Raw genomic sequence first — 72,089 nt, forward strand, 5'->3', positions numbered from 1 at the left:
CACACACACACACATATATACATATCACACACACACATACAATGGAATAGTACTCAGAAAAGAAGAAGGCTATCCTGCCATTTGCAGTATAGTGGATGAAACTGGAGGATATTATGCTAAATGAAATAAGCCAAGTATTAAAGGTGAATACTGCCTGCTTTCACTTACATGTGGTGGTGTGCAAATTTTAACTCTTAGAAACAGCAAGTAGAAGAGTAGTTACGGGGGTCTGGTGGTTAGAGGAAATGGAGAGATGTTGTCAAAGGTTCATTAATAAAGTGAATAAGTTCTGGAGACATAATATACAGTATGGTGACCATAGTTAATAATACTGTTTGGATACTTGGTATTTGCTAAGAGGGTAGATCTTAAGTGTTCTCATCACACACACAAAGGTAACTATGAGGTGATTAATATTAATTAGTTTGATTTTGGTAACCACTTCACTATATGTGTATGTTAAAACATCACATTGTACAATTTAAATATGTGCAATTTTTTATTTTCAATCATACCTCAAGAAACCTAGGGGAAAAAACCTGTTTTACAGAATATCAGCACTAAGCTCAGGCATAGACAGAGATATGAGTGCCTGAATCAGAGATTAAAATATTGCATCTCTCTCATTAATTGTAAAAGTCTATGCAAATGTAAATATTTGCTCTTTCTCCCAGTTTCATTTTATTCTCAGTATTTTTTATAGAATGTGGTATGTTTATTGTAGAATTTATTCATATGTTTTTGGCAGTATTAACAGAAAATAAAATTATGTATATTTCCTGATTCCATTATCCCCTCTCTTTCTCTCCTTGGCACCCTTCACACCCTTCAAATACCCTAAATAATACTGAAATAACCTTCAAATACCCTAAATAATGCCCATGGTTCTACAGAATATGACCCTTGTGGAAAGAGTTTCTGGTGAAGACATTTGTTCATTGTTAATTTTTCTAAATCATCTGAGGAGATACTTTTCCCCAGCCTGTGCTTTATATGCAAAACCAAGAATTTGCCAATTATAAATAGCCAACAAATTGTATGTTTACATAAAAGGAGGCTGGGAGAACTTGGTAATTTAGAACATTTGTCATAGTATAGAAATTAAAAATACTTTTCTAGAGCAAGATTTATATAAACTGTTTCATTTGAAATCTCCAATTTGGGGATCAGCTTTAGTTCAAGTGGTTGTTCCATCCCTTTGGACTTCTGCAATCTCCAGTTTTGCCCAAATATACACGGGAGATTTTGGAATTATTAGACAATTCACTGCACTGGTCTAGTCTGAATTGGGGGATAAACACTTGCACATGCCCTGTCTCTTCATCAGTGTGTGTTCCTGTTAGCCTATAATGTAATAATGATCATAGGATTATGCTTTAATAATGACCAGAGTGAGGACAAAGAGGAGAAGGGCTGCACAGAAACTTTTAAGCCAAAATGGCACAGAGTTCAGAGGCTGGACAAGGGTGAGGGTGCGTGTCTTCAGGGGCTTGATGATCCGCTCTCTCTGGGTCAGGATGGTTCTCCGGGCCCAAGCCCACTTCCCTGGCCCCTGCAAGCGGTACTGGTAAGGTGTGCACGGCCCAAAGAAAATTTCCAGGGCCAGCTTTGGATCCCACAAGAAAAATGAGAACACGTTGGGTTTCACTCCTATTTCCGAGGAAATTTCATCCATGTAATCCACATACTGCACTCTGCGAGTGTCACGGGAATTATTCAGGTATCTGAAAACAGAAGGGGAAAAATAAAACAGAAACCTCAAGTCCAGTGACAACCTTTATCCCTCCAAGCACATCTCCTTTACATGTTGATGATTTCTCCAAAAAGTAAGAGAGAAAATGAGTTTTCTTGTTTTCATTGACCATGGTCTCAGTGGTTTCTAACAAAATACTCATGTGGTGTGTTTTTCCCCATCAGATCCTTCCAAGAGTCTTGGATGCTAATAGGTGGGTTTCAGATTTTTGTCTTATTCATAATATTCTTTTCCTAATTCCTGTACTTTGTCCATTAATTTAATTCTCAATTAGGATATAGTCTCATTTTGGTACACTGGTGGTAGAGAATATGCTATATGAATCATAAAGATCAGTTATTTAGATGTGACATTAATTTGATTTTAAGTATTATTGAAATGCAATTCCTGGCCCCTTCTTAAGTGAAAATTACTAGATAACTGACTGTTTTTAGGATAAAATCTTTTGCTCATAGAGAACATGCTGTAACATTCACGTTGTAGACTCTCAACAGATATTTGCTGAATAGAAATAAATTACATTCCCAACCCCGATAGTTGAAAATTTTCCATTAAGAGGATGTGGCACAACCTGTAAGCTTCTGAATTCACACTGGAATCCTAAGACTCTGTAATGATTTGCTGTCTCATTTCCGATCTTGGCTTCTTTTCAACAATTTAAAGAGTGAAACAGCCCTTCATTTCATCATACATTTTAATATTCTTTACATCCCTACAGGTATGATATGACATAAATTTATAATTGTATGTCATATCTAGTGTTCCTCGAACTTTAAACAAAATTCTGAAGTTTCCATGTTGGACCATTTTGTATCCATTCTGTTCTGTAAATATTCTACATGTGATATTCATGCTTGGTTAAGAGGAAATGAAAACATTGACAATTTGAGATCTCACTTAGGCATATAGGCAAACAGCTCCCCTTTAAACATTGCAGGTTTTTTTGTTTTTTTGTTTTTTGTTTTTTGCTTTTTTAGGGCCACACATGAAGCGTATAGAAATTCAGGCTAGGGGTCAAACTGGAACTACAGCTGCCAGCCTGCAACACAGCCGCAGCAACGAGGGGGATCCAAACCATGTCTGTGACCTACACCACAGCTCACAGCAATGCCGGATTCCCGACCCACTGAGCGAGACCAAGGATTGAACATGCATCCTCATGGATATTAGTTGGATTCATCTCTGGTGTGCCACGATGGGAAACTCCCCCCTTTAAACGCTTTCAATTGATTTTCATCAAGAAGAAAGTTTCTTACTCTTTTGCAAATTTTTTTCTCTTCTTTTCTATGTCAGCCATCATGCCACTCACTGAAGGTAATTTGTTCAATCCTAGGAAAGAAATTTCAAATATGAACATAATTTTCTTATTGAAAAGATATGATCTCAGGAAGAAATGGATAGATATTACGAGAGTTAATGTGGAAGAGAACATCATGAGTGAGGTGGATGGGAGTGGGGAGATGGATCCAGAGATTGCTCAGAAATGCCCTCCATTCATTGTTTTTATCGGAATCACTTGCCTTACAAGATGCAAAGCCATGTCCTCTAACGAGTTCAGATCTTGACCAGAAGGCCTCAAAGCCCACAGAGAAGGACGGACTGAAGGGATCTTCATCCAACTAACAAGGCACAAGGTAGGGTGTGTATAGTTCCTATTACCAGAATATTCACTCTGGCTCTCCTTTAAATAGTGAGTTTAAATGAATAAGCTCACTATTCATTCATTCATTCATTTATGTTTTCACGTAGTTTTCTAATACATATTGTAGCTGCTAATGGTGACTCAATGTTTCCTGATTGTTTTCATTGGGTAGAGATTTCTTAATTTTCCATCTCAACTCAGGAAAGGCACTTTCCTATAATTCTTCATTTCTTTGAAGGATGACATATGTTGAGACACACAGAATGTTCTAGGAAAATAATGGGAAACATTTTAAAGGAGAAGTGAATGAATGAGCAGGCTTATTATAATCTGATTGACATCATTCCATAAAGCTAGGTTTGAATCTGTCCTGATCGATTTCTTCTCAACCTTGGAATTAATGATGTAATAAAGAATAATAATAAAGAATTACAACCACAGTAATAAAGAATTACTAATCTTCATTCATTCGATCATTATTTATTGAATGCCTACAAAAGTCAGTTGCTTAACTGTTAATGCTCACCACCCTGCAATGTACATGTCAATATTTCCATTTTTCTAAGTGAGGAAATTGTGGAGGTCAAGTAATAGTTCAAGACCATGCAGTCAGTACGTGGTGGAGGAACTGGGTTTAAATCTTGAGTTCATTTGGTTCCAAGCGCTTGCTCTCATAATGGTGCTATGGTGCTATTTCAGTTACTCTATATCTTTGCCATAATTTTCATAATTCACATAACTCACAGTTCATAATGCTGTGACTCTGCTGGTCCTTTTTATATTGAATTTGAAAGACAGGCCAAAAATGTCTCTTTAATTTAGGCTCATTCCAGAATGATCCTAGCAACATTAGGAAGTTAGGTAACTGTTATTTCTACGTATGTTTTAGGTTGAGGTCTTCTACTGCCCTGCCCTCGATTCCTATACTATGCACCTCCCTGATGTGCTCTAAAGAATTACTTACCAGAGTTCCTGTGTGGCTCAGCCAAAACGAACCAGACTAGTATCCCTGAGGATGTGGGTTTGATCCCTGGCCGAGCTCAGTGGGTTAAGGATCTTGTGTTGCAGTGAGCTGTGGTGTAGGTTGTAGATGCAGCTCGCATCTGGTGTGGCTGTGGCTGTGGCTGGCAGCTGTAGCTTCAGTTCGACTCCTAGCCTGGGAACTTCCATATGCCACACCCATGCCCCCAACCCAAAATAATTATTTGCCAATAAGTTGCCACTTAATGATATAAGGAAGTAGGTTTTTTTTTTTTTTTGGTCTTTTTGCCTTTTCTGGGGCCGCTCCTGCGGCATATGGAGGTTCCCAGGCTAGGGGTCCAATCGGAGCTGTAGCCACCGGCCTACGCCATAGCCACAACAATGCGGGATCCGAGCCACATCTGCTACCTACACCACAGCTCACAGCAATGCCGGATCCTTAACCCACTGAGCAAGGGCAGGGATCAAACCCGCAACCTCATGTTCTTAGTCGGATTTGTTAACCACTGACCCACAACAGGAACTCCGGAAGTAATTTTTTTAATCTTAATTTTCATACAGGAATTCTAAAGTTTAAATAGATGTCAAACACTGAAGACAAAATTTCCAGTGGTAGAATTTCAGGGACAGTTAACTTCAGATATGTTTTGTAGCAGAAGACTTTTTGCAGTGCCTTTGAAATCACGTTTGAAAAGGTAGATGGTTATCTTTTCTAAACATGCATAAGGTCAGCACATACCCTTGAATACACGTGCAGCCCAGCGGCTCTGGAGTTCTGATATGGGCATAATGGCTCCAACTGGCTGGAGGATGCCTATGAAAGCTAGTGTTGGCTTCTCTAGCTGAGGAGGGAAGACAAATTTAAACATGGAGCACTGGCTGTCCAGAACTGTTGAATTATTTTCTAAAAAGGGGAAAGAAAAAGTGTATCCTGTGGCAAAGATAACAACGTCAACATCCTCTTCTGTGCCATCCTCAAAGATGGCTGATGTCTTTGTGAACTTTCTAACATTTGGTTTTATCATCACTCTTCCAGTAATTATGTGGTTGGGTAGGTCACCACTGAAAGTAGCTTGATGGCTCAGAAATCTGAAGAATAAAAATATGAATCCAGGAAAATTAATATGTTTTTTTGGAAAGGAGTTCAGCTAAGAAAATATTTAATTTTTGGTAAAGCTAAAAAAAATCAAAAAACCTACATTTTTGTTTTACAAAAGATTTTTTTTCCCTCAATACTTCTTATGAATTATTTACTGAATAAGCATTCTGTATTTATAAGAATACCAACAATTATTTAATGCCTACCATAGGCAGAGAAAAAATTTGGAAATGTTCATAAGGTTTTTTTTTTCCCAATTTGGATGTATTTTATTTATTTTTCCTTTTTTAAATTTAATTTTATTGAAGTATAGTTAATTTACAATGTTATGTTAGTTTCAGGTTTAAAGCAAAGTGAATCAGTCATACATATAAATATAATCCATTATTTTTTCCCATGTAGGTTATTACGAGCTATTGAGTAAATTTTCCTGTGCTATACAGTATAAGTTTATATGTTGATATCTAACTTCCTTAAAATAAATTTTTTGGGGGAAGGATTTTTTTAAAGCATTGGAAAAATGCTTATAATGGAACAGAAAAATCAGATTATATTTTGATTTTCCTTTTATTTTTAGAAACTACATGCCATTTAAAAAATTTTACCAGTTATTAACTTTTAGTTATTTAATTTTTAGTAGTTCTGCGTCCACCCTTGACTTCATACGAGTGTTCCTCCACTGAGCAACCTGAGTAATCTTTTTAAATGTAAAATTATTCCCTGATGTGTTGCTATGTCACTGAAAATATAATCCAAAGTTATTGCCACTCCCTGGTCCTAAAATTCCCTATGTAACCTGGTGCCTGCCTACCTCTCTGAACTTTTTCCCACCACTTTCGGCCTCCACCAGTACTCTGGTTACACTGGGTTCTTTTCTCTTCCTGGAGTACATTATGCTCATTCCTGCCTTTGGTCTTGGTATTTCTTCTGCCTGGAATGTTATTCTCTCAGGACCTGCCCTCTTACTTCCTTCAGACCCCAGTTGAAATGCTCTCTCATGATGTAAACATTCCACAAGCACCTCATCTAAAAAGAGATCTCTCTCCTGAACCCTGCTTAATGTTTCTTCATGGCACACATTACTCCACATAGTTGCATTATATTTTGATTTGTTGGTATCTCTCTTACTTTCCAGGATGCCTAGTGAGAACTTGGACTCTATCCAGGAGTATCATCATTCTACCTCAATATCCAGAATCTTGCTTGACTATGGTAGAAACTCAAATATATTCATCGAATTTATCTAGGCTCTACAGATTGTCAATTTCATGGGTTTCCCCATTTATAATTTACAAAAGATAGGCAAATAGGGATTGCAATTCACCAACATAAAAAAAAGTCTGAGAAAATATATAATCATCCCCAAGGCCATATGGAAGATAAGTACTAGAGATTTGTAAGATTATATATCCATAACATATATATATCATATACTAATACATGTATTAATATGCTAATATACTAATATAATACGCATATTAAACTAAAACTAAAATATCTTTTTCACTAGTGAAGACAAAATTGATTTGTCATCTATAATTTTAATAACATATTTTAACTGAAATATATTTATATTCCTAACAGTTGGGTGAATATATATTCACTATACATTTTCTTTTATCTTTCCTAAAATTTTCAAGCAAAATTTTATTGTATTAATATCATATTGTATTAATCATATAGTGTATATGTTTATATTTGTCCCAGATTTTATTCTTTCCAACTTCATGGATATCTCTTATCAGTTTGTGTTCAGTGAAATCCATACTCACCCTTTCTCCATACCCATTACATAAGCAGATTTCTAATATGTCTTTAAGGGGCAGACCTTCAGTCCACCTTCATCATTTTCATTGTGCTTCTCAGAAGACTTTTCTGGTTGTATTATGTATCTCAAGGTAAATGTCCAGAATATACCACTCTACATTTCAGATGCATACAAGTCATGTTTTCATACAAAAGTTGGGTAATCTTTCCTGTTTATTTCCAGCAAACTTCTTGAATGAGTCTTAGCTTTTGTGAGTTTGGGGGTATGGGAGTTGATTAGTCCATTCTTCTAACTCACATACCTGTTACCTATATAGTAATGAACACACAATGGGGCTCAGAAAATATTTGTTAACTTACTACTCTTGATGCTGTTGACCATTCCCTTCTTGATATTTTCTCCTTCTCATCGCTGTGTCCTGACTACTGATTCTCCTACTTCTCCACTTGTACTTTCCCTCTCAGTGTTTTTGATTGCTACTCTTTTTCTTCTTCCTTTTTTTTAGGGCCACACCTGTGGCATATTGAAGCTTCCAGGCTAGGGGTTGAATCTGAGCTACAGCTGCCATTCTATGCCACAGTCACAGCAATGCAGGATCTGAGCCACCTCTGTGACCTACACCACAGCTGGATCCTTAACCCACTGAGCCAAGTCCAGGGATCAAACCCATATCCTCATGGATACTAGTTGGGATCGTTTCACTGAACCTACAATGGGAACTCCTGCTACTCTTCTTTAGATTTTTCTTTAACATTTGGGATCTGTTAGCTTCTTATCAAGACCCTTTTCCTCCCCACTCTTCACCCCAGATCATTGCTTCTTAAGGCAGCATGAGAAGAGGAGCGTGTGTGCACATGCACGCTGCCCAAGGAAGAACACCAGAAGTGCCTGTTCGAATTTTACTAGTCTCCCTCTTCCTAATCCTGACAATCACATAATCCCCCCTGGGACCCTGCCATACATCTTCAGGGCTGATGACTCCAAGCCTAATCTCTACTTTGATTTTCATAATCATCTATCCTAATGCCTGCCATGTAGCTCTGTTGGGATACCTCACAAGTATCCCAAATACAGTTTTCTAAAGCTTAAATCATCAACCAGCCTCCTTATATCTCTCAGTGTTGCTTTCCTCCTGAACTCCTTACCTTTGTAGGATGGTGCACTTCCTACTCTATCATTCAAGCTAGAAACTTGTATTTGTGGATAATCATGCTTTTATTCTTTGTATTTTATGATGTTTTGATATTATAAAAAGCTTGTTGGCCAGGGAGACGGCTAGCCTGTCTTAAAGATAGCAAAGGACCCTGCCAGGAGCACATCTTTCATATGTGAACCAGCCACTCCCAAGTCTGAACTTCAACCAATTCCCTCTAGTCTGCAGCCCCAACCAACTGCTTGTCTAACTCTCATACCCCGAGCCAATATTCCCCCTGCTCTAAATCATCCCAGGGCCAGGAACCAGGCAAACTAGAGGCCATCTCTATATTCAAAAGTTCACCACAATTATTTAAACTAACCAATCCTAAATGGTTTATTCTGCTCTGCCTTGCAAGTTCCATGGGAACCCTAATAAGTCTCTGGCCTCAGCTTTTCCTTTATTCCTATTTCTCTCTGACCAAACATAGTGTTTTCATGTGGCCTTGCCATGATCTGGCATGTTTTCTTCTCTTAGGAAATATAAGTAATAAATTCTTTAAGTGGTATTGACCTCTTCATGTTGTCACTCAGTTACCTCCATAAATTAAGATCCCATGAGTATAATTTTAATATAGTCAGAAAATTAATAACATGATAAAACAACACAAAATTGTTGGGCATTCATTATGTGCTGGGAACTAGTAAAAACTACACATGGATTTTTTTTCTCTAATACACAAAAAACCCTCTGAGTTGAGTTCATTTTATCCCAATTTTATATATAAGAAAGGTGAGGCACAAATAGTTAAGTAAATCTGATCAATATCACATAGCTAGAAAGTGGAGAAGCCAGGATTCAAACATAGCTGTATGGATTCAGAGTTCTATTCAAGACAAAGAATTTATTGCGTTTCAGCACAGGGAACTATATCCAATCTCTTGGGATAGAACATGATGGAAGATAGTATGAGAGGAAGAATGTATATATGTATGACTGGGTCACTATGCTATACAGCAGAAATTGGCACAACACTGTAAATCAACTATAATTTAATAAAAAAAAGGATGTTTTGGATTTCAAAGAACTCTACCCCGAGTCTCCCAGCTTATTGCTAGAATCTTAAAAGATTCCTGATTTTTTTTTTTTTTGGCCTGGAAAAATGGAGTTTATTTTTCTGACACAATATATCATCTGCTTATCCACCATCTGAAGGTCTCAAAGCCCTAAGTGCATAGTAGCCCAAGAACATGAAGGGTAGAGGCAGAAGAAACTACCAGAGTGTCCTGAAAATTCAGTTTCTTTCCTCTAAGTTCAGTGAATAGAATGGAGACATGAAAAAAGAAAGGATGACTACATTCTCCTAAGATAGCTGAAGTCTGTTTTTAAGGCGAAGTCTATTTTCAAAACATGAAATCTAAATCATCCTTATGTTCCAAGTTTGACCTTGCTGACTCCAAAAGATAGGAACAAAATTGTTAAACATCCTAGAGCATACATACCTGTGTTGAGGTAGCAAACCATAAGTTTCATGGTTAAAGCGAGCATTTAATTTCTTCTCTACCAAACTGTTGATTAAGATTGTAGGGTAAACTTTGTTGAGGATGGTGTTAAAACGAGTGAAGAGAACAGTAGTCTATAGGCATCCCATAATCCCAGACACGGTTCCAAATCCATGCACCCCGCCTTGTGCTGAGAAACACCTAGGAGAGAATGCAAAGAAATGTAAAATAGATGCTTCATGATATGACAGTTTCCTTTCACTGGATCATTTTCTCGGTTCTTCAGATATCTCTCATTTGGTTCATGAGAAGAAATGGATAAGAACTCTCCTGGCTTTTTAGCTTGAAAAGTTCTTCTGTTTTCAAAGACAGGTAGCCCAACAGATACAGTCTCATACATACAGACACATCTGACTTGTTGCTCATAGCCTCAGAAATCTCCTTAAGCCTTCCTCTGGATTTTACCCACAACCCTTTTTAACCTTCTCCAAAACAGTGTTTGGTGCTTGCAAGCTCTTAAATTCCAAATTCTGGAAAAACAAGATGATGCAAAAAGACTAGAGATCAACGGGTTGACACAAGGGATCCCATCCATCTTCTAATTACTGTGTTATAGTATCTAGAACACTTAGTTAATCCGTATTCCTAGAAATATAAATTTTGAAAGAATTACAGTAGGAAGATGTTGTCAAGTGTCATGTCAATGAAAAATAAAGGGATTTAAAAAATGGTTTCTTGCTAAATTCATTTTTTTTTTTTTTTGGTAACTCTTGGATAAGCCAGTAAAGCCTCCACACTCTGGTAGATATAAACAATATGGCATTCACTAAAGCCTGAAATGTTTATTTTTATTCCATTCTCTTCTTTTTTTTTTTCTGGAATGGATTATCAAGACAGCTATTAAGGAAAGAGGTGTGAGGAGTAATTAACAATCAGCACTGAAGCAGGGTATGGGTAAATACTACACACATTTCATGCAATGCTCACATCTCAGAAGGTAGTGGGCAAGTTGCGTCTCAGGAAAGAGAATATAGAAAACAAACCTGTGCAGCCATGTGACTGAGCTCACTCACCACATCAACTCCAGAATTTCCAATGCCGATCACAACAATTTTCTTGCCCTGAAATTTCTCTGGACTCTTATATTCCCAACTGGATATACTGACCTTTGAAACTTGTGATTCCTGTTGGCAAGAACAGAATTGCTCAAGCATTGACCATTATTTTATTTTATTTTTAGAATACTGCTGGTGTATTCTAAAGCTTATTGATAAACTTAAAGGCTATCCTATTTAAACTTCTTATTTTCTGGTCTACTGTTCCTGGTCTGTGAACTGTGCTTGCCTAACATTAGACAGAGCAAATTCTCCTACAGTGTTGTCCTAGATCAAACATTCTATGTTCAAACAAACTCTCAGGTTTATAATAAAGTCAGATATTGCAATTTTTTATTTCCTTTTTTCTTATTCATACCCTGCCACACCTTCAGAAAGGGCCTGGCTCCTATTTATGTACCCTTATTGTTATTTAAAACCACTGCCTGGACCCAAGCCTGCCTTGCTTTCCCAACCCAAGCTGGGTTGTTCCCACCTCTTCTTAGGCTCAATACACTCTTCCTGCCACAGTATTCATTCTGCTCTCCTACTAGGACAAACCCTCACAGACTCTGAATCTGTGAGCATGTAAGATCTTCTTATTTTTGCTTTAAAATGTGCTCTGGATTTTAAATATTTTAGCCTTGGGAGAGGACAAGATGGCGGAGGAGTAGGGGGACACGCTCGCCCTCTCCCACAAACACAACAAAAAAAGCACATCTACAGAATAAATGACTCGCACAGAACAGCAACCAATCGCTGGCAGAGGAACCTAAACTCCAATAACGGCAAGAAGTTCGTGACATTACTGAGCAGAACGGGAGAAAAGAGGAGAGTGAGAGAAGGTGAATCCGAGCGGGACGGGCGCTCCCGAAAGGGAACTGTGGAGGAGAAAGGGATCCCACACCCTGGAAAGTCACCTACACTGGGGAAAGATCAAACGAACCGGAGGAATCTCCAGATGCAGAGAAGAGTGTAGCAGTAAGTTGGAGTATGGAAAAGCCGATCAAGAACCGAACGGACCATCTGAACTACGGGCACAGTCACCAAAAAATGAGACGCCTGGGTGGGGGCTGGGCACCGAGACCTCGGCTCCAGAGGTTAGTCCCCGGGCTGGGGGGGCGGGGCAGAGCGGAAACTGCTTGGGAGGTCTAGAAACCATTTGACGGGGCAGAGACTGCCTGCGAGAATAGAAAACAAAGCTGTTGCAGAGGAAGGGAGCAATATTCTAGGGGCGGGGCAGTGGAAAGCCTCATCAGAGGGAACCTGGGAGAAGAGCCTGGTCTGCGCCCGTGCTGGGGAGGGGAGAGAAGAAGGGGTGGGTCCCCATAGAATACCCCCCACGCCACAGCAAGCTTACAAGCCCGCTAGCTAGCAGAAAGCTGTGCTTCCCAGTGCATCCCCTCCCCCCACCCCCACCACCCACTACGCTCTCACCGGACCTGGGGCTGCCTGCCATCCAGGAGGGCTGGCCTCAACAGTTGCCTGAAGCCTACCACCGCAGGGGCTGTCCCTGCACAGGCCTGCTTGCTCTTTGGAGGGGCTACACTTCCACAGAGCAGCACCAAACACCACCAGCCCCCGAGAAAAGTCCTGCAGCCCAGAAAAGCTAGAACAAGCCTAGCCAGGCTGTGAATAGATCGGCCTAATTCTCGGACAGTTTTTCTGAGTCAGGGCTGCCCCGGGGAGGAGCCTCTTGGGTCTCCAATGGCCCTGCTACCGCCCAAGCTCCCAGGGGATGCCCTAGTGGATCAGCTGCATAGGACTGCCAGCTCCAGGCAGGACCCCCTGCAGCCCAGAAAAGCTGCAACAAGCCTGGCCAAGCCAGGAAAAGATCTCAGACGGTCTTTCTGAGTCGGGCTGCCCTGGGGAGGAGCCTCTTGGGTTTCCAGTGGCCCTGCTACCCGCCCAAGCCCCCAGGGGGCACCCCACTCCCACCACCAGCCCCTGGGAAGAGCCCCTGCAGCCCAGAAAAGCTGCAACAAGCTCGGCCAGACTGTGAAAAGATCCGCCTACATTCTCAGGCCATCCTTCTGAGTTGGGCTGCCCTAGGGAAGAGCCTCTTAGGTTCTCAGTGATCCAGATAGCTGCTCCAGCCCCCAGGGGGTGCTGCACTCCTGAGGAACAGCAGCCCAACACCACCAACCCCCTGCAAGAACCCCACAGCCTAAAAACACCAGAGCAAGCTCTGCATGACCAAGTGAAATCTGCTACCATCGTGGTGTGGACCTCCCAGTCCTGCCTGCCCTCAGGAAGTCCTCCTTTGCTTCAAAGAAACCCTGTTAGCCCCATCAACACTCCAGAAAAGCCACACTGCCTCAAAAAAGATTGACCAACAACGCCAGCCCTCAGGAAATATTCCACGGCAGTGACAAGGCAAACACTGCCCGATAACTGGAGAGTACAACTCCCTCAGGAGAAAGAAAACAACAAGCAAGATGAAGAAGCTGAGAAACCACCCCCAGTCAAACCAACAGGAGAACTCACCTAAAACAGTCAACAATGAAACAGATCTCTGCAGTCAGACAGACCTGGAGTTCAAAAGAGAAATAGTGAAAATACTGAAGGAATTAAGAGAAGATATGAACAGTAATGCAGATACCCTCAGAAAGGAACTAGAAAATATAAGGAGGAGCCAAGAAAAACTAGAACATTCATTTGCAGAGATGCAAACTGAACTAGGGGCAGTAAAAACCAGAATGAATAATGCAGAAGAACAAATCAGTGATATGGAAGATAGAATAATGGAAATCACTCAATCTGGTCAACAGACAGAAAACCGAATCAAAAAACTGGAAAGCAATATAAGAGACCTATGGGATAATATAAAGCGGGCCAATCTACGCATAATAGGAATTCCAGAAGGAGTAGAAAAAGATAAGGGGATGGAAAATATATTTGAAGAAATTATCAATGGAAACTTCCCAAATCTAAAGGATGCTGGGTTCAAGATACAAGAAGCACAGAGGGCCCCAAACAAACTGAACCCAAACAGACCCACACCAAGACACATCATAATAAAAATGGCAAAAGTTAGTGATAAAGAGAGGATCCTAAAGGCAGCAAGAGAAAAACAGAATGTTACCTACAAGGGAACCCCCATAAGAATATCAGCTGATTTCTCTACAGGAACACTACAGGCCAGGAGGGAATGGCAAGAGATATTTAAAGTGCTAAAAGGAAAAAATATGCAACCTAGAATACTCTATCCAGCAAGAATATCATTTAAAATAGAAGGGGAAATAAAAATTTTTTCCAACAAACAAAAACTTAAAGAATACAGCAACACAAAACCCAGGTTAAAGGAAATATTGAAAGGGCTTCTCTAAACCAAAAAGAAAGGAAGGAAAGGGAAGAAAAAAGAAAAGAAAAAAAAAAAGAAGAAGAGGAAGAACTAGGACTGAAGAAACCGCAATCAGAGAGCAGTCACTCAAATAAGCCAGCATACAGATTTAATCATGAACAGGCCTCAAACAAAATAAAATCAAAAAGAAAAAAGAGTCATCAAAACCATAAAATGTGGGCAAGGGATGTTAGGAAGTAAATAACCCTTTTTGTTTGTTTGTATGTTTCTCTTCTTAATTTTAATACAGTAATGAAGTGTTTGAACTTAGAGGACCATCAGGCTAAAACACACAATTATGGGAAGGGGTTAGCATACTTAAAAAACAGGGCTGGAGTTCCCGTCGTGGCGCAGTGGTTAACGAATCCGACTGGGAACCATGAGGTTGCGGGTTCGGTCCCTGCCCTTGCTCAGTGGGTTGCCGATCTGGCGTTGCCGTGAGCTGTGGTGTAGGTTGCAGATGCGGCTCGGATCCCGCGTTGCTGTGGCTCTGGTGTAGGCCGGTGGCTACAGCTCCGATTCAACCCCTAGCCTGGGAACCTCCATATGCCGTGGGAGCGGCCCAAGAAATAGCAACAACAACAACAATAACAACAACAAAAGACAACAATAACAAAACAAAACAAAAAACAGGGCAACCACAAGCCAAAACCAAATCTTGCATTTGCAAAAAAACAAACAAACAAACAAAAAAACAAAAATACACTCAAGCAGATAATAACAGGAGACCATCCAATCAAAAAAAAAATAAAAAAGAAAGGTAGAATGGAGAACCATAGAATCAACTGGAACACGAGGTTCAAATGGCAATAAATAATCATCTATCAATTATCACCTTAAATGTCAATGGACTGAATGCCCCAATCAAAAGACACAGAGTGGCTGAGTGGATAAAAACGCAAAAATCTTCAATATGCTGCCTACAAGAAACTCACCTTAGGACAAAAGATACATATAGATTGAAAGTGAAAGGGTGGGGAAAAATATTTCACGCCAATAGACATGACAGAAAACCAGGAGTCGCAACACTCATATCAGACAAAATAGACTTTAAAACAAAAGACATAAAGAAAGACAAAGAAGGACACTATTTAATGATTAAGGGATCCATCCAAGGAGAGGATGTTACTATCGTCAACATATATGCCCCAAATACAGGAGCACCCAGATACATACAGCAAATACTAAGAGACATAAAGGGAGAAATTGATGGGAATACAATCGTAGTAGGAGACTTTAATACCCCACTCACACCAATGGACAGATCCTCTAGACAGAAAACCAATAAAGCAACAGAGATCCTAAAGGAAACAATAGAAAAGTTAGACTTCATTGATATCTTCAGGACACTACATCCAAAAAAAGCAGAATACACATTCTTCTCAAAGGCTCATGGAACATTCTCAAGAATCGACCACATATTGGGACACAAAGCGAATCTCAATAAATTTAGGAGCATAGAAATTATCTCAAGTATCTTCTCTGACCACAATGCCATGAAATTAGAAATCAACCATGGGAAAAGAAATGAGAAAAAACCTACTACATGGAGACTAAACAACATGCTACTAAAAAACCAATGGGTCAATGAGGAAATCAAGAAGGAAATTAAAAAATACCTGGAGACAAATGATAATGAAGACACAACCTCTCAAAATCTATGGGATGCTGCGAAAGCAGTGCTCAGAGGGAAATTATAGCAATACAGGCCTTTCTCAAAAAAGAAGAAAGATCCCAAATTGACAACTTAACCCTCCACCTAAATGAATTAGAAAAAGAAGAACAAAAAAGTCCTAAAGTCAGCAGAAGGAAGGAAATTATAAAGATCAAAGAAGAAATCAATAAAATAGAGACTCAAAAAACAATAGAGAAAATTAATAAAACCAAGAGCTGGTTCTTTGAAAAGGTAAACAAAATTGACAAACCCCTGGCCAGACTCACTAAAAAGAGGAGAGAAAGAACCCAAATAACCAAAATTAGAAATGAAAAAGGAGAAATCACAACGGATACAGCAGAAATACAAAAAACCATAAGAGAATACCTTGAACAACTATACGGCAACAAGTTTGACAATCTGGAAGAAATGGACAATTTTCTAGAATCTTACAGCCTGCCAAAACTGAATCAAGTAGAAACAGACCAACTGAACAGACCCATCACTAGAAATGAAATTGAAGAGGTCATAAAATCACTCCCTACAAATAAAAGTCCAGGACCAGATGGCTTCACAGGCGAATTCTATCAAACATATAAAGAGGAACTGGTGCCCATCCTCCTTAAACTCTTTCAAAAGGTTGAAGAAGAAGGAATACTCCCAAAGACATTCTATGCTGCCACCATCACCCTCATTCCAAAACCAGACAGAGATACCACCAAAAAAGAAAACTATCGCCCAATATCATTGATGAATATAGATGCAAAAATTCTCAACAAAATCTTAGCCAACTGAATCCAACAACATACCAAAAAAATTATACACCATGACCAGGTAGGGTTCATCCCAGGTTCACAAGAATGGTTCAACATACGCAAATCAATCAGCATCATACACCACATTAACAAAAAAAAAAGTCAAAAATCATATGATCATCTCAATAGATGCAGAAAAAGCATTTGACAAAGTCCACCATCCATTCATGATCAAGACCCTCGCCAACGTGGGTATAGAGGGAACATTCCTGAATATAATCAAAGCCATTTACGATAAACCCACAGCAAATATACTCCTCAATGGGGAAAAACTGAAAGCCTTCTCACTCCAATCTGGAACAAGACAGGGATGCCCACTCTCACCACTGCTCTTCAACATAGTTTTGGAAGTCCTAGCCACAGCAATTAGACAAACGAAAGAAATAAAAGGCATCCATATAGGAAGAGAAGAGATCAAACTGTCACTATATGCAGATGACATGATACTATACATAGAAAACCCTAAGGACTCAACCCCAAAACTCCTTGAACTGATTCATAAATTCAGCAAAGTAGCAGGCTATAAGATTAACATTCAGAAGTCAGTTGCATTTCTGTATACCAGCAATGAAATATTAGAAAAGGAATACAAAAATACGATACCTTTTAAAATTGCACCTCACAAAATCAAATACCTCGGAATACACCTGACCAAGGAGGTAAAGGATCTATATGCCGAGAACTATAAACTTTAATCAAAGAAATCAAAGAAGATGTAAAGAAATGGAAAGATATTCCATATTCCTGGATTGGAAAAATCAACATTGTAAAAATGGCCATATTACCCAAAGCAATCTACAGATTCAATGCAATCCCTATCAAATTACCCATGACATTTTTCACAGAACTAGAACAAACAATCCAAACATTTATATGGAACCACAAAAGACCCAGAATCGCCAAAGCAATCCTGAGAAACAAAAACCAAGCAGGAGGCATAACTCTCCCAGACTTCAAGAAATACTACAAAGCCACAGTCATCAAAACAGCATGGTACTGGTATCAAAACAGACAGACAGACCAATGGAACAGAATAGAGAATCCAGAAATAAACCCTGACACCTATGGTCAATTAATCTTTGACAAGGGAGGCAAGAACATAAAATGGGAAAAAGAAAGTCTATTCAGCAAGCATTGCTGGGAAACCTGGACAGCTGCATGCAAAGCAATGAAACTAGAACACACCCTCACACCATGCACAAAAATAAACTCAAAATGGCTGAAAGACTTAAATATAGGACAGGACACCATCAAACTCCTAGAAGAAAACATAGGCAAAACACTCTCTGACATCAACATCATGAATATTTTCTCAGGTCAGTCTCCCAAAGCAATAGAAATTAGAGCAAAAATAAACCCATGGGACCTCATCAAACTGAAAAGCTTTGCACAGCAAAGGAAACCAAAAAGAAAACAAAAAGACAACTTACAGAATGGGAGAAAATAGTTTCAAATGATGCAACCGACAAGGGCTTAATCTCTAGAATATATAAACAACTTATACAACCCAGCAGCAAAAAAGCCAATCAATCAATGGAAAAATGGCCAAAAGACCTGAATAAACATTTCTCCAAGGAAGATATACAGATGGCCAACAAACACATGAAAAAATGCTCAACATCGCTGGTTATAAGAGAAATGCAAATCAAAACTACCATGAGATACCACCTCACACCAGTCAGAATGGCCATCATTAATAAATCCACAAATAACAAGTGCTGGAGGGGGTGTGGAGAAAAGGGAGCCCTCCTACACTGTTGGTGGGAATGTAAACTGGGACAGCCACTATGGAGAACAGTTTGGAGATACCTTAGAAATCTATACATAGAACTTCCATATGACCCCACAATCCCACTCTTGGGCATCTATCCGGACAAAACTCTACTTAAAAGAGACACGTGCACCCGCATGTTCATTGCAGCACTATTCACAATAGCCAGGACATGGAAACAACCCAAATGTCCATCGACAGATGATTGGATTCGGAAGAGGTGGTATATATCCACAATGGAATACTACTCAGCCATAAAAAAGAATGACATAATGCCATTTGCAGCAACATGGATGGAACTAGAGAATCTCATACTGAGTGAAATGAGCCAGAAAGACAAAGACAAATACCATATGATATCACTTATAACTGGAATCTAATATCCAGCACAAATGAACATCTCCTCAGAAAAGAAAATCATGGACTTGGAGAAGAGACTTGTGGCTGCCTGATGGGAGGGGGAGGGAGTGGGAGGGATCAGGAGCTTGGGCTTATCAGACACAACTTAGAATAGATTTATAAGGAGATCCTGCTGAATAGCATTGAGAACTATGTATAGATACTCATGTTGCAACAGAAGAAAGGTTGGGGGAAAAAATGTAATTGTAATGTATACATGTAAGGATAACCTGACCCCCTTGCTGTACAGTGGGAAAATAAAAAAAAATATTAAAAAAAATGTGCTCTGACTTAAGCAGAAATCTCACATGGCAAAGCCATCATATCTGGTTGATTTTGTAGCAGCACTGGGCGTGACCATATGGGCTGCACTGCTCCTCCTATAACCCTAGACAGTCCCACTTCATCCTAATTGTGATCCATTCTGCATCCTGTTCTTTTTCTCTAGAGAATCTGCTCCCAAATTCCAACTTTCCCCTGGAAGCAGTTCAATGATGCTCACCCAGTGAACTCCTGGCACAGATCTAAATGTTACTGAACTCAATCTTTGCCCAATTCAATATTCCATCAAATGTCTGACTGCAGGCATTTTTATTATTTCCCCTACTCTTGGCCCTGCGACAATTCCTCTCATTCCCTGAAGAGAATTTTTGTGCTTCATTTTTATGGAACACTGAAGATCTTAGGTGAGTTCCTCAACACCTAAAAGGTACTATGTTTTCATCTCTCCTTCCTCTGTCTCCTTTCCCCATGAGAAAAGTTTCTCTTCTGTTGAAAATGAACCCTTTGCCCTGTAGCTTATTGTGGGAGGAGACCTTGAGGTCAAAAAAACTTAGGCTAAATCTCAGCTCTTTCACCACTAATGGCATTTGTAATGTGTAAATTGGAAATTGTTTCACCTAGCTCATAGGAATGGTGTAAGGATCCCTTTAAATGCTCTTATAATGTAGTAAGTACCTGAAAAATTAGTTGAATGCTCTTCATTGAATGTCTTCAATCCTATCCCATCCTCTCCCACTTTCAATAAACATCTCTGAGACTTTGTAAACTTGCGGCCTGTACAATTTGTTCCCCCACCATACAGGCAGAATCAGCTCTTCCCACAACTTCCTCTATCTCAGGAAAGGGCAACACCATGGCTCAGGACAACTTTAGAGTTATCATTGATGCCCCTTTTTATTTAATCACATCTCACATCTGATCTATCAGCAAATTCTGTGATCTCTGTATTCAAACTATATTCACAATTGAAGCATGACTTTCTATTTCCACTGCCACCATCCTGGTCCAAACCAATATCGTTTCTCAACTGAGTTAGCAAGAGTCTCCTTCCTGGTCTCCCTGATTCCATCTTTACCAGTTCCTTCCCCCAGATCCTCAATATGGCAGCCAAAGTGACTGGAGCATGCCACTCCTCTGTTCAAAACCTCCCAACATCTCCCACCTCAAAGTCAAGGCCACCATCCAAATGATGGCTTTTAAGGCCCTTCTTGATCTGGTGCAATGGTCGGGTACACTCCCACCTCAAGGCCTTTGTAGTTTGCTCTTCCTTCTGTACCACATGCTTTCCTCAGATATCTGCCTCACTCCCTCAGCTCCTTGGGGATAGTGTTCAAATGTCCCCTTCTCACTGAAGCCTTACCTGGCCACTTTAGCTAATCTTGTATCACAAGCCCCTGTCCCTAACTACACATGCCCTTGCACTTTCTGGTTAATGTTTCTCTTCACATTTATTGCCTCAAACATGTTTATCCTTTTTGTGTCTCTCTCCATCTACTCCCTGCACACTTCTTGGGGACAGAAATTTTGTCCGTTTTACTCTCTGCTGAGCCTCTGGCGCACAGCCTGTGCTCAGAAGATAATTCTTGAATGAAAGCTGAATAAATCAATACAGGAATATTTAAACCTCTAATGAACTACCTAATAGACTTCTTTTGACCAATTTTAACTTTTTCTATCTTCTCATGCACTGGGAAACAAATATTCCTAACAATGGAAGTGAGGGCACTCTAGCATCTCCTGAGGAGTCTCCAGGTTCAGCCCTCTTTGAGAAGACTGAGTGTATGCCCTACTCCTAGAGATAAACAAGGAGATCTTGTGCAGATAAATCTTCTTGCATTGTTCCTTCTATGCAGGGTGCTTAAGCTTCCAAATAGAAAAAAATAGCGCTGCAGTCTCTTTAAGATGTACAGTGACACTAGCACAGAGCTGTTTATATTCACAGTGCTATGCATATACATACACATTCAAGAATAAAGCTAAGTATTAATACATTTTCTGTAGTTTTGATCTTACAACTTACTCCAAACTATTACTAAAAAAAAATCCCACAAAAACCGAGTTCCCACATTTTACTTTCCAACTGTGGTAAAATATAGCACCTCCTTTTAAAATAGACCAGAACTAGTGGTGATAAGATAGAAGTAATTTACATTTTCAATTTTATAACATGTAATACTTGAATGAAACCTGAAAGAACATGCATTACTTTATAATCAGAAAATAAATATCATATTCATTTGGAAAATAAAGTCACTTTCAGAATCATAAACTTTCTTCAAAAATAACAAGAGCAATAATGATAAAATCCCACAAACCCAGTGCCTTAGCATTTAGTAAGACATACCTGAAAAGTTCTGGAGTGGCAACAAGGGATCAGTATAAAGGCAGCTACACACCATAATCCCATCAAAGACATAGGATTCCTGCTTCCCTTCAGTCTGGACCACAACATCCCACTGTCCTGTGCAAGAGAAGTCAGAGCGCTTCCTCACGCTGCACACCTTTGACTAGGGATGAGATAACATCACATTTGTGACCACTCTTCCCAGCTGCCCTCCTTTCCAAAAACTCTTGGCCTCAATGGATAAGGTTTGGTTACAGCTACTCTCTTCTGAGTGCTCATGCAAAAGTTCCTTTCTAACTGGTCTCCCTACCAAGGCCTTTTAGGTGGAGATGTAGCCCAGTTTGTTCCTGAATGCAGCTAGTGGTGAGTCAATACCAGCTGCATAGTCTGGTTTTCAGCCAATCCACCACAATTTTTCCTGAAGGAAGTGAGGAGTGAAGCTCTTGCCGACTTCCCTAAAAATGCATAAATCTCACCTCCGAGACTGAGTGGATGCCTTACTGCCTTTTGCTCTGGTCTGGCTCTTGGCTCTACCATGAGGGTTCCACATATGCTGAGTGTTCTCTGCCCTACTTACCAGAAACCCGATGTGCTTCAAAAGATGAAAGTGTTTGGCATACATCTGGAGATACTCTATGATTTTTGAATTGTGTAAGTAGTTGGGAAAATGATCAGGGAAAGGGTAATCACTATAAGCTGTCATCTCCTTTGAAGTGTTGCAGGTGGTAGATTTATAGACCGTTGGCCTGCCACTTTCAGTCTTCTCCTACCAAGAAAATAAGGGACACCTGCTAAAGTATATCAACTTTAAGAACAGATCAAAGTATGGTTTTCTTCTTCAAAATGAATAGCCATTGTTATATTAACAAAGCCCATGATAGTGATGTATTCATATACAAAAATACCCCTAATGATAAGTACAATCTCTGCAAATATGACCAGCCTTTCCTATAAATGAAAGCTTTATGGGTGTCACCTAGTGAAACCAGATGACATAATACAGTATTTGGGGGCATTTTACTTTGGTTGTTGAGATGTATCATTGCATGGCTTGGTCCAGGAAACTGCCATCAAATAGTTTCTCTGAATCTATTTCTTCACCTATAAATAAGTGCTCGCCTACCTCACAGAGTTGTTGTGGAGACCAAATAAGGCAAATAAAATGCTTTAAGGACCTCATGCAGGAAAACAACAATTGCATGCAAGTGTTATAGGACCAATTGCGGTTGTGTGCACAGGGTTCAGTGGGCATCAGGTTGGGAGACTGGAGAAAGTTTTCTGGAGACATGTCTGTATCAGTCAGGGTCCAACCAGGAATGTGGAAACTACTCTGTCAACACTTGAAACAGGAAATGTAATGCAGAAAATAGGTTGCCTAGGTAGTGAAAGACCTGAAAAGCCATTGAGGCATTGGTGAGACATCTCAGAGATTAGCAAAAGCGGGCAGCCAGCAACACCTCTAGGCTAGATCTTGGTAGCTAAGAGTTGGTATGTTTCCACCTTCCTTCTTTTCCTCTCCATGGCAGCCTTGCAGGCCGTGTGGTCCAGTGGCATACTATAAGTTGGGTAAGGGTCACTTAATCACATCTGACTGTGATGCAGGCCAAAATGAACATTATGCTAAGCCCCTGAGATTTTTATAGAGTTTTGTCTTGAGATTTCAGAGTAAGTGTTAGTTATCTTGACTGATATATATATTCTATTGAACTGAAGATAAAAATCCAAATTCATATATTACTGTATATGTAATAAGCCAAGGAGGTATTCTAAAGAATTTGTAAGAAGTTAAAAGACCAGAGACAGAGAATAAAGCTATAATCAGCCACATTTAGAGGCCAAGTGGAAAAATACTGAGAAGGAAAATCAGCAAGAGAGTGAAATCACAGAAGCTAGGGACAAATGTTTTTAAAAGGAGTTGATTTTTAACATTATTGGATCATGTTGAGAAAGCAATACAATTCTGGGCAAAAAGTCCACTCAGTTTGTCAACTTTTATTGTTAAAAGCAATGACAGCAGTTTTGGGGAAGGGCTGGGATGTCTATCATGTAGTGTACAATTCTCCTTCAAGGAGCTAGGCTCTGAAAAGAAGAAGGACTGAACATCATCCTGGGTGGGGGGTGGGGGTAGGGGAAGGAAGGAGTGGGATTCAAAGCACAGGTGTAGGTTCTAATAAAAATAACAACTATTAAAAAAAATAACTATTACGCTGATAGTTGAAGACAAATTAGTGCTGTATTCCTTGCATTCCTATTTCCCAGATACAGAAAAATGCCATTATATATATTGAAGCATAAATCCATTTGAACTTACCTCATATCTCCACAGGCCTCCAATGTCATTGCTTCCTTCAAAACAGATGGGCTCCAGTCCCTCCTCCAGACAGATCTTAATTGCACCTAATCCACTGATACCAGCACCAATCACTGCAATTCTTTTTCCTGGCATTGTGTCTTGTATCAGGAAACACTATCATAAAATCATATTTTTATTTCCATGTAACTTTATTCTATCATGCAAGATTAGCCTTTTTCCTAAAATTGCTAGTTAATTCACTTAAGGAATATCCCACTCAAAGCTGTTATGCCATTTGTAGGCACATCAAGTGACAGAAAATCCTAGCTCACATAGGCTTTCTTATTTTCAAGTACAAAGTTGACTTTTTAAAAAAATTTTATTGGAGTATAGTTGACTTACAATGTTGTGTTAATTTCAGGCTGTATAGCTACATGAATCAATTATACATGTACATATAGCCATGCATTTTCATATTCTTTTCCCATATAGGTCACTACAGATTTGAGTGGATTTTCCTGTGCTATACTATAGGTGCTTGTTACTCAGCCATTCCATATATAGTAGTATATAGACCCCTAGCCTGGGAACCTCCATATGCTGCAGTGTGGCCTCGGAAAAGACAAAAAAAAAAAAAAAGGGTTATTAACATAACCCTGTACCATTGATGTTTTGCTACTACTTGAAGATCTATCCGGAGGGCTATAAGCAGTGAATTTGCCTAACGACAACAGCAGTTGTCATAGCACAGTACAGCAGTTAATCATAGCACAGGAGTTCCAAGTACTCAGCAGAATTACTCAGCCAACACCCTGGACCACGCAATAGCAGAATGAGCCTATATAAACAAGGAAAATGAATCACAGAAATGCATGGATAAAGGATATTGCATTTATTAATTTGAAAAGTAGAGCCAAATATTGTCCATTTTTAAATGCCAAGCCTTTTACATTCCCATAAAATAAATGAGTTTGTTTGAAATATCATCTTTCAAATGTCAAAACTATGTAGTCAAATACTTTTCTTAAGAGTATTTAGATTTCTTGGCTGTTGAAATGAAAAGCTATTAGCGCATATGACTTGTGTTTAGTATATTATAGGTGTGTCCTTGATCATTTATATCCCCTCAATCCTTCAAGCAGCTCCCCTTAAACTCTAGTTTTCCATCAAATTTGTCCACTTATCTTCTCATTCGGAACAAACCCAAATAAAACCTGGCGGGCCAACTCCTTCTCCATATATGCAGCCGTCACTACCTCTGGCCTGTCTTCTGCCTAGAAATGGTGGAAGAAATGATACTATGTTGCTCTTCTGATGAATTCTTTGTCTGTTTTTTTCTTTCCCTTGTCAATATTCCTTTTAGTTACCTTTTTTCTTTCCATTGCATATATAGAATACACAGATATTTTTCTAATCATGCAATTATATGGCATAAATTTAAAAAAAAAAAAACTCTTTAAGCTCCAGGGTATTTGAGGAAATAAAAGTCATATATCTAACCTGTAGCAAGAAGAAAAACAAAAGCAGATTTTTCTCTTGAAGTCTCCAGGTTCCGAGGTAAGAAATGAGCAACAGTGTCCTTATCTCCTAAAGAGACCACTGCTTTCTTCTTCGCTCTCTGCTATGATGATAGTCTACCAAGGTGTTTTATGTGATGGCTGACTTGGGAAACTCCTCCCTGTACCTCTTTCCTTTCCACCTGGCTTTTAAAACTGGGGTAAAGAAACTGGCATGTCATCACATTTTTCTTTGTTTTTCTTTTTGTCTTTTTAGGGCCACACCAGCGGCATATTGAAGTTCTCAGGTAAGGGATCAAATTGGAGCTGTAGCTGCCAGCCCACGCCACCACCACAGCAACACAGGATCCGAGCCACATCTGCAACCTACACTACAGCTCACAGAAACACCAGATCCTTAACCCACTGAGCAAGGCCAGGGATCAAACTTGCATCCTCATGGATACTGGTTGGGTTCATTACCGCTGAGCCACGATGGGAACTCCACATTTTGCTGAACAGTAATTTTGTTGGTCTCATAAATTCTAATTAAATCAAGGTATGATGAAGCCCAGAAAGAACTTCCTTAAGACAGTGCATAGCTAATGAATCTATCTATAATGAAACTTGGAAAATATGGGGAAATATTTTACCTCCTGAAGTGATAGAAAAATGAAAGTAAATACATTTCAATTGATAGAGCATTTTCACCAAAGCTATAATAGGAAATGGGAGCAACTGAACAAAAGCATCCTTGTACATAACATTTTGTATTATTCTGATTTCTTTACGGTGAATTTCTACAACTTCCAGGGCTGAATCAAAAGGCATTTGAGGAACAGTTGTTCTGATATTCAGTATATCGTTTCCTATACAGATTAAATTAAGGCAGTTTCATTATGAATAAAAATGTTTGAAAATACCTTTACTTCTCCTTGTTAATTACAAAATATTCCATTTTCTTAATGAAATCTGCCATTCTTTGAATATCAGTAAGCCTAAACTCTGCACATATATTTTTTGTCCATTGGTATTTCTTTGGTGAATTAGATGAATACCATTTCTACATTTTCTATTCTTTTTGTTTAAAGGACACCTTATGTCATAAATAGAAACCCTTTTTCCTCTCATACATTTCCCAAATTATTTTCTCTCATTTTTGTCATTAGCTTTTAAAAATTATAAGATTTTTCCTCCGTTTTGATCAAGTGATACATATTTTTTCCTTTAGAGTTAGTGGATATTGTGTCATACTCATAGTCTTTTCTATCTCAGGATTGTAAAATTTTTCATCTATATTAGTTTTCTTCTTATGGTTTTATGCTTTTATTTAACCCTTTGGTATTTCCAGAGTTCACTGTTGACATATGGTTTAAGTCAATACTTCAACTCAATCCTTTTTTTCAGTTGTTCACTGGGTGTCTCTGCCCATGTTATTGAACAAATCATCCTTTCCCTAGCATACTAGAAATGCCACTTTTATAATATATTCAATATTTATACATTTGGTTTTATTGTAGGTCTTTAGTTTTTGCTCCACTGGTACTTCTTTACATTCAGATATCAAAATCACACTCTTTAGTTACTGCTGTTTTAAAGGATGTGTGATATTTCCCGGTGCAGCATCAAATTGTTACTTCTTTTTTTGATATTTTCTTGACTTTTCTATTGTTTATTTTTCTAAATGAACCAAACTTGTATTATTTTTTCATTTAATAAATATTAATAAAATATTTATTAAATTTATCAGCTAATTATGGTATAATTGACATCTTTATAAGACATCTCCATTTATTCATATTTTTTGGTATCCTATTGTAAAATTTTCTTTACATGGGCTCACAAATTTTATTGTTGCTTTCTAGCTACATATCTTATTATTATTGGTAATGTTAATTTTTCCATTATATATTTAAATTTACTGCTGGCATATTAATTAGTAGTTATATATATAATATATGTATATATTATATAGAAAACTATATATATTCTTTTAATAATTCATATGTACAAACATAATTTCAGTAATTTCAAACTCTCATTCATTCTAAGTATTTCATAAATTCTCATGTCAGACCCCATAAAAAAATCAAAGAATCAAAATGATAATATAATTTAGTTTCTCCCTTTTTGATAGGTATTTGTGATAATTGTATTTTCCCTCTCATTTCCTGAGTTGCCTAGAATTTTCAGAACAATTTCCAACAGAGGCAATACTGAACATGTTCTCTTGTGTGTTTCACCCTTGAGTATGATGCTGGTTCTTGGTCTGAAGAACATTCGTTATGTCATACTAAGGAACTATTCTTCTCTTTCTAGATAGCTCTGTGTGTGTGTGTGTGTTGTGTGTGTGTGTACACAACATGCATGTGTACATTTGTCTGTGTTTAATCAGAAAACAGTATTGATTTTATTGAGTATATTTTTGCATCTGTTAAAATAATCATACAGTTTTTTTCATTTCATCTATTTCTGCAATGGATTTTATTAATAGATTTCCCCATTTGAATCATGTTATTTCTACATTAAATCTTACTTGGTCTTGATATCCTAATATTTAAAAATGTTGAGAGTTCTCACTGTAGCTCAGCAGTAGCAAACTTGAGGATGAGGATGCAGGTTTGATCCCTGGCCTCGCTCAGAGGGTTAAGGATCCAGCATTGCTGTAAGCTGTGGTGTAGGTCACAGATGTGGCTTGGATCCCACATTGCTGTGGCTGTGGTATAGGCCGGCAGCTATAGCTCCAATTCCACCCCTAGCCTGGGAACTTCCATATGCTACCAGTGTGGTCCTAAAAAGACCAAAAGAAATAAAAAATAAAAAAAGGAAATGTTGTATTCTATTTCTTAGAACTTTAGTAAGAGTTTTTGCATTTAAAATTATACATAAGATTGGCCTATTGCTACTTTTTTGTGCTGTATTCATCATGATTATGCTATCTTTGTTATCAAGGTTATGAAAAAGCTTTTGTATTTACTTTATACTTTGCACGGTTTCTATAGTATAATAATCATCTATATGTTGAAGAATAACATTCATTTTCCTGGGTAACTGAGCCCAGTTATTTCCTTTTACTTCTTTAAACTCTGCATTTTATAGGATTTATATGTTTTTCATGTACCAATGCTGTTAATTATTCTTTTTGTTGAAGATTATTCATTTATATGATTTTCAAAGGTTTCACCTGCTATTATGTATACTGTTATGACTTTTACCATTCTGTTAATTTATAAATATCCCTATGTTGTTCTTTATTAATTTTGTACATTGCGTGTTAGCTTAATTTTACTTTGAACTAATAGAACTTATCCAACCAGTCCACAGTGAGATAAGAAGCTTGCACAAGGATATAAATCAATGCATGGTTGGTTTCAAGAGAGAATTACAACACCATCGAAAATGTTAGGGAACATCATCAGTGTCTTTGGTGAGTTAGTCAATTACACTTTTGCAGAACTCCTTATCTCATAGTAGATAAATTACAATCAGTTTGCGAATACAACCACACTGAGCTAGAACCTCATTTATTTTATTTTACTTTGCATTCCATAAAGAATCAGCTTTTCAATTAATTCATCAAGTCTACAATTCTTGATTTATTAATTCATTTGCTGCTTTTATTTTTATTTCTTTTATATTTTCCTTAGGTGTATCTTATTTTCTAACTTCTTGATTTGTTTTTATTTATCTTGTTTTTTCTCCTTTTTTTATTTATAATGATTTTTTTATTTTTTCCATTATAGCTGGTTTATAGTGTTCTGTCAATTTTCTACGGCACAGCAAGATGACCCAGTTACACATACATGCATACTTTCTTTTTTCTCACATTATCATGCCCCATCATAAGTGACTAGACATAGTTCTCAGTGCTATACAGCAGGATCCCATTGCTTATCCATAAGATATATTTACCTTATTTTTATTATCCTTTTTTTCTTTCTGATTATAAATTTTCCTTTAATTAGGCATGTCCCCTCTTAAGTTTTTAAGATATAATATTCGTTAGTTCATTATTTTCTAAATGGTGTGTAATTCTGGTCAAATTTCTCACCTTTAACTTGAATTATTTGCTAGCTCATTTTTTAAAATTTTGTTTCATTTTATTTTTTTGCACTTTTGCTCTTAAATTCTAATTGCACTTGCGCAGTTATCAAAAATATTGCCTAAATAATTGCAATTGACTGATTTACTGATACTTTCTTTAATACATGACATGTTATAAATTATAATATAACTTATAATTAAGTTATAGTATATACATTATATATATTATGAGCTCTAAAACAAAGGTAGTTTCTTCTAGGGATTGAACTCAGTATATGTTTCTTTTCTTTAGTGTTCTTATTTAATTTATCCCTATTATCTGTTAATAAATAAAATATTTATTGGCAGGTTGGTAGTATATTTTTAATTAGATTTGCCTCACATATTTTGATTCTGTTATTTAGCACACAATTCTAATACACCTCCATTGTGGATCAAGCTCTTCATTGTGTACAAAATGACTTATGAATCCTTTATACTTTTGCATGCACTCCACTCTACTTATTCTTTTGAAATTGATTTTGTTTACATTTGTTAACATGTTTTACGCAAGTCTTTATACTTTATCTGAGTCATTTTATTATAGTATCTCTCTCTTTTTTTTAAACAGGTCATTCCTTTCTTGACATGCATACATCACATTTTCTGTTCTGCTGATGCTATAAATTCAATACCGCTTCTCCAGCCACATCAGTTATGAGCGTAAAGTATATCATGTAACCTCAAATCTCTAACAGTGGAAGGTTTAAACATGAATGGTTGATGCTAGAATAACACTGCTTCCTTTGATGTGACAACTGAGCAGCCATCTCCCTCCCCCTCAGATGATTCTTCAGCATGTTAGAGCAGTGAGGAATGATTTTGTTCTCATAACCAAGTTAGAATGAAGACATTGGCCACTTAATACACATGCTCCATTTTTAAAAAAATTCTGAATCTTGGGCAACTTTTCTCTTATAACTACTTTACAGTTTCTAAAAGCAGTTATCGTCCAAAGCTGGAAGGACTTAAGTCTTCTCAGATGAGCATGAGAATGAATATGGAGATAAACAAAAAATAAAATTAAAAAAGATGAGGTCTAATAGGGGAGCAGCTGGATAAGAAAATCAAAAAAAGAACAGTAATTTAAAGTTTATTCCAACTATAATGCAGGTTATTCTATTGAAGGTAGCAACTATATTGAAGGTAGCATCACATGACATACTTCTGAGTCCATTCCCAAGATATTCTGTTGTACTTATCTCTGTCTGTTTTATAGATCCATGTAATCTCTGGCACTAGGGGGTCATCTGGGTTTGGATCACATAGCAGTGAACAAATGGATAAAAGAACTTTAGAAATAGTTAAAGCAGGAGACCACTGTGATCTTAGAATATCAAGACAAATGCTGCCATTACTGTTAATATTCAGATGATAAATTCTTGTTGTAAATGCAACCTCAGGTGGTTTGAAGGGGTAGTCTGTAGGAAAATGAATTGTCAAAAAGAATACACAACCTCGATGTGGGCTGCCATTAGGTCCCATAACTGTGGCTTGCCAATGAAACATATCATCCCCAACTGGACCTGCAGAACATTGTGCTGCAGGGTCATGGGCGCTAAGTTCCTTATCAATACATTTCAGCACCATAGTCTGTGCTTTTCGTCTGGCTCCTCACTGTCTAGGGGTGCACTCAAAGGTATGGCCCAAACTCTTGATTATCTGGGCAGCTGAGAAGAATTGTCTCTTCGTCACCAGCTCCGCCAGACAGGCGCAGAGGGGCCAGGGTCTCCCTCAAGCAGCGGCCTGGGCCTCCTACCCGTGCAGTAGCTGGTGCCTCCCTGGCCCTACATTATAGTATATCTCTTAAAAGGAATATATGGCTAGATTTTCTTAAAAAGTATATGTTGCTTTTAAATACCTCAAGAGCAAAACAAAATAAAACATAATCTATAATTCTCCACTGACCTTCTCAACTAGACAGGCTGAATCTATGGGCACAATTTCACTTTTTTGCATTTTCCACTGCTTTTCCTAATATTCATTTAGTTTTTTTTTCAGACTAGTTGTTTAAACAAATTATAATTCCTTTATATAATCATCTCTTAAAATAATTAATGCCATTTTCATATTTTTTGAGACTGTATTTAGAACAATTATGAAGATTGGACTATTTGAATTGTTTCACTATTTGCTAATAATTCATCTGTACCATGTTTTCCCTATACTTTCGTTCTTATTTTGGCTGATATATATTTTGAAGTCAGTTTTGTTTTAATTGAAGTAAATAAACACACAAAAGGGTGCTGAAAATATACATTATAAGATGATGAATTATATCAAAGCAAATACCCTTATAATTACTATCCAAGTCAAGGAATAAAAGATTTCCAGAGGACAGAAACTCCTTTCATGCACTTTCAATTTCTACTCACCTTTTCCCCCAACAGTGACCACATCTTAGTCTCTACAACTGTGACCGAATAATAAATGAAATTAAATAGTATTATTTTGTGTATGGCTTCTTTCATTATTATGTGTCCAGTTTGTGACTTCTATGAATAATGTTGGCATAAATATTCTTACATATATTCATAATGAGCATAAGCAGGCATTCCTGATTAGTATACACCTCAATAAATTCAATATAGATTTCTTTCTCACATTTTTTTTCCTTTTTGAGGCCGCACCCATGGCCTATGGAGGTTCCCAGACTAGGGGGTTGAATGGAGCTGTAGCCACTGGCCTATGCCACAGCGGGATCCAAGCTGTGGCATAGGCCAGTGGGATCCAGCCCACAGCAACTTTGGAGCCTTAACCCACTGAGTGAGACCAGGGATCAAACCTGTGTCCTCATGGATACCAGTCAGATTTGTTTCCACTGAGTCAGGGAAGCTCCCTCTTTTTCTTGACATTGCCTTTTGAAATGCAAACATTTCACATTTTTATTGCCTAACTTACTAATTTCTTCTTTAATTACTTGTGCTTTTTGGTGTCATAGCTAAGAAATTATTGCCCAATCTATGACATGAATATCCACTCCTATATTTTTGGAAGAGTTTTGTAATTTTAGGTCTGTAAAGCATTATGAATTAATTTTTGCGTATGGTATGAGGTAGAGACTGAAATTCATATTGTTGCCTGTGAATATCCAATTGTCCCATTTTTTTTTATTGAAAAGACTACTTTTCATTTGAATTTTATTGGCCTCTGTTGAAAATCAGCTGACTATAAATGTAAGGGCTTATTTCTGGACTCTCAATTTATATGTTTGTACTTAATGCTAGTAAGATACTCTTACTGACTTCATGACTGTTGCTTTGTTGTAAGTTTTGACATTGGGAAGTGTTAACTCCTCCAACTTTTTCACTTCTTTTTCATGTTGTTCTGGTAATTCTGTATCCCTTGCCTTTCTGTACGAATTTTAGGATCAACTTGTCAATTTCTGGAAAAAAAATAAATAAATAAACACCTGTGATTTTCGTTGGGATTGTGTTGAATCTGTACAGTAATTTAGGAAATAGAACTGTATTGACAATAATAAGTCTTCCAATACAGTTAAGTCCATGCAAAATGGAATGTCATTTATTTTATCTTCTTAAATCTCTTTTCATCAATATTTCATAGTTTTCAATCTGTCTTCCACTTCATTTAATTTGTTTCCTAAGTAGTTTATTTTTCTTAATACAAGAGTTAATGGAATTCATAATCTCATTTTCAGTGTATTTATTCCTATTGTGTAAAAATACAATTAAATTTTGTATGTTGATCTTCTATCCCACAATATTGCCAAATTTATTAATTCCAGCAGTTTTAGTGCCTTTTATTTCTTTTTCTTGTCTAATTGCTCCAAACATATTCTTCAATACAATGTTGAATGAAAGTGGTAACAGAGGAAAAACATGGTTTTTCTACATTAAGTATTATGATATTGATTGTAGGTTTTTTCAGAGAAAATATCAGGTTGAGGAATTTTAATCATAGTCACATAAAGTTTTATCACGGTGTGTCATGTTTTGTTAAATGATATCTCTGTATCTGTAAAGAAGATTATAGTTTTTGTTCTTAATTCTACTATTACAATGAATTACATTAGTTTTGAGAAATTGAAAAAATGTTTTGTGCCTATGAAAAATTTCACTTGCTTATGATGTATAATCTTTCTTTATATGTTGTTGGATTCAATTTTCTAGTATTTTGTTGAAGATTTTTATGTCTATATTCATATGGGACATTGGCTTGTCATTTTTTTTATTATGATATCTCTGCCTGCTTTTGATATTAGGGTAATAGTGGCTTAATAAAATGATTAGAAATCTTCCTCCTTATTTTCTGCAAGAGTTTTTATTTATTAATTTAATTACTGTTAATTCTTTAGATAATATGTATTCATCACTGAAGCTATGTGGGCCTAGAATTATCTTTGTGGAAAGATTTTCAGTGGCTAACTTAATCTTTTTTTTGTTAAAGCTCTATTAAGATTTTCAATTTCTTACTGAGTCAATTTTGGTAATTTTAATTTTTTCTGGGAAATTTTCCTTTTAAAATAATTTTCAAATTTGTTTGCATAAGTTATTTATGGTATCCTTTTATAATCTTTTCAAAATTCTTTAAGTTTGTTAGTAATGTCCCCTCTTTCATTCCTGATTTCAGTAATTTGAGTCTTTTTTTTTTCTACCTAAAGTCTACCTAAAGGTATGTTATGTTGATCTTTTCAAAAAATACTTTGATTCATTGACTTTCTTTATTGTTTTTCTATTTTCTATTACATCCATTTTTACTCTAATCTTTACTATTCCCATATTTCTGCTTGCTTTGTATTTACCTTGCCCTTCTTTTTTTTAAGTTCCTAAGGCGGGAAGTTATTTATTTTCCTTATTTCTAATATGGACTTTATGGCTATAAATTTTTCTTTAAACATTGTTTTTGGTATATCCCAAATATTTTGGAATGCTGTATTTTCAATTTCATTCATCGCAAAACATTTTTTAGTTTCTTCTTTGACCCATTGATTACTTAAAAGTATGTTTTTCAATTTCCACATGTTTGTGAATTTGCCAAATTTATGTTTGATGTTGATTTTTAATTTAATTACATTGCCAGAAGAAAATACAGTTTGTATGATTTCAGTTATTTTATAATTGTTGATATTTCTTTGATGGCCAGACTTTTGTCTATACTGGAGAATGTTCCTTGTGTTCTGGAGCCTATGTATTCTATTGTTGAGTGGAATGAATGTTCTACTGATGTTGATTATGTCTGATTTCTTACTAGTGTTGAAGTCTTCTATATCCTTGTTGATGTCTTCTCTAGTTGTTCTGTTTACCACTAAGAATGGTATATTGATGTAGCCAACTATTAATATTGAATTTTCTATATATCCCTTCAATTCTGTCAGTTTTTGCTTAAAGTATATTTAGGCCCTGTTGTTAGATACGCATATACTTATTATATCTTCCTGATAAATAGACTCCTTTTTGTCTCAACATTTTTGTCTTAAAATTCTATTTTGTTTGGTATTATGGTATCAGTATAGTTACTCTAGCTTTCTTATAGCTGTTATTTTCATGGTATATCTTATCCTTTTTTGTCTTTTAGACTATTGTATTTTTTAATGTAAAGCATTAAAATACAGACAGCATACAGTTGGATCTTGTTATTTTTTTTTTTTGGATCTTATTTCTTTTCTGACAACCTCTTCCTTTTGATTGAATTGTTTAATTCATTCACTTTTAATGTTATTTTAGTGTAATTGATTTTATGTCTACAATTTTACTTTGTTTTCCACATGCCTTATTTAATTTTTCACTGTTTCTCCTTTAATGACTTCTTTTCTAGTAAGGGGATATTTTCTAATAAACATTTTAGTTCATTTATTATTTGTTAATGATATTTTTGAGTTATTTTCATAAAGGGTACTATAGGGATTACAACAAAAATCTTATTAAAGAGAATTCCCGTTGTGCCACAGCAGAAATGAATCTGACTAGTATTTATGAAGATGCAGTTTTCAGCCCTGGGCTCGCTCAGTGGGTCTGGTATCCAGCGTTGCTGTGAGCTGGGTGTAGGTCGAAGATGTGGCTTGGATCTGGCATTACTGTGGCTGTGGTGTAGGCCAGCAGCTACAGCTCCCATTTGACCTCTAGCCTGGGAACCTTCATATGCCATGGGTGCAGCCCTTTTTAAAAAAAAAAAGGAAAAAAGGAATTCCTGTTGTGGCTCAGCAGAAATGAATTTGACTAGTTTCCAGGAGGATGCAGGTTTGACCCCTGGCCTTGCTCAGTGGGTTAAGGATCAGGCATTGCTGTGAGCTGTGGTGTCAATCACAGCTGCACCTCAGATCTGGTGTCGATGTGGCTATGTTATGGGCCAGTGGCTACAGCTCCGATTTGACCCCTAGCTTGGGAACCTCCATATAAGTCAGGTGTGTCCCTTAAAAGACAAAAAAAATTTTTTTAAAGCAAAACTAAAAACCTTAGAAGCTGCTTGAGATTTTACATTTCCTTAATTCCAGTAAAATATAGAAAATTTATCCTACTATATTGCCATTCCCTGTCCCTTTGTGCTATTATTGTCATATACATTATTATGTCTACACATGTTCCAAATGCAAAAATACAATGTTATAATTGTTGTTTTATATAATCATATCTTTTAAAGAAACTACGAAAATATAGCTTTAGAAAGTTTTCATATTGATCTTTTTATTTATCATTCCTGGTACTCTTCATTTCTTTGTGTGGATTCAAGTTATTATTATTGTTTCTTTACTCCTCTATAGCTTCATTCTCTTCACTTTTTTTAATATTATCTTTATTATTTTAACATAATTTCCTATAGAGGCACTCTTTGTATTTTTTAATGTAGATTCACTGTCTAATGTTACTTCCTTTCAGTTCGAAGAAATTCTTGTAGTATTTCTTCTAAGGTGATTTATCTGCTAGTGATTTTTTTCCTCAGTCCTTATTTAAAAATGTCTTTATTAAAAAAAAATTAGGAGTTCCCGTTGTGGCACAGTGGTTAACGAATCTGACTAGGAAACATGAGGTTGCAGGTTCAATCCCCGGCCTTGCTCAGTGGGTTAACAATCTGGCGTTGCCGTGAGCTGTGGTGTAGGTTGCAGACACAGCTCAGATCTGGCATTGCTGTGGCTCTGATGTAGGCCAGTGGATACAGCTCTGATTAGACCCCTAGCCTGGAAACCTCCATATGCCACAGGAGTGGCCCTAGAAAAGGCAAAAAAAAAGTCTCTTTTTCACCTTTTTTTTTTTTTTGGGTCTTTTTAGGGCTGCACCCATGGTATAAGGAAGTTCCCCAGGCTAGGGGCTGAATCAGAGCTGCAGCTGCCAGCCTACGCCACAGATACAGCAACTCAGGATCTGAGGTGTGCCTGCCCCAGCTCACGGCAAGGCCAGATCCTTAACCCACTGAGCAAGGGCAGGGATCAAACCCGTGTCCTCATGGATACATGTTGGGTTCATTACTGCTGAGCCACAATGGGAACTCCTCACCTTCATTTTTGAAACATAGTTTTACTGAACATAGGATTCTTGTGGACAGGGTTTTTTTGTTTGTTTGTTTGATTTAAGTACTTTAAATGTATTACCCCACTGTCTCCAGGTTTGATTATTTCTGATGAAAAATAGGCTAGTAATCTTATTGGGGTCCCATTATATGTGATGAGTTAGTCTTGTCTTGCCACTTTCAAGATTTTTTTCTTTGGCTTTCACTTTGAACATTTTAATGATAGTATGTCTAGATATGGGCTTCTTTGTGTTTATCCTACTTAGTATTTGTTGAGCTTCTTGGCAGTGTATATTAATGTGTTTTCATAATATTTGTTAAATCTTTGGTCATTTATTAGAATTCTTTTTTTACCCCCTTCTCATTCTTCAATCCTTCTGACACTTTAATTACATAAATGCTGGTGCATTAAATGAGGTCTCAGAGGCTTTGTTTATTTCCCTTCCTTTTTTTTCCTTTCTTGTCTTTAGGGTATATTGTCTTGAGTGATCGTTCTTTCACTGTCTTTGTGTTCAGCCGGCTCAAATATAGTACTGAGCCCTTTAGTATATTTCTCATTTCAGTTATTGTACTTTCACCTATAAAATTTCTGTTTTGTTCATTTTTAGCATTTTTATCTCAATGATATTCTTTTTTTTTTTTTTTTTGGTCTTTTCTAGAGCTGCTCTCATGGCATGTGGAGGTTCTCAGGCTAGGGGTCTAATTGGAGCTGCAGCTGCTGGCCAACACCACAGCCACAACAACGCCAGATCCAATGCATCTGTGACCTACACCACGGCTCATGGCAATGCTGGACCCTCTGAGTGAGGCCAGGGACTGAACCCGCAACTTCATGGTTCCTAGTTGGATTTGTTAAACCACTGAGCCACGACGGGAACTCCCCTCAATAGTATTCTTTTTAAATTTTTAAAAAAATTTTTAGGGCCACACCCACAGCATATGAAATTTCCCAGGCTAGGAATCAGAGCTATAGCAGCTGGCTTACGTCACAGACACAGCAACACAGGATCCAAGCCACATCTGCAAACTACACCACAGCTCATGGCAACACCAGATCCTTAACCCACTGAGTGAGGCTAGGGATTGAAACTGCATCCTCATGGATATTATAGGTTTGTTACCACTGAGCCACAGTGGGAACTCCTTTAAATATGGTTTCATTTAGATCCTTGAATGAATTTATCATAACTACACTGAAGTCTTTATCTGCTATGTCTGACATTGTTGTTCCCTCAAAGGTGGGGAGGGTGACCACAAACTATTTTTTTTCCCACTCAAGCGTCATACTATCCTATCTCTCCAAATGTCTCATGATTTCTCATTGAAAATTTGATATTTAAGGTAATATATTATAATAAGTCTGGATTCTGATTAGTTCCCCACTCCCACTCCAGGGCTTACTGATGTTGCTGTTTTTCTTATTAGTTTTGTTTGTTCAATGGCTTCTGTGAACTAGTTTTGTGAAGTCTATCTTCCCTTTAGTGTGCAATATCTGATGTCACTGCTCAATTTTTTCCCCTTCTTTTATATTTTAAGCCTAGCTTTCTGATTCAGGATAGCTTAATTTTCAGCCAGGAGGTTATGCTTAAGCTCCTTGAGTCAGCAAGGCTTATGCTCTTTTCTGATGGATTTGTGTCTCCCATGTTCTTCCAGGGACAAGTATAAAATTCTGGCTGGTCTACTACTTTATTTTTTGCTACTAGGTTCATGAAGCGGTCAGCCTTCTCTTAATTTCTCCATGAATTCCTCTACCCTCTGTTCCAAAACAGATAAAGCCCCTTCAGCAAAGCTCTGGAGCTGTCAGTCTTCTTGTCTTGTCTTTCTCCTCGGGCAGATGCTGTGTTGGAAGTGGAAATAAGGATAAGTTGGTGGCCTACTTTAGAATAATACCACACCCTACCAACTGGAGATACAAGATGATGATAGACACATTTTTTGGCATTTGCTCTTCATGGCATGAAATCTCTGCCCTGTGAGCAGGAACTGGGAATAGGAGCAATTAGAGCTCCCGTATTCTTGTCTTTCTGCCCATGCTACAAATGAGTTAGGTGGAGTTTTGGAAAAGGTGTCTTGCTTAGACCATGCCTCTATAATTCGTGGGACTCTCTTCTCCATTGTGCTCCACAGCTACATTTGGAGTAGACATTGAAGAATATACTTTCTGTAGGGGCTTCTCAGATTTCACAACTCACTTTCTGATTATACAGGTTTGGGAGCCCAGGTGATGTTTTAGAGTTAGTTCTTTGAATGCATTATCATCACTACAAAGGTCTGAATAGTCACAGACCTTTATAAATAAGGTTTGTATTTCCTTTGGTATTATAATCTCTTCAACACCTTTATAAACTTTTAGTTTATTAGCGTCTGGCATATTTTATATACAGAAGGATGTAAATAACCATAATCAATGTGCTTCCCTAGACAACCTTCTTAAGCCTGCTGACTCTCCTCTTATTCACTGGTCTTTGTGCCTTACCTATCCTTCTCTCACTGAATTTGGTGGTGCCTATCTTGAAGTTACCTGCAACAACAGGCTTGAGCAGGAAGGCAACACCCTTAATCTGATAATGTGTCTCTGGGCTGGGTCACTTTGTCTCCCAGAGTTTAGAAGGAGGCACAGTCTTGAGAATGACATAGTCTTTTGTCCTAAGTTGGTGGTAGAGAACATTTCCTCCCACCCTGAAGCTGACATTACAGAGTATTTACATTTTGGGCTCCAGGTAGTATGAGCCACCTTTAGCAGAGCTGTATATCTTTTCCTTTTGCTTGAAAAATAGCTAATTCTTACAATGGAGAATTTTTATTATAAAGGCCAAAAAATATCCCATAACCCCCTACATTTTCCAATGATTTTCTCTAGAACTAAAGGTCAAGAATGTGATCATCCTTCCAAGGTATCAAAGATGACAATTTTAACAACTATTTTGCTTTTATGTGTATAAAAAGATCATATGCTTTTCAGCCACAGTACCGATGTTATCACTGATCTTTGCCCAATCATCTAGCCAATGCCTTCAAATTTTAGGTTTTTGCAGTAGGGTTGCTTAAGTAGGTAGAATTCTATCTCTTTCATACAACAATGAGAAACAGACAATCCAGTGCTGGTAGGGCAACTCTACCACCCTCAACACATGGATTTCTTCTTTGGCTCTAGGGTGTTTTGTATAGGTCTCATAAGCTTATCTATGTCCCAGGTGGTTAGAAGGGAAGAATTGAGGCCAAGCTGCTCATTCTCTTTAAGGATACAACCTGGAAGTGGCACCCATCACTTCCACTGACATCCATTGGACAGAACTTAATCCAATGGCTATGTCTAGCTTCAAGGGAAGCTGGGAAATGTAATCTTTAGTTATATAATCAATTTACCCATCTAAAACTTGGGAATAATATTGAAAGGTGAGCCAGTAGATGAATTTTGGTTAATAGCTAGCTGTCTCTGCCACACTGATTATTGGATTATAATTAAGTAGACATGCCTTCTGCCTAATATTTTTAAGAAAAAATATCTGAATTCTTAAGATTCAGACCAAAAAAGAAGGAAAAAAATCCTTTTTTAAAAATACAAAATTACTCCAGTGATATTTTATCTGAGTTGAAGTGGCAATAGAACTGGAATTGAAAAGTTCCAGCTTTATCTCTTTGTCATTTCTTCTCTGAGATGCTCAAGAAGCTACTCCTCTTACACCAAGAACAGATATAAGTTGTATTCAATCCCCTTCTTGATCTAGGTTCATGCTATGTAAACTTTTGCTCACTTCAGTCATCATGGACTTTGCGACACCAAATAGCCTTCACAGTGTTTCTTCGCTTTGCAATATGCAGGTGGCATTTTGTGATGTCTGCAGAGGTGAGAATCTCTGGGTCATACACAGTAAAATGTCCAAACACTTATGGTCCACCTTTTCTCTTAGATGGGCAGAAATTACTAATTAAAAAGAAGTAATTAGAAAGAAGACATAAAAAAAAGAAGTGAATGATACCATTCACTGTTAAATAATGCAGAAATCTTAGCAATATAGCCCCAAATAAGAAAGAATAAGATTTTCTTAATTCTAGAATGCAAGGGTCACTAATTCATCCTTTACATGTCACACACACACACACATGCACACAAACACACATAAAATTACTACCACAATCTCATCCTCATTTCTACCTTCACATCTAGACTTATACAAATGACCAAAATTCAGTCTTCACTCACGATAAATTCAATCATCTTCCCTTTGTGAAATAGCAGTAATTGGGCAAAAAATTCACTGATAAGTTGTCTGTGCCTAATATGGCTAAATGATTAAGACATAAGGAAGTGTTTGTTGAGGTTGAGAATTGATTTTAGGATGAAGATCAGCAGATCTTGTTGGAAAGCATAAGCTGTAGTAAATACTAAAGAGAGAAAGTTCAGGGACAGAGGAAAAGATGAGGAGACAGGAAACAAAGGCATACCCATAAAACCCAGCCTTTATTCCTTACCAGCATCCAAGGCAAAAGACTTTGGCAGTGGTCATTTAATAAAAGAGCAGGCCCTATAATGGATATAAGGTCTTTCCTGTCTCCCAAATCTATACAGCTTGAAAATAACTACGTAAACTCTTTATTAAAAAACGATTTGAAATTTCATTGGGGCCTGATAGGTATGTGCTTGATTCAGGAGAAAGTAGGCTGGTCATTATCTCCACTGTATGTCTGTGAGGGTGGGGAGATAGTACTTTTCTGTTGTTGATCAGCTTACGGGCATTTCAAGCCCCCAGGGGTGAGTAAGGACTAAAAATCTACAGACTGCACTTCCTATCTTTCCTTTACCATCACTTCCATGCAATCCAACAGCAATTTCTTTCAGCTCTACCTTCAAACTTTTTTTCCAGTCTGATCACTTCTTGCCATCTTCATCTCTCCTCCTCTATTTTAAATACTATCACCCTTACCTGCCTACTGATAGAGCCTCCTAACTGGCCTCCCTGCCTCCACTCTTGTTTCTTCAATCAGCAACCATAGTTGTCATTAAAAGTATAAGTCTGATCATGTCAGAACCATGGGCTTGAAATTCTCCAATGGCTTCTGAAATATAACCCACACAACCTTACCAGAGACCTTCAATCCAGGCAATTTCCTGCAACTCTCTCCATTGTTCATTCTGTGCCAGCCTGACTGGTCTTTCATCAAGCAAAGCTTGATTTCTACTTAAGGACTTACCTTTGCACTTCCTGTTCCTCTACCTGGCATACAGAGGGGAGATTCTTTTTGTTTTTAATTATCTGTTCACCTTTTCAAGATCCCTGTACCTAGACAAAGCCTGCACATAGTAGGCACCGACTGAATGTATAACCTATAGTAAAAAGTTTGACATGCTCATTGACGTGGCCCACATTTTTTAAAAGGTTGTAATCAATGGGTTGATGATTATATAGTTGGCTGAAGTATGTAGGCATACTATTAGGATGCATAATTCCACTTCTAAGAATCTTCAAAGATCAAGTAATCCAAAATGTAAAGAAGTACATAAATATGTTTATTAATGTGTTATTTCTAGTAGCAGACTTTGGAAAAAAATTAAATATCCAAAGTAGTGTAAATTTAACAACTCAGGGGACTATACTTGTGTCAGGCCAGATTCTTCACATGGGGCTGAGGGAAGCTTATCAGTGAGGCCATGTGCTGAGTGCATTTAGCCACTCTATCCCGTGTCCCCTGGGAAGGTTTAAGACTAGGGCCAAAAAGGAGCCCTAACAGGGTCTTCCCAGAGCTTCGAGGAGGTGAGTTCTGAGAGAATGGGCTCTGAGCAAGGGCAGACTGGGCAGGAGAGGCCATGGACCTTGCCCATATGGAAGAGCCCAGCAAATGCCTCCTTAGCCAGAGCTTGGAACAGACTCATGACCAGCACCCAGGTGAGTTCAATGTGAGGTGAGTACCCTGCATGGGGTTCTCATAACCCATGCAGACTATTCTCCCTGTTCTCTTTAAAATAAATTTAAAAAATATTTCCACATAAATAGAACTAATAGGAGATTATTTTATATGCATATATAAATACAAATACACATATACATGTATACATATATACATGTATATGCAGTCTTCTATCGGAGAGAGAGAGAAATGAGAGAGAGGAATTTATTTTAAGGGATAGGCTCATGCATTTGTGGGATCTGGCAACTTTGAAATCTATAGGGCAGGCTGGCAGTTTGGAAATTCAAGTAAGAATTGATGTTGCAGTCTTGAATCCAAAATCAATAGGGCAGACCAGTAGACTGGAAACTCAGGCAGGATTTCAATCTTGCCATTTTGAGGCAGGATTTCTCCTTTCTTGGGGAACCTCAATCTTTATTCATAAGGCCTTCAACTGATTGAATGAGACCACCCACCTTACAGAAAGGAAGATGTTCATTTAAAGCCAATCGACTGCAAATGTTAATCACATTAAACAGATACCTTCACAGCTTCACAGCATCTCTAGATGAGTGTTTGATCACAGCAACTCTAGATGAGTGAGTGTTTGATCACATAGCCTTTCCAAGTTGACACATAAAATTAAGTATCACAATTATGAGGCCTAAAGGAATGGTTGAATGGACTATGTGATTATGTTAAAAAATGCTTAGATATGACCTTAAGAAAAAAGCAGAATGTAAAATTCCATATATCCCTTGGTTATAGCTAGGTTAAAAATACATAAGAAAAAAGACTGAAATAAGAATACTAAAATGCTTGTAATTTTAAGCTAGAGTGGTAAGATCATGTGTGATTTTTTCTCACATGCCTAAAATTTTTATAATATTATATTATTTTTATGATGGAAATATAAAAATATAATAGGAAACTTTCCCTTGATGCTTATGCTTATGCTGAAAAAACTTTAATAGAAAATTACTACTCAATGATTAAATTATTTAAAACAAAGAGACAAGACAACACTTGCTGACGTTAAGGACATTAAACACTCAGGCTTTTTAGTGAGTAGAGAATTACCACATATGTATCCTTAATATTTTAAAGACAGCCTGAACTATCATCTTGGCAATCAGGCCTATTTCCTGAGAGGTCAAAAATTCCTGAAGATCCCAACCCAACCCCTTGATCACTTTCTTTTAAAAAATGTCAGCCACTTCAATGAGCATGTCAAACTCCTTATAATAGGTTATATATTCAGCACCTACTACATGCAGGATTTGTCTAGGTACAGGGAGTCTGCAAAGGCAAATGGGAAGTTTGTTGTTCTTAATTTTGTTTACTTATTTAATGACTCCATATTCCACTCCACAAAGAAGCCCTAGAAATAAAATAAGTTTCAGCAAGTGTAATACAGAAAACAAAGGAAGCAATTCCTTGGGTGAAAAGAAAGAATCAGGAAGAGTGCTGACCTAGGGTTGTTTTGACCTTCAACTGAGTAGGGACCCACTTGGGGTTAGAACTGTGGGGAAAGCATATCAAAACAGTTTAGAAATCAAAAATTAGAGGACACATGGTGAATAAAAGTACTAATAAGGGTGTTGAGCCTACAGAAAACACTCTAGCTGTCTTGTGTCCAGCATCTGATCTTGGCTTATGTCCTTAGTCAAAATGCAAACTTCTGAAATGGCTTATGGTACATCTAATTATGGGAGGATTCAAAGGACTGAATCTACCCCAAATTCCTACATTCATGTTCATAGGTGCTGACTCAAGTTTTACTTTATGGGTAATGAAAAATAAATTGGAAGCTTATATAATGAACTTTTGCCTTCTGTTTCATGATAATGAATTGTGACATTATGAAACATCTTAATAACTTATTAAATATTTTAGCCCTTTAAAATCATCAATAATATTTCTTCAGTTAATTAAAGCCAGTAAGCCTATTTAATGGTTAATGTGGTTACTATAATTAATTAAGAATAGGCAAGGTAAAAAGTCTGTGACCCAGGGGATTTTTTTTTTTTTAGTGACTTTGTGGAATATGGAGAAGGTACCATCCTTAAAAATCAACATCAATATCTTAAAATTTCTTTGAGACCTCCTGAAATGAGTGCAGAAAGGTAAAAACGGGAAGCTAATTTTCTTGTTACATCCTAAGTAATTAATTTACATACACACATGTATATAGTTCATTTGACTATAATATTAACTATCATTTATAGATAATTGATAGTCACATGATGCTTCTTTCCTTAAAGACAGCTAAATCCATCTGTTTCAACAGAAGTAAATATTCAAAATGAAACAGTTAGAAACATTGCACATAGAAAAAGAACTGAATCATGTAGGTCAGAAGAATTTCTCACCTTTCTAGTTTTTGCTATCACCTGTGTGAATTAGAGAACTGCCTCCTTTTAAAAAATCTGTAGAGTAGGAAGGATAATACTTGTATCATGGAATTATGATATGGTTTAGATAAAAGCTATACTTAAAGATACTGTCAAAAATGGAACATAACCTACACCCTTAGTTTCTTATTACTTTATTTATTTTGATGGTTTTCAAACATATTTGAGCATCAGAATCATAAGGTACTTAAAATAAGTAAATGGTGAATATCTCTCTGGGATTCATTCACTAAATCAGAATGCCCCAGGGTGGAATCCCAAATCAATATTTTTATTAAGCTGTACCACAGATGTACATCATTTCTAAAAGAACAGACATAATTTATCAGATACTATGTTACAGATATTTTGAAAGGTAGGCACTTTCCCCATGCTTGGTATGTCATTTACACCTCACAAGAGTTCTGGGGGTCGGTATTATTATGCCCATTTTTCATATGATGAAAGATTAAATAACTTGTCCCAGGTCCTTAAGGTCACACAACTATCACATTGTGGAAACCTTATTAGAAACTTAAGATTGTCAGATTGCCCAAAACTTTGCCACTGGTTTTCAAGTTTTGGGTGTTTGTAGCATATTTTAGGACCAGAGTTCCTAGCAGTATATATGACTCAATAAGAGACAAGCCATGGCTAGAGTATAACAGTGCCCTTATATAATAAGGTCCAAATAGGGCAGTGTCACTTGGCTGCCCATCTATAGTGTGATGATGTTGAAACAGCATGTTACTACCTGACCAAACCGTCATGCTCTCATGAAGTAGAGTTATTTTTCCTTGGTACTGGCTTCCTATTGCACTGTGCCTTTCATTTCTTATGTACATTAATATTCTTGATGCCTAGCTAATAGTCACTGTCCTAACAGTATAGGCACTTAGTTTGACAAAACTTAATTTTTCACAAAAGAATTAAATTGAAGAGTTTCTGTTTGGCCCAGTGGAAATGAATCTGACTAGTATCCATGAGGATGTGGGTTTGATCTCTGGCCTCACTCAATATGTCGGGAATCAGCATTGCCATAAGCTGTGGTATGGGTCATAGATGCAGCTTGGATCCTGCATTACTGTGGCTGTGGCATAGGCCAGCTGCTGTGGCTCCAATTCAACTCCTAGCCTGAAGCATAAACTCTAAATGTTCAGTATGAAAAAAAAAGTTATCAGAAATACTAAGAAGCAGGAAAATAAGAACTGTAATCAGGAGAAAAATTTTTAAAATATTTTTTGCCAAAAATGAGAGATGATATAAAGAAAAAAATGAAATAGCTATCATAGCAGAAAATGTAGAGAAAAACATAAGCATGAGAAAAGAAACAGAAGACCTAAAAAAGACCCAAATGATATTTCTACAGTTGAAAAGTACAATATGTGAAATGAAAAATGCATATTTGAGGTTAATAGCAGAATAAATACTGCAGAAAAAGAGATCAGTGAATTTCTTTTTCACTGATCAGTGAAGGCATAGCAGTACTATCCAAATAGGGAAGGAGGGGAAAAAATGACAAGAAAAAATGAGCAAAGTATCAATGATTTATGAGAAAACATTAAGCAATATAATATATGTAATTGGAGTCTCAGACTGAAAAGAAAGAGAAGAGGACAGAAAATGTAGGTAAAGAAATAGTGGTCAGAAAATTTCAAATTTAATATCAACTTTAAGCCCAATTATCCAAGTAGCCCAATAAACCCCAAATTGAAACAAACTTAAAGCAAACTTACCACTCATCTAGGTACATCATAATCAAACTGCTGAAAACCAGGAATAAATTAAAATAAATTAAAAATTAGCCAGAGGGGAGTTCCTGTCGTGGCGCAGTGGTTAACGAATCTGACTAGGAACCATGAGGCTGTGGGTTCGATCCCTGCCCTTGCTCAGTGGGTTAAGGATCCAGCATTGCCGTGAGCTGTGGTATAGGTTGCAGAGGCGGCTCAGATCCCGTGTTGCTGTGACTCTGGTGTAGGCCGGTGGCTACAGCTCCGATTCGACCCCTAGCCTGGGAACCTCCATATGCTGCAGGAGCAGCCCAAAGAAATAACAAAAAGACAAAAAAAAATTAGCCAGAGGGATTTCTCTCATGGAACAGCATGTTGGGTCACTACTGTGACCTGGGTTTGATCCCTGGCCTGGGAACTTCCACATGCCTTGGGCCCAGCCAAAAAATAGAAGAGAAGCCCCAGGGCAAACAACAATCCAGGTGAGATCACAGCTCTACCCCTCAGTAAACAGGCTACCTAAAGACCCCTCAGGCACACAGCTGCCTCTAATCCCATCCAGAGACTAAGCCCCACCCACCAGAGGGATTCGAATCAGCTCCACCTAACAGGGGGCAGGCATCAGCCCCTCCCATCAGGAAGCCTACAGCAAGCCCTCATACTGACTTCAGTCACAGGGGAGCAGACACCAGAAGTAAGAGGCTACAATTCTATTATCTGTAAGAAAGTCACCACACCAAAAACCTATAAAAATGAAAAGACAGAGGACTATAACTCAGATGAGGGAGAAAGGAAAAACCCCAGAAAAACAGCTAAATGAAGAGGAGATTCTTAGCCTCCAGGAAAAAGATTTTAGACTGTTTATGCTGAAGATGATGCAAGACATTGGAAATAAACTGGAGGCAAAGATGGATAACTTACAGGAAACACTGAGCAAAGAGATACAAGATATAAAACTTAAACAAAAAGAGATGCAAAATACAATAACTGAAATAAAAAAACTCACTAGAAGCAGCTAACAGCAGAATACAGGAGGCAGAAGTACAAATAAGCAAGGTGGAGGACAGATTAGTGGAAATTACGGATGAAGAACAGAAAAGAGAAAAAAGACTGAAAACAAATGAAGAGAATCTCAGAGAACTCTGGGACAACATTAAACACACCAACATCCGTATCATAGGAGTGCCAGCAGGAGAAGAGAGAGAGAAGGAGACAGAAAAAATATTCCAAGAGATAATAGCCGAAAACTTCCCTAATATGGGGATGGAATCACTCACTCAAATCCAGGAAGCACAACGAGTACCATATAAAATAAACCCAAGGAGGAACACCCTGAGACACGTACTAATCAAACTGACCAAAATTAAAGGCAAAGAGAAAATCTTGAAAGCAGCTAGGGAAAAGAAACAAATAACATAAAAGGGAACCCTGATAAGGTTATCAGCAGATTTTTCAGCAGAAACTCTGCAGGCCAGAAGTGAGTGGCATGATATACTTAACGTGATGAAAGGAAAAAACCTCCAACCAAGATTACTCTAACCATCAAGGCTCTCATTCAGATTTGAAGAAGAAATCAAAACTTTCACGGATAAACAAAAGCTGAAAGAATTCAGCAACACTAAACCAGCCTTACAACAAATACTAAAGGAACTTCTCTAGGCAGAAAAGAACAAGACAAGGAGGAAAGAAAAAAGAGCAGCAAAAACAAATCCAAAGTAATTAATAAAATGGCAATAAGAACATACATATCAATAATTACCTTAAATGTGAATGGACTAAACACCCCAACCAAAAGACATAGACTGGCTGAATGGATGCAAAAACAAGACCCATATATATGCTGTCTTCAAGAGACCCACTTCACTTCTAGGGACACATACAAATTGAAAGTGAGAGGATGGAAGAAAATATTTCATGCAAACAGGGATCAAAAGAAAGCTGGACTAGCAATACTCATATCAGACAAAATAGACTTAAAAATGAAGAATATTTTAAGGGACAAAAAGGACATTACATAATGATCAAAGGATCAATCCAAGAAGATGATATAACAATTTTAAATATCTACACACCCAACACAGGTTCACCACAATATATAAGGCAACTGATAACGACCTTAAAAGGAGAAATTGATGATAACACAATAATAGTGGGGGACTTTAACACCCCAGTTGCAGCAATGGACAGATGAACTAGACAGAAAATCGATGAGGAAACATAGGCCCTGAATGAAGCATTAAACCAGATGGACTTAATGGCTATTTATAGGACATTTCATCCGAAAGCAACAGAATACACATTCTTCTCAAGTGCACATGGTACATTCTCTAAGATTGATCATATCCTGGGCTACAAATCCAACCTCGGTAACTTTAAGAAAATTGAAATCATATCAAGCATCTTTTCTGACCACAATGCTATATGACTGGAAAGCAACAACAAGAAAAAAACTGCAAAAAACACAAACACGTGGAGACTCAACAACATACTACTAAACAACCAATGGATCACTGAAGAAATCAAAGAGGAAATTAAAAAATACCTGGCAGCAAATGAAAACGAAGATAAAACACTCCAAAACCTATGGGATGCAGCAAAAGCTGTTCTAAGAGGAAAGTTTATAGCAGTACAAGCCCACCTCAGGAAACAAGAAAAAGCTCAAATAAACAAGCTAACTTTACATCTAAAGCAGCTAGAGAGAGAAGGAACAGACAAGACCTAAAGTTAGTAGAAGGAAAGAAATCATGAACATCAGAGCAGAAATCAATGAAATAGAAACAAAGAAAACCATAGAAAAGATCAATGAAACAAAAAGCTGGTTCTTTGAAAATATCAACAAAATTGATAACCCCCTAGCCAGACTTATCAAGCAAAAAAGAGGACTCAAACCAATAAAATTAGAAATGAAAAAGGAGAAGGAACAATGGACATCACAGAAATACAAAGGATCATAAGAGACTACTATATGCAACTATATGCCAATAAAATGGAAAACCTAGAAGAAATGGACAAATTCTTAGAAAGTACAATCTTCCTAGACTAAACCAAGATGAAATAGAAAAGATAAATGGACCCGACACAAGAACTGAAATTGAAACTGTGATTAAAAAACTTCCAACAAACAAAAGTCCAGGACGAGATGGCTTCTCAGGCAAATTCTATCAAACACTTAGAGAAGAGCTAACACCTCTCCTTCTGAAACTATTTCAAAAAATTTAAGAGGAAGGGGTACTCCCAAACTCATTCTATGAGGCCACCCTGGTACCAAAACCAGACAAAGATTCCACAAAAAAAGAAAACTACAGGCCAATTTCACTGATGAACATTGATGCAAAAATCCTCAACAAAATGCTAGCAAACCGCATCCAACAATACATTAAAAGGATTGTACATCATGATCAAGTGGGATTTATCCCAGGAATGCAAGGATTCTTCAATATCCGCAAATCCATCAGTGTGATACACCACTTTAACAAACTGAAGAATAAAAACCATATGATCCTCTCAATAGACGCGGAAAAAGCCCTTAACAAAATCCAACACCCATTTCTGATAAAAACCCTTCAGAAAGTGGGCATAACGGGAACCTACCTCAACATGATAAAGGCCATATACGACAAACCCACAGCGAACATCATTCTCAATGGTGAAAAGCTGAAAGAATTCCCACTGAGATCAGGAACAAGACAAGGATGTCCGATCTCACCACTGCTCTTCAACATAGTTCTGGAAGTCCTAGCCACAGCAATCAGAGAAGTAAAAGAAATAAAAGGAATCCAAATTGGAAAGGAAGAAGTAAAACTATTGCTATTTGCAGATGACATGATACTATACCTAGAGAATCCTAAAGACTCTAACAGTTTTCTCATCCATGAATTTGGCAAAGTCACAGAATACAAAAATCAATACACAGAAATCGATGGCATTTCTATATACTAACAATGAAAGAGCAGAAAAGGAAATTAGGGAAGCAATCCCGTTTACCATCGCATCCAAAAGAATAGAATACCTAGGAGTAAACCTACCTAAAGAAACAAAAGACTCTGAAAACTACAATCCACTGATGAAAGAAATCAAAGATGACACAAATAGGTGGAAAGATATACCATGCTCGTGGATTGGAAGAGTTAATATTATCAAAATGACTATACTACCTAAGACAATCTACAGATTCAATGAAATCCCTATCAAATTACCAAGGACATTATTCACAGAACTTGAACAAAATTTTTAAAGTTTGTTTGGAAGCACAAAAGACCCAGAATAGCCAAAGACGTCCTGAAAAAGAAAAATGGTGCTGGAGGAATCAGGCTCCCGGACTTCAGACTACACTACAAAGCTACAGTCATCAAAACCGCATGGTACTGGCACAAAGACAGAAATATAGATCAGTGGAACAGGATAGAAAGCCCAGAATTCAACCCACGCACCTACAGCCAACTAATCTATGACAAAGGAGGCAAGAATATACAATGGAGAAAGGACAGTTTGTTCAATAAGTGGTGCTGGGAAAACTGGACAGCGACATGGAAAAGAATGAAATTAGAGCACTCCCTAACACCATACACAAAAATAAACTCCAAATGGATTAAAGACCTAGATATAAGACCAGACACTATCAAACTCCTAGAGGAAAACATAGGCCAAACACTCTCTGACATAAACAACAGCAACATCTTCTCAGATCCACCTATCAGAGTATTGATAACAAAACCAAAAACAAACAAATGGGACCTACTCAAACTTCAAAGTTTCTGCACAGCAAAGGAAACGCTAAACAACACAAAAAGACAGTCCCCCACAGAATAGGAGAAAATCTTTGCAAGTGAATTGACTGACAAGGGATTCATCTCCAAAATTTATAAACAACTTCTGCAGCCCCATACCAAAAAAACAAACAAGCCTATCAAAAAATGGGCAGAAGATCTAAACAGACAGTTCTCCAAAGAAGACATAAAGATGGCCAAGAAACACATGAAATGATGTTCAACATCACTAGTTATTAGAGAAGTACAAATCAAAACCACAATGAGGTACCATCTTACACCAGCTAGAATGGCCATCATCCAAAAGTCTACAAACAGTAAGTGCTAGAGAGGGTGTGGAGAAAAAGGAACCCTAGTACACTGTTGGTGGGATTGTAAATTGGTGCAACAACTGTGGAAAACAGTATGGAGATTCCTCAGAAAACTAAACATAGAACTACCATTTGATCCAGCAATCCCACTCCTGGGCATCTATCCAGAAGAAAACCACGACTCACAAAGACACATGTACTCCAATGTTCATTGCAGCACTATTTACAATAGCCAAGACATGGAAACAACCTAAATGTCCATCGACAGAGGAGTGGATCCAGAAGATGCGGTACATATACACAATGGAATATTACTCAGCCATTAAACAGAATGAAATACCAGCATTTTTTGCAACATGGATGGACCTAGAAACTATCATGCTAAGTGAAGTCAACCATACAATGAGATACCAACATCCAATGCTTTCACTGACATGTGGAATCTGAAAAAAGGACAGACTGAACTTCTTTGCAGAACAGATGCTGACTCACAGACATTGAAAAACTTATGATCTCTGGAGGAGACAGTTTGGGGGGCGGGGGGATGTGCTTGGGCTGTGGGATGGAAATCCTGTGAAATCAGATTGTTATGGTCATTATACAACTACAGATGTGATAAATTCATTTGAGTAATAAAAAATTAAAAAAAAAAACAAAAAAAAAACCATAGAAGAAAAAAGTAGCCAGAGAAAAAAAGACACACTGTGTACAAGGTAAAATGATAAGATTGATAACAGATTGCTGATTAGAGGACACTAGAGCACATCGGCAAAACACTTAAAGAAAAAGATCAGCCTAGAATTTTATATCCAGTGAAAATAACTTTCAAAATTGAAAGTCAAATAAAGACACTGTCTGACAACCAAAATTGAAAGAAGTCCTCACTAGCAGAGCTTCACTATGAAAAAAAAAAAAGTGTTAAATTTCTCTGGGAAAAAGGAAAGTTTCGCCAAGTGGAATAATTAGATCATTTCATTATGAGAGGAATGAAGGGTACCAGAAGTGAAAATATGGAGATAAATATAAGGGTATTTTTTGTAATTAAACAATGCCTTTAAAAGATAATAGATGCTTGAGGGTAAAATGAATAGCAATGTACTATAAAGCTTAAAATATATATAGAAGTGAAATGTATCCTAAGAATAGCATGAAGGACAGGGGAGATAATACTGGGTTGTACAATAAACATTATTTGACAGTGCAGTAAGTTAAACACATATTTTACAACCCTATAGCATCTACTAAAACAAAGCAAAACTAATTAAACTATGTACCAGTAAATATTTTAACATGTTCTAAGCAATAATTCTATATGTGCAACAAAAGATTCAATTAAAAATAGTCCTTATTTTTTTCCATTATGTTTTATTACAGGATAATGAATGCATTTCTCTCTACCATACAGTAGGACCTTATTGTTTATCCATTCTGTAATGTAATCGTTTGCATCTGTTAATCCCTAACTCCCAATCCATCTCTTTCCCACCCTCCTCCCACTTGGCAAACACAAGTCTTTGCTCTACATCTGTGAATCTGTTTCTGTTTTGTAAATAAGTTCTTTTATGTGACATTTTATATTCCACATATAAGTGACATCATAACAGTATTTGCCTTTCTCTCTGATCTATTTCACTTAGTATGATAATCTCTAGGTCCATCCATGTTGCCGCAAATGGCATTGTTTTATTCTACTTTATGGCTCCGTAATATTCCATGGTATGTGTGTACATCTTCTTTATTTATTCCTCTCTTGATGGACATTTAGGTTACTTCCATATCTTGGCTATTGTGAAGAGTGATACTATGAACATTTGGGTACATATACCTTTTTAACTTATAGTTTTATTCAGATATATGCCGAGGAATGGGATTGGTGGATCAGGTGGCAATTCTATTTTTAGTTTTCTGAGGAACCTCCATACTGTTTTCCACAGTGGATGTACCAATTTACATTCTCAACAACAGTGTAAGACAGTTCTCTATTCTCCATACCCTCTCCAGCATTTGTTATCTGTAGACTTGTGTAATGATGGCTATCCTGACCAGCGTAAGGTGGTACCTCATTATAGTTTCAATTTGCATTTCTCTGATAACTAGCGATGTTAAGCATCTTTTCATTTGCCTATTGGCCATTTGTAATAGAAATGTCTGTTTAGGTCTTTAGCCCATTTTTTTGTTGGGTTGCTGGTTTTTTTTGTTGTTGTTGTTATCGAGTTGTATGAGCTGTTTGTATATGTTGGAATTTAAGCCCTTGTGTGTCTCATCATTTGCAAATATTTTTTCCCACTGTGTAGGTTGCCTTTATTTTTTTTTTTAGAGTTTACCTTTTCTATGCAAAAGCTTGTAAGTTTGATTATGTCCAATTTTTTATTTTGGCTTTTATTTCTCTTGCCTTGGGAGAATGACCTAAGAAAACATTGCTGCAGTTTATATTAGAGAATGTTTTGCCTCAGTGCTCTTATGGGAGTTTTATGGTGTCATGTCTAATATTTAAGTCTTTAAGCCATCTTGAGTTTATCTTTGTGTATGATGTGGGAGAGTGTTCTAACTTCATTAATTTACATGTGGTTGTCAAACTTTCCCAACACCACTTGCTGCAGAGAATCAATTGTATATTCTCACCTCCTTTGTCAAAGATTGTTGACCATAAATGTGTGGGTTTATTTCTGGACTCTCTATTCTGTTCCATTGTCCATATGCTTTTTTTATGACAATACAACAATTTTTAAATTATTGTAGCTTTGTAGTGTTTCTGAAGTCTGGGAGGATTATACCTACAGCTTTGTTCTTTTCCCTCTGGATTGCTTTGGCAATTCTGGGTCTTTGAATTGTGCTTTTTTTTTAAAGCTCTGGATAAAGGAAAAGATCATATTCAAGAATTAAGTTTCCACTTTCAGATTAGGGTTTGACTTAGCAAGCAAAGTCAGTGACAAATAGGCAAAAGATTTGGGGCACTCCACCCACTTCTCTCTCTCTCTCTCTTTTTTTTTTTTACTTTTTAGGGCTGCACCCTTGGCATATGGAGGTTCCCAGGCTAGTGCTCGAATTGGAGCTACAGCTGCCTATGCCACAGCCACAGCAACGCAAGATCTGAGCCAAGTCTGTGACTTACACCACAGCTCATGGCAACACCTGATCCTTAACCCACTAAGTGAGGCCAGGGATAGAACCTGCAACCTCATGGTTACTAGTCAGATTAATTTCTGCTGCACCACAATGGGAACTCCTCCACCCATTCCTCAATCCCCTCTTTGGACTAGGTTTTCCAAGCAAGTACATCATTTGTAAATATGGCTTATAACTCCTATGTGTATAAACTTCTACTTAGAGCAGGGTCACTCTTTTATTCATTACTATATCATTGGTGCCTGATATTGCAGGTATACAATAGTATTTGGTGATTTACTAGAAGTATCAACCCTCTAGACTGAGCACTAGGAGTCATTGTTTGCATCTGGGTGAATGAAAATAGAAGATGCTATCATTTGTGGCCAGGTATTTAAAACCCCCAATCCTTTTCTGATAAAAGTCTCATTCTTAACACACCTGAGACCCTAAGTTAGAGTGCTTACTGGACAGCTTCCAGCTCTGACTTTTGTGCTTAATCTTGATTTAGCAAAACTAACTCTGACATTTTTCCTTCTATCCCAGCTGACCTCAGCTTGACAATTGACCTCAGCTTGACAATTGAAACCCTTTTTCCTTTTTCTTCCCTCTATTAATAAGTTAATTTGGACTCTTAATCTGAACCAGAATCCAGATTATTCTTACCATAACTGTTTAGCACAAGGAGCCTATATTTTTTTGTGTACTATATCACAGGCACCATGCTAAGCCTGAGGAATGAGATGTGGAGCTCTTGTCATCAAGGAACTGGAGGGCTGCAGAAGAGGCAAATACATAAGCAGCTAATTATTACATATTGGGCTAAAAGTTACAAAGCAGATATGATGGTGGCAAGAGCATTGAAATACACTAGCCTATTGCAAAAACTTGGCATACGCAAAAATACAAAAGCTTGGGATATGCTATTCTTCATTTCTTGGATCTGGTAACAACCTGATCTCTGCACCTAGAGAGGTGGCCCTGAGGACATATCTCAGCAAAACATGAGAGCAGGTATATGTCATGATGCTAAACTCTCAGTTCTCTCCCTTGTTTATTGGTGATTTCCTCTCACATTGAAAATGGAAACTACAGGTCCCAGACTTACCTTTTGTCATTTCTTCTTGTTTGCTAGCAGATGAAGAAGCAATTATACCATGTGATTGGACTAACCACTAAGTTAGGGGCCAACAGTCATGTTTATGAAAGCCTTCCAGTTCTATGTAGATTATACAATTAATCCAGGTGAATTAAGTCAAAATGGATTTTAAAAACACAATTTATTATATCACCATCAGAGAAACAAGCCTCTGGTTTCACTCTCAGCTACATATTGCAGATGCTAGATCATAAATAATTGTTAAGGAATTGCAAAAAAAGGAAAGTATAAGATGAGGCAGTTACACTTGACTGAAGCCAACACCAATGGACTCATCTTGTTAGCACAACGTGGGTTTTTCAACCTCAGCATTATTACATTGATGATTGCATTGGATGATTCTTTGTTGATGGGTGGGGAGGGGGCTGTCCTATGCATTTCAATATTTTTTTTCTTTTTTAGGGCTGCACCTGCAGCACATGGAAGTTCCCAGGCTAGAGGTCGAATAGGAACTACAGCTGCTGACGTACACCACAGCCACAGCAACATGGAATCTGAGCTGCATCTGCAACCTATACCACTGCTCATGGCAACCCTGGATTCCCCAACCCACTGAGAAAGGCCAGAGATCAAACCCACATCCTCATGGATAATAGTTGGATTTATTTCCCCTGCACCACATCGGGAACTCCCATTGGAGGATATTTAGTAGCATTCCTGTCTTCTACTCACTTGACACAAGTATCACCACCCATTACCAGTCATAAAAATCAAAAAGAGACATTATCAGGTGTTCCCTGGTGGGTAAAATAACCCTTTTTGAAAACCACATACCTAATAGTCTATAGTAGTCCAGTTATAACAGATGTATTTTTAGTTTCATCTCACCAAAATAAGTGAGGCTTTTTACTATAACACTCATTTGTATAGTTAACAAGTTGAGCTAAACAATGCCCACAAACATTCTTACTTTAATATTCCTTAATTCTCTAAACCTCTGTCCTTACACTATCACCTGGTTTTATTCCCAATCTCTCTCTTTTTTACATTTTCTTCATCTACTTTTTTACAAGCAATAATTAGGACTTCCCATTGTGGCTCAGTAGTTGATGGATCCAACTAGTACCCATGAGGATGCAGGTTCAATCCCTGCCCTTGCTCAGTGGGTTAAGGATCTTGTGTTGCCGTGAGCTGTGGTGTAAGTTGCAGACGTGGCTCAGATCTGGCATTGCTCTGGCTGTGGTGTAGTCTGGCAGCTACAGCTCTGTTTTGACCCCTAGCCTGGGTATCGCCATATACCATGGGTGTGGCCCTAAAATGACCAAAAAAAAAAAAATTTTACAAGAGGCAATTAAGTGTATTCTGTAGGTCAAACCTGGAACTGATATGTGGTTAAATAAGTTCCCTGCCCTCAAAACATGCACAGGGGAGAGAAATGTGAGTGAAGAAAAGCAGCTTGTACACTTCAACAACGTGGCCACTGTAGAGGCCTGAGCCTTGAGTGTCTGTTGGGTGCACGTAGATGGTGGGGAGGGTGGCAGAAAATAGAGCTGGGCTTCCTCACTCATTCCTTAAGTGACTGCATTAGTCACAGGAAATCTAGAAGCTGGTTCTATGAGAAGGCTATTGAGTTTAGCAGTTCTCTAATATCTGAGCTCTACTTTAGCAGCTGCGCTATTGGTATCATAGACCAAGGCTTATCCTATGTCTGCCACAAAAATACAGAAGAGATGATAGTACATTCTCAAAAAGGCTTAGTTCATTCAAGGTAGAGTATATCTCTCTTCCTGGATTGAGGCCCATACAAATGAACAACAACAACAAAAAAAAGAACTGCAGTCTAAAGAACTCTCTACCCTATTCACCCAAGGGCCACCTTCTGATTGCCCAAATGCCTGGGCAAGGCATTTTGGGCATTTGCCAAGAGCCTACCTAAGTCTGTGTGTGCCTTTTTAAGCTGAGGCAAGGGTAAGACATGAGAATTGCAGGACAATAAATTAAGACTTTGCTAATTCCTTCTGACAAGCAAAGCCTCTGCTTTACCCTCAATTTGCAGATAGATTATTTCTCTATTCATTTAAGGGCCTGACTCAGTCAACTTTCTTCCTCCATAGAACTATCTCACCACAGAGAAAGAATTCCATTTCCTAATCCTGGCCCTAAATGGCAGACAATGGAACACGGGGAAAGGTAGTTCATATTGCTCTGCACATATATCTAAAGAGTCCAGTGTCCACCTGGCCCTAATCCATCTCTTGGGACAAACCCACATCTCTGCCCCTTGTGATGGGAAGTACAGAAGGGCTTGGGCATATAAGGGTGGTTGTCATCTTTGAGTTACGTCCTGAAGTTTTTTTCTATTTTCCATTCTTCTGATGCCAGTGATGTAGCCCAAACTGACTTTATTTTGTGGCTTTAGATTTTGGACCCTTGTCCAGGTGTTCTAACATACTCCAGTCCTTCCCTTTGTGGCTTTTCCAAGTGGTGCCCTTCCATCATCCAGTCAGCAAACCTTTATCACAGGCTGATGATATGCTGTTATCCAAGCATCACCAACTGCTCAGAGATTAACCTGGTACAGTCCACAACCTAGAGACAAATACTAAGCAATAGTTCCAATGCGTATGTTACAGACAGTAAAAAAAAAAAAAATACATTTATAGAATAAAAGTGGCACACACACAAGAACAGGAAATTTATGACTCCAAGGGAGGTGGAGGCAGAGAAATTTTCTCAAAAGGGGCATTATCTGAGCTGAGTTTCTGAGAGTCCATAGAAATTTATCACTCAGATAAGAGGCTGACTTACTGAAGAATCTGTGTGTACATAGACACAGAAAGGAGTGGTGGTCTAGGCAGATGGAAAGCTACAGATGCTGAAGATTCTCCTGGAGGGCAGAGCAAAGGGGAAGGGGTTGAGAAAGGACAAGATATTTTCCACTGCCTAATGGGGAAGGAGTCTGCTACTTGCAAGATTTTTCCTACAAATAATAAGGCATCACTGAAGACTTTCAAACAAGACAGTGCCATGATCAGACTTGGCTTTGGAAAATTACTCTGTAAATAAGAGTTCCCATTGTGGTTCAGTGGTAACGAACACAACTAGCATCCCTGAGAACGTGGGTTTGATCCCTGGCCCCATTCAATAAGTTAAGGACCCGGCATTGCCTTGAGCTGCAGTGTAGTTCGCAGATATGCCTCGGGTCTGGCATAGCTGTGGCTGTGGCATAAGCTGGTAGCTGCAGCTCCAATTCCACCCCTAGCCTGGGAACTTCCACATGCTGTGGGTGTGCCCCCCCAGAAAAGAAAAAAAGATTACTCTTTAAATAGTGGAGAAAATATCAAGGCAGGAAAACTGACCAGCGAGCACTGCAGGAGGTAAGCCATCATGAAATAAGGATCTACATTGACAGAGGCTGCAGATATGGACATTAAGGAGGTCAAGATACAGAACTCGGTGACTGATGAAGTGATTGATTGGTGAGGGAGAAAGAGGCATCAAGCAGACTGGCATGCCTCTGGTCTGGCAGCTGGCTTCATTGTGATAGCCCCCACCTCTTGGCCTCTGTTTGGACACATGGGCAACTGTGCTCACCCTGTTGAAGTGTATGAATGGCTATTCCTCTCTCCCCAGTGCGTGTTCCGATGGCAGGGATCTTCTCTTATTCAGTCAGTGCTTGCTCAGTATTTGCCCCACAAAAATGCTCAATTATTGCCGGTAGAATTGATAAGTGAATAAAGAAAACTTAAAGGGAGAGAGAGAATAAAACTGGAGACAGTGCAGGGACAGATTTTAGAGAATTAAACAACATTAAATTAAGAGTGTATGTGAAGGCCATTTCCTTCCACCTATTAATTCTACAGATGAGGAAACTGATGCTCAGAGAGGTTAAAAAGACAAAAAGACTACGGCAGGGGCAAGTTGGGGGAGGAGAGACAGTGCGTTCAGGTTTGGTTGTATTGCATTTGTGATGCCCTTGGTAAATCCACATTCTGATATCCAATGTGCTGTCAGAATGTGGCGCTCAGGAGAGGGGTTGAGTCTAGACCTATAGGTTTGGGATTCAGATCTTATGATCAGGGTAGGCAATGCTATTACCACCTCATAAAAACAGGTGAAGGCAGGAACCATGAAGGCCAGTGGGGAAGGTCTGGGAAGCTCAGAGCTAGCATCAAAGAGTAGGAAGCACAGCAAGTTATGTATCTTTCCTGTACTTTCCTTTCCCCAACCTTGTATGTACCTACCTTACAGAGTTGTCATCACATTTAAATCAATAAATACTTGTTAAGCCATTAGGGCTGTGCCTGGCAAGCAGTAAACTTTATGCAAATGTGAAAGTTAATATATAAACACCATTACTTGATGGTGGACAGAGGATAATAGCTCTGAAAAATAAGCAAACTATGTATGGTAAGAAAGTAGAAGGAGGAGTTTCCCTGGTGGCTCAGCAGAAATGAATCTGACTAGCATCCATGAGGAAGTAGGTTCGATCCCTGGCCTCGCTCAGTGGTTAAGGATCTGCTGTTGCTGTGAGCTGTGGTGTAGGCTGCAGACAATGTTTGGATCCTGTGTTGCTGTGGCTGTTGTGTAGGATGACAGCTATAGCTCCAATTCAAGCCCTAGCCTTGGAACCTCCATATACCATGGGTGCGGCCTTAAAATGACAAGAGAGAAGAAAGAAGAAAGAAAGAAAGAAAGAAAAGAAAGAAAGGAAAAAAAAAAGAAAGACAGAAGAAAAGAAATAAAGAAAGAAAGAAAGAGAAAGAAAAGAAAGAAAGGAAGAAAGGAAGGAAGGAACGGAAGGAAGGAAGGAAGGAAGGAAGGAAGGAAGGAAGAAAGGAAGGAAGAAAGAAAGAAAGAAGAAAGAAAGAAAGCAAGAAGAAAGAAGACAAGAAAGAACATCCAATCTACACCAAAGAGCACTATATCCTCATCTATCTACCCTAACCTACCTAGATCCATCAGCATCGACTACTCTAAAGAACAGACCGCACCGCAATCATCCTCCTACCTACCTCCCAGACATACATACCTACCTCACTCGCCTTCTCTGCTCGTCTTCTCTAACCTACCTCTACTCCGGCAGGACCAATAAAATCAATTATATCCAATCACCCCCTTCCTTTTTCACACCAAAATCTAATGGATCTAGTCTTTTACCAAAGACCCACAATAAAGAGGAAGGAGCACATATAAGTGATATCATGTGGTATTTGTCTTTCTCTTTCTGACTTACTTCACTTAGTGTAATAATCTCTTGTTGTATCCATGTTGCTGCAAATGGTGTTATTTCATTCCTTTTTATGGACTAGTAATATTCCATTGTGTGTATCTATTACATCTTTTTAATCCATTCATCTGTCAATGGATGTTTAGGCTGTTTCCATGTCTGGCTATTGTGAATAGTGCTGCTGTGAATATAGGGGTGCATGTATCTTTTCAAATTACAGGGTTTTTTTGGATATATGCCTAAAAGTAGGATTGCAGGATCATATGGTAGTTCTGGCTTTAGTTTTTCTGAGGACCTCGATAATGTTTTCCATAGTGTTTGTACCAATTTATATTCCCACAAATAGTATAGGAAGTTTCCCTTTTTCTCCACATCCTCTTCAGCATTTATTTGTAGGCTTATTAATGATGGCCATTTTGACCAGTGTGAGGTGGTCATGGTTTTGATTTGCATTTCTCTAATCACTATTGATGTTGAGCATCTTTTCACGTGCCTATTGGCCATCCTTATGTCTTTGTATAAATTTGGTATCACTTACACATGAAATCTAAAAAATGGCACAAACGAACTTATCTGCAAAACAGAGACAGACTCACAGACATAGAGAACAGACTTTGGGTTGCCAAGGGGATTGGGGGAGGGACTGGGAGTTTGGGGTTAGTAGATGCAAACTATTACATTTAGAATGGATAAGCAATGAGGTCCTACTGTGTAGAACAGGAAACTATATCCAATCTCCTGGGATAGATCATGATGGAAGATAACATAAGAAAGGGAGTGTATTAATACATGTATGACTGAGTCATTGTGCTGTACAGCAGAAATTGGCACAACATTGTAAATCAACAGTACTTTAATTTAAAAAATAAAATAAAATAAAATAAAAGGATGGAGAAATTAGGTGACAAATGCCAAAGAGAGACAGATAGGGAAGCACTGAAAAGAGTCCACAGGCTGTGGCAATCGGAAGTTCATTGGCAATTTTAGAGTCCCTTTGGTGGAGGTTCAGGGAGAAAACGGGTAGGCTGAGGAGTGGGTGGGGTTGGTGGGCAGGAAGGAGGAAAGGATAACGTGGGCATTTGGCTCAGAGCAAGGCCGGGCAGAGATGTGGAGAACACTGACCAGGGCACGGTTAAATCAGACCCTAGTCAAACCACACAAGAGCACAGGGCAAGCCTTTCCTCCAGACGCCTAGAGTCTTCATCTGTAAAATGAAAGAGGGCTTAATCTCTACATTTCTGCCAGCTATGATGACCTAATCTTTTCCTTTTCTTATTACAAACATTCGATGATGATCAAGCTCTTTTTGACTTAGAAATGGTACTTGAATTAGCCAGTGATTTCCTTCTTTAAATGTTGTTTTGAATTTATGGAGATGGAAGCTGTTAGGGGAGGATTTTTTTTTTTTTTGTCTTTTTGCTTTTTCTAGGGCCGCTCCCATGGCATATGGAGGTTCCCAGGCTAGGGCTCGAATCGGAACTGCAGCTGTCAGCCTACACCAGAGCCACAGCAACGCGGGATCAGAGTCGCGTCTGCAACCTACACTACAGCTCACGGCAACGCCGGATCGTTAACCCACTGAGCAAGGGCAGGGATCGAACCCGCAACCTCATGGTTCCTAGTCGGATTCGTTAACCACTACGCCACAATGGGAACCCCAGGGGAGGATTTGTTTTTAATTTACAAAGATGTTATCAATGTACAATTTCACATTTGATCCTCAGGAATGTAGGTTTTTGGTATTCTCACCTTATCAATGAGGGACACACCAAAGGATGGGGTAGTTTTTCAAAAAGTCGCAAAAGGAATAATCCAAGATTTTAATCCAGATTTGCTGGCAGCAAATCCCATGCCTGATATTTTATGGGAATAACTGGGGTAGGTGGCAGAAAACTAGTTTAGAACTGGACCTCTAAAGAACAGACTTTATTTATGAAAAATGCCTGTCAGTGTAAAATGGCTATTTCTCAAAACAATGCGTTTTTTTTTTTCTCTCTCTCTCACATTCTCTTCTCCCACAACAGGATATAACCTCTCATAAGATTTTTCATTTGAAGAAAGCAGTTTAAAAAAAAATCTTTTGGTTTCTCCCATAGTAGTAGAATGCTTAATAATACCATCAGTTATATTTTACTAGGTTAATGTGGTTATATACACACCTAGACAATTTCAAGGCACTCGTGCATTCATTTTTCATCTGATTCTCCTAGCCACTAACAGGAGTGATTCGTTCCATTCAAGGGGTAAGAATCTAGTGCTGAAAAGACCATGTGACCAGCCAAGTTCTCACAGAATTGCCCAGGAGCACCTCTTGGACCTTCTGTCTAGAGATGGTGCCAACCTGGGGTGTCACTATTACAAGTACTGATCAGATAACATCAGCAGGTGCCTAGCTTCTAATTGGCACTCACACTTCAGTGAGACCTAGGGCAACTAGGGCCCCCCACCCCTCTCATGCCGCCCTCATCTTTACCATCAAGTTGTTGGTTGTGGTACTTTTATCTCCTACTCACTGAAACCTAAGAGAAAATAGAAAGTAAGGCATGAGGTGAAGGGGAGAGAAAGGAAGGAGGAGGAGATGGAAAGGAGAAGAGAAAACCTTAGCAATAGTTACAGTGATCACCAACGGTGGCCATAGATGGTGCAAATATTTGTGTAAAGTGCTGACTTTATCATTCCACAAAGCACTTATGGGATATCTAAGAGAGACTTTGAGTGCCTTGGAAAATAGTGTTAGATAAATATGGGGGCTATAAAAGTGGAAGACAATCTCAGACATATCACTTCAGAGTTAGAAGAAATAAAATTGCTTTATTCATCAAAATGATCAATGTAAAGTAAAGAAAGCAGAGCTTTTTGTTTCTGGGCAGGGGAATCAGTCTAGTTTTTCTAAGGATTAATGTAGTGTAAACATGTTTACCACCAAGAAAAAAGCCTATAGAAATATTGCCTCTCTCCCTCAGTATGAGGATGAAAGATTGCTAATTTGATCTCAGCAGAAACTATTTATTTATTTACTTGTTTATTTATTTGTTTGTTTATTTATCCTTTGTTCTTCTAGGGCCACACCCATGGCATATGGATGTTCCCAGGCTAGGGATCTAAGCAGAGCTATTTGATAAACAACACTAATGAATCTAACAATGAGACTGGTGGATTTATAGTTGTTTTTCAAATGTTTTATAATGTTAAAATATCTTTTACACTATCATTTCCTCAGATTCCACTTGTAAGCCAGAAATTGGGAGTTGATATATACTATAATAACCATTCAAAAGAAGGCTATTAGCTGAAGATTCTTTAAAACGTACATTTTTTTATTCAAACACTTTAAATGGACTGAGATGATAAACATTTTCATGTTAGGAAATATAGTTTGATTAAAAGGTTTTCTGGCTTCACATCATGGTAATATGCAATTTGTCAATTATATGGAAGAAAAAAACCTTCAACAAGGCATTCTGTTCTAAATAGTTATGTGTTGTTAGAAAAATATGTATTTTGCCTATGTACAATGTAACAATTTGCATACTTCAGCAAGCAATCAGCTGTAAAGAAAATACATATCACACTAGTAGGGTGTTTAATATTCTAGGATGTAAACTCCCCAAAAATAGCAGTTTAAAATGAATAAGAGTGAGTGTGTACAGAAAATACACTGTCTTTGGTATCAGTTAGGGTCAAATGCTGAACCACCATTTTTTATACGACCTTTGGCAATCTACACTAACAGTTTCTATAAAAGGAATTTGAAATTCTTCCCTCATATATATTGTTGTGAAATTGATCAAATAACACATGCAAAGCACCTAGAAATGTGGCTAGCTCATGGTAGATAAGTAAATATTCATTTATTTATATGTTAACTGAATATTGGACAATTGAAATTATACAAGAATGCTGCCATATACTAAGGGCAGTGGATATCTTTTAAATTCTACTCTGTTATGAATAAATATGTAGAGACCATATAGTCAAGGCGCCATGATCTAAATGTTCCTACTGAATGGAGATACAATCAAACAGAATTCCATGAGGGTTTATGTTACTTAACTGATGCTCAGCCAGTGATCTTAACATTGCTGGGTACAGTGCCATGTGCATAGCGAGAATTAATAAACAATGATAGAGGAAGACAATGACAGCTGGTCAAACCTTCTCCCTCAGTGATTCATGGAGAGTAAGCCGCTCAGGGAGTAAGCCAGGTGAGGGGAATGAAGCCATCCAAAGGCAGCAGGGATTGCCTCAGGAAGTGTGTGGACACTTGGGTCTCTGTAGCCTTTGCTTTATTCTATCATATTCATAGGTCATCATGAACACTGCAATAGCCAGGTTGGCACAGAGAAACTGGGACAAGGTTGGCTCATGAGATGGGCATATGTCTTCATGTACCATCCAGGGTCCTCCTGGATTTGAGAATCCACTCCTCTCTTATCAGGAAGGCTCTCTGGGCTCCATCCCATTTCCCTAGTCCCTGCTGGTGGTATGAGTATGGGGTGCATGGTACAAAGAAAATTTCCACTGCTAGTTTGGGATCAGTGGGTAAGAGAGATAGCAAACTGGGTTTCATTCTTGCCAGAGAGGCAACTCTATCCATGGAGTTGTTGTAATCTTCTTGAAGCCTGTGCTGAAGGTTCTGAGTATACCCCAAAACAAACCACACGGCTCACACTGACTGTGCAGAAAGAAGAGAAACTGTTAATGACTTTGCAGCTTCTGGGGCCACACGTCATCCTGGAAGGCTCAGCCTCTCTCCTTCCCTTTTGCATAGACTAGTGTTATCTTCAGGGCAAGGCTCAAGTCCCTCCCCTTCTGACCACCTGAATTCTCCAACAAACTACCCCTGCCCTCACTGATTGCCCTCATCCTTGTTTGTCTGTACTTTGTAGACTGTCTGGGTGTGGTCTGTGCACATGGAATCTCTGCTGAAAGCTATCTGTAGGCAAGATCTTACAGTCTTTTTTATCTTCTACACAGGTTTCAGCAAATGTTTAGGTAAGGAGGGGACACTTACTTAAACATTCAATACAATTATCTGATGGTTCTTTTAGAGAATTTGGCTCCAAAAGGTTGAATTTAGCTTTATTCTTATCCTGTTCTAAGTGTTCAGGTTATTATTCTTCTTTACAAAACCTAAAAATAGACCTATATGGAAGTCTCCTAAAAGATGGCAAAAAGGAATCTAGAAAATATTCTAGTTGCCTTAGGTCTTTTCTTGATCAGAGCATTAAAATTATTCCTCCCATTTTCAGAATATATCCTAGGACATATTTGCGGTCTTAGCTTGTGTGAAGATTCATTCCCTCAGTTGGGAAGCATTTAATCACCATTAGGTGGTAGCTCTTTGCTTTGGGAATGATTTTATTGATGCCTTGATCCCATCTGACTACCATAGTTCCTGGCACATTACAAGCACTCTGGCATTTGTTTCATCAGTGAATTCTGCCTTGTTGCTCTCATTTCTGCCTTATGAAATATTCTTTCTCTGCTTGTAGGATAATCAAATTGCATCTGAATATTAAAAGCAAGGAGAGAATAAATGTATGCAATAAGGAGCTTTCAATCTTTTCTTTGAATATTCCCGGAAGTTGCCTCCCTGATGTTAGAAGCTATGTCTAAAATCTGACGCATTGGCATTTCTGTCATGACTCAGTGGTTAACGAACCCAACTAGTATCCATGAGGTCACAAGTTCAACCCCTGGCCTCGCTCCCCTGGGTTATGGATCCGGCACTGCGGTGAGCTGTGGTGTAGTTTTCAGATGAGACTGAGATCCTGCATTGCTGTGGCTGTGGTGTAGGCCGGCAGCTACAGCTCCGATTTGACCCCTAGCCTGGGAACCTCCATATGCCGTAGGTGTGGCCCTACGAAGACAAAAGGCAAAAAGAAAAATAAACTATCTGACTCATAGACTTCACTCCCTTAAGTCCATAAACCCTGCTTTCAGTAACTGCCTGTGGATGAAGAGCCCTGCCTTTTTCCTATAGCCTCTCTTCTCCAGACAGTATCAACCATCATGTCTTCAGAAAAGGGAAATGGGTTCAGTCCTATGAAAGGAAATATCGTAAAAGGGCTCGGGAAAGACTTGTGTGGTTCCGGGAAAGTAAAAGGGTGGAATTCTGGGGCTGAGCTTCTTCAAATCTGATTAAAAGGACCTGAGAGGGCAGTCCTAGAAAGAAAATGCCTACCTGTCTTCTCCCTGTTAGCAACAGAGATAGGAGTTTTAATTCCTATGTTGTTAATAGAATTGCTTCTAAAAAGGGGGGTGGGGTGGGGATGGCTTCCACATTTGTAAGCTTGTCTGAAATTATTTTTCCCACTTTTCTTTTTCTGACTTTTTAAATTCTCCAAAAAGGAAAAAAAGAATGAAAGTCTGGCCTTGTTATAACTTTTCAATAAAATCTGGCTAGAAGATGGAATTATTTTAACAGAAAGAAATACAGGAATAGTAATATTGGTTGTAATTGACCAGTCCTTTCTTTGAAACTGGCTTCATTTTAATACTTTTCTGGTGTGAAGTGCCCAGCAGTAGCAGAGAAACCATGGGAATTCATTCAGCTACATTTTCCTACCTCTAAACATGCAGCTGGTCTAGTGACTGAGATTCAGTTGTTGGTGTTACTGAATGGCTGGATTAAACCAATGAAAGCTAAAGTTAATTTTCCAAAAGTGGGAATGCACAATAATATAGAAATATTTGGTCATCAGTGATATTCACATAATCTTCAAAGAAATGAGAAGGTATATCCTGCAAAAATGATCACATCAATATTCTCCACAGTGCTACCATCTTCAAAAGTGGCAGTTATTTCCATGAATTCTTCCACAATGGATTTGACTATTATTCTGCCAGAAATGGTGTAATTGGAAGGTTGCTATGAATGCTCACTTGAGAGTTTAAAGATCTGTAAAACCAGGGAAGATGGTTCATATTAGCCTTTGACTCACTTCATTTATTTATTCACATATCCACTGATTTGTTCTAGAAAACTTTACTGAGTACTCTTTATATCCCTTTTGTTTGTATAAATGAGACGAAAATATTCTTAGGAAAGGTTAATTCTCTGGGATGATCCTTTTCCTCTTCCACTTTTTCTTCCTTTATAAGGCCATTTCATACTAAGAAGCCAGTAAAAAGCCAGGAAGACAAAGTTCCCATTCCCCAGTGAAAAAGATTTCATCTGGCTTTCCACTCTTAAACCTAGCTATCTACACTAGTGCAAAAAGAGGCAAGATAAATGCTGGAATGTGATTCTCAGCTTTGATTCTGATTCTCAGCTCTGATCAAGCATTTATCACAAAGACCTATTTCTCATTCTCTCTGTGCTGTGATTCCCCAGCTCTAGCCCATAGCTCTTGCCAGGTGCTGAGAGCTCCAGTTGGAACTTCACATGAATTTCACATGGTGGTCAGTGGTCAGGAATGTGTATCTATAACAAAGTTTAATTTACTAGGTACTATCATATAATCAGAATTCTGAGGAACTGAAATTTACATAGGTGAGGAAATCCTTTTAATTCTTTCCTTTTTTACTTCGTGTTCTGATGAAAATATTTCTAAAATTTATTATGCTCTTGTCTTATTTCTTAAACAGTGCATAATGAGCATAAACTTGTCTTATTGCTCAGTCTCATCATATCAAGCACCTTAATTACTGTTCAAATGCTATAATGCACTTTTAATGTCTCCTCCATGTGCTGTTCAGAATTACAGCTCTTGTTACCACATCTGTAGCCAGCAGTATTTCCATTCTCTCTCTCTTTTTTTACTGGCCACACCAAAAGCATGTGGATGTTCCTGGGTCAGGGATTGAATCTGAGCCACAGCTGTGACCTACACTGCAGCTGCTGCAATGCATAGTCCTTTAACCCACTGTTCCAGGCTGAGGATCAAACCCACGCCCCTGCAGTGACCCAAGCTGGTGGAGTCTGATTCTTAAACTATTGCGCCATAGTAGGAACTCCCCATTCTCTTTTGCTGCTATGACCTGACAAACAAGACAACGCATGTTTAGAATTATTTGTAAAGTAAGTATTAGTGTGTTCTGAGTGATTATCGGCAATCCTGTCTCATTAGTGAATTGTACAGGTCATATTGCATGGAAGTCTGTTTGGCCTTTCTAGTTCTTATAATCACATCAGCTGAGACAAAACAAATATCCCCTAAAGGGTAGCATGAGTACCTCTCCTAAGGATTTAGACTGTGGTTTGTGTGATTAAATCTTGGATTTAATTTATTCTCTGCCCAATTATTCAACATAGATGCCATCATGGTCTTCCTGATGATATTAAAGCGAGATGAAAAGGACAGTGTCTGTGGGTCTAGCCTTCATCTGACACACAGCTCAATAACCAAACTCTTCAGGTCTAAGAAACACCAGGAATAAAATAAGAATGTGTTCAAAGCAGGGTAGTCCGGCAATTGTGGGTCAGGGCAAAGAAATAGAAGTGTCTGACCTCTTTAGTAAAAACAGAACCACATGATCTACTTCACCAAGTAGAGGATGTAAAAGTCTGGAAACTAAGACTGAGCCGGAAATCCTCCCTTCCCATCACTTCAACACCTTGTTGGATCTTGGGAACATTAACTGGGCCTTCTTACTGCTCTGGAAATCTTGCTGTGGATGGTGGTCTGTGAGCTGACAGAAGGGCTGAAAAAGATGAATGCCTTCAACTTTTTCCCAAATTTTAATGTTTTCCTCTTTTTAAAAAAGTCTTAGTAGGGAGTTCTGGTTGTGGCACAGCAGAAATGAATCTGACTAGTACCCATGGGGATGTGGGTTTGATATCTGGCCTCACTCAGTGGGTTGGGGATCCAGCGTTGTCATGAGCTGTGGTGTAGGTCACAGACACAGCTCAGATCTCGTGTTGCTGTTGCTGTGGCTATGGTGTCGGGTGTAGGCCGGGAACTACACCTAGACCCTTAGTCTGGGAATTTCCATGTGCCATAGGTACGACCCTAAAAAAAGAAAAAAAAAAAAAAAAGAAAGAAAAAAAAAAGTCTTAGTAAACCTGGACTTTTTAATGTGGATGGTTTAACTATGTTTCCTGCCAGTCTATAGGCTTCTCAAGATCAATTGCTTTTTTCTGTCTGTATCAAATTCCCCAGCAGAGCCTGGGTCCTCTCACCCCTGGGTGTCCTGAGCTCTGCCAGTCACCAGCTCTGGATTAGTGTGATCACTTCCTCAGCTGGAGCTCTTAAATCTTACATCTTGCAAGGGGCTGGAATCAGCTTTCCTCTTTTTTCTTCTCAATTCCCACCCCCACACCTCCCCATGTCCTCATCCATTCTCTATGTCAGCTATTTACTTCTGTATGGATTAATCTTAAATATACATCTCTACGTAAACAGTTTGGATTCTTACATATTTATTTTGTCAAATTGGTGGCCATTGCTTATTTACAAAAAAATACAAGCGTGCACACAACTTGATTATTTCTTTTATTCTTAGGTTGAAAGTGTGGCAAATACACTAGCAAGGTGATCTAAATTTTAGTACAGGCTTTCCCCCTTAACTTTCTGCCTGCCTCTACAGTAGCTGGTAATGTCTGTGTGCCTCAGTTTTTGTGGCTCTAAAATAGAGAGTTGAGCTAAATAATTTCTTAAGCCATATCCAGTTCTAAAATTTATGATATTTTATCTATTACATGACTTTACCTCATTTAATTGGTCCAAATAACTACCATCAGAATTTAAGACATCAAATTTTATCATATTATTTTTCTGACACTTTTTTCTAACATTGGATAGTTTTTAATGAGAAATATTAAATATTTAAACATATAAAAAAGTAAATATGATCATACAACAAACATATATGTGTGATGGTACATATATCCACTTGTCACGTATGGCATATTGGTAGGTGATCAATACTCAGAATGAATGAATGATCTGGACCTTAGAGAAGATGCAGTTGCTTTAAAATAGCTGTTACTTTCTAAGAATGGCCAGCAGAGGGCGAGCTTATACACTGACAACACTGACCCCTGGCTTAGATGAGTTAATTTGGTGTTTAGGCTCCATTTAGCATACAACTAAATTATTGTGCAATTACTTACCGCATTTCCAACTGATCTATATGCACCTTTTTAACCATATGAAATGAGCACAACTACACATGTGTAAAAATTGTTCACAAACCTCAAAGTGAGTAGCATGTTAAATAACTATTTGGAAAACTTGTAATACTTGTCACCTATCTAGATCATTTGAAAACCTCCCTCACCCCCTGCTCAACTCTTCTTTGCATGTGGTAGGAATATTTATAAATCATGCAAGTCAGGGTAGCAAAATGATGGGCTGAATTAATTATCCATGTTGCTGCCTGTTTTACTTCACTAATATTTTACACTCACATAAACACACTCCTTATCCCCACTGTTAACATTTTAAAAAAATCTTTCTGAAATCGCATATAAATGAACAACCATAGTTTTTTTTTCTTCTATAAATGCTATAATGAATGCACATGTTCCTACAATTTGAGTTTTTTAAAGGGGTATCTTTGATAATTGACTTGTAATGGTGCTCATTCTCTCTAACGACCATGGAGTCTTCCCCAACATGAATGTATTAACTAGCAGGGATCTTGGCAAAGAGCGAAAGTCCTATTTCTTTTTTTTTTTTTGTCTTTTTTGTTGTTGTTGTTG

At 38.0% G+C, this 72,089-nt stretch overlaps 2 protein-coding genes across 2 annotated transcripts; both read right to left on the reverse strand.

Annotated features, from left to right (window-relative positions):
• Positions 1–1,369: 1,369 nt before the first annotated feature.
• On the reverse strand, positions 1,370–24,028 carry LOC125128694 (flavin-containing monooxygenase 5-like). The gene is given in 10 exon segments (XM_047782873.1): positions 1,370–1,724; positions 3,010–3,082; positions 5,116–5,465; positions 9,881–10,011; positions 10,013–10,081; positions 10,924–11,035; positions 11,037–11,064; positions 21,583–21,745; positions 22,160–22,348; positions 23,894–24,028. Coding segments are annotated over 10 exon segments (1,605 nt in total).
• Positions 24,029–30,600: 6,572 nt separating this feature from the next.
• Positions 30,601–31,044, reverse strand: LOC125128834 (ubiquitin-conjugating enzyme E2 D3-like). The gene has a single exon (XM_047782977.1). The coding sequence runs from the start codon at positions 31,042–31,044 to the stop codon at positions 30,607–30,609; it is 438 nt and encodes a 145-aa protein (XP_047638933.1). The 3' UTR covers positions 30,601–30,606.
• Between the last annotated feature and the right edge of the window lie 41,045 nt (positions 31,045–72,089).

Source organism: Phacochoerus africanus, chromosome 6 (assembly GCF_016906955.1).
Source record: "Phacochoerus africanus isolate WHEZ1 chromosome 6, ROS_Pafr_v1, whole genome shotgun sequence".
Classification (NCBI taxonomy): Eukaryota; Metazoa; Chordata; class Mammalia; order Artiodactyla; family Suidae; genus Phacochoerus; species Phacochoerus africanus.

What these genes read in the sequence shown, in the direction of transcription:
- LOC125128834 (XM_047782977.1), bottom strand. Translation starts at nt 31,044, where the DNA reads ATGGTGCTGAAATGTATTGATAAGGAACTTAGCGCCCATGACCCTGCA.